Source organism: Manihot esculenta, chromosome 6 (assembly GCF_001659605.2).
Source record: "Manihot esculenta cultivar AM560-2 chromosome 6, M.esculenta_v8, whole genome shotgun sequence".
In the NCBI taxonomy this organism is placed as follows: Eukaryota; Viridiplantae; Streptophyta; class Magnoliopsida; order Malpighiales; family Euphorbiaceae; genus Manihot; species Manihot esculenta.
In genome coordinates, this window is record NC_035166.2 from 5,312,295 (window position 1) to 5,384,383 (window position 72,089).

Consider the following 72,089-nt stretch of genomic DNA (forward strand, 5'->3'; position numbering starts at 1 on the left):
TATAGTCCAATATTAAAAAGCATAAATACTAAAATATATAATAGATTCAAACTATGTTGAGAAATTCAAGTATTTAAGATGTATTAAAAAGTAAAACAATTAAACAAACTCATATCATGGAATATATCAAGTTATTTAGAAGACGGTCTTATCCTAATCAATATGTGAATCACTAGGGGACCTATAGCCTAGATGAACATTAGATGATGACGACATCGATGAGGAAGCCTGTTGTCCCATCTCCACTGCCTGTATTTCTTCACACATTTCAGCTAGCATGCAACTTTGGTCCTCTATGAGTTTCTGTAAACTATTATACTTCTCTTCAATTTTCTTCTTTCATTCTGTTGATTAAGATAATTGGATCAAAAGAGAAGGCGGAAGAGGCAAGACTGTCTACTCCATAAATTCAACTTCCTTGACTTTGCTAGATACTCTACATTTATACTAAAAATACATTACTTTGCTAGATACTCTACATTTATACTAAAAATATATAAAAGGAGAAATTAAAGAAATAGAATAATAAAACATTAATATATAATTTGCATTTTTTATCAAAACATCTATGTAGTAATTATTTTCTAAAAAAGGTACTCTTACTACTTATAAATCTGCCGAAAATTCATCAGAATCTCCTATAGATGTTTCCATTTTTAACAACTACTCTCAACTAATATTTGTTTCAACCTTAGGATTCTTGATCTCACTTACAATTTTACTATTTAATACTACTAAATTAACATCACTCGTGATTTTACCAAATGCTATCTCAAAGGGAAGGAGGACCCAAAACTTTATAAAGGGCATACTAGCCCTATCAAAAACCAATGATGTAATACCCGGCTAGACTCCGGTATCGGAATTTCTACCGTTCGGTGGAATCTCGGATGTCAAAAATCTCTAGAAGGGTAAAACCATGTTTTTATAAAATGTTTTCATGAATTTTATGGTTTTAAGTAAGAAAGAAATTGAGTTTTGAATGAAAAAGACCATAGAGGGAAATCCAGGTTCGGCCGCCGAACATGCATGAGTTTTGGAGTCACCTTCAGCTTCCGAAGGTGGTCTGGCCAGCCACCTATAAAAGGCCCCATGGCCGAAAATGGGCGAAAGCTCGCCCATTTTCGGCCAACGGTGAGTCCATGCCCTCTCATGGTTGGTTTTGATGATTTTCCTCAAATCTTTCAAGTTTTAATAAGTGTTAACTTGGTTTTGAAGATTTTTGAAGCTAAGATCAAGTTTTGGAGCTTGGAGACCCAAGGAGCTAGATTTCTCCCATCTCCAAGTTAGGATCGTCTCTCCTCTCGATCTTCAAGAGGTAAGCTTAGATCCTACCTTTCTTGTATGTTTTAAGCAAGTTTTGAGGGGTGATGGGGTAGAAATGCATGTTTAGGTTAATGTTGAGTTTATGGATAATGTGTGTTGTATGAGTTGCTATATGTATTTGTGTTGGGGTTTAGGTTAGTTTGAGATCCCTATATGCTTATTTGCTTGGGTTTGCATGTTGTAGAATAGCTAAATGCATGTTTGAATGGTTAGGGAGGCAAAGAGTGCATGAGGAGGCTGAGTTCTGCCCCTTTGGAAGAACTCAGGTTCGGCAGCCGAAGGACTTTCGGTCGCCGAACCTGCCTGTGGAGGCAAGCCTTTGGCTGCCGAACCCTGCCCCCGAAAGTTGGATTTTCGGCTCTGGAGGGGAGTTTCGGCCGCCGAACCTGCCGCCGAACATGCACGAGTTTTGGCTCTAGAACCACTTTCAGCCGCCGAAGGTGCCGCCGAAAGTGGCTGAGTTTCAGCTCTGGAGGGACTTTCGGCCGCCGAAAGTGCCCTGTTCAGCCTTCCTTTGCATCATTTCAGTGATTGTTTTAAGGTGTTTTAGGGGATTTTTGGGAAGTTGTTCAGAGTCATGTTCATGTATGTTTGGTCCCTCATTTGAGTCCACCTATGTAGGTTCGGACCCGAGGAACCGAGGACCCCAGCAGTGAGTTAGCTGCTTCAGTGTCTTTTCAGAGCTAGCCTGAGGTGAGTAGAATGACTCTTTATATTGCAAAGTAAATAAATGAATTTTGAGCATGTTCATGCATCACGAATGCCATGAGATATATTAGGTTGATTGCATTAGAATTTACGAATATGTTGCATTGCATAATGTGATGATGATGTGGGTGGATATTGAATGATCATTTAGTCCTCAATATGATGTGATACGATATGATATGGTATGGTATGGAAGTCCAGGTCGAGGCCCATTCTACGCCCCTGGCACTATGTTAAGAGAAAGACCAGGTCGAGGCCCATTCTACGCCCCTGGCATTATTGGAAAGTTATGTTATGTTATGTTATGTTAAGGGAAAGACCAGGTCGAGGCCCATTCTATGCCCCTAGCACTATTGGATTTGTAGAGGACTATTGGTGACAAGTCCATCCTTGATGTGATTTGTTTGTGATGTGATGCATTCCATGAAAGCATATGTTTTAAATTATTGTGTTTTATTCTGCTCACTGGGCTCTAGTAGCTCACCCCATTCCCTAAATCCCCAGGTTTGCAGGTACGGGATAGACCAGGAAGTCAGCAAGAGTAAAGAAGTCATGTTTTATGTAATAGTTAGATGTGGACATGTATTGTAAAATGATTTAATGTGATGAGATGTAAAGAATTGTATTAAGGATAGAATTGTGCTTGGCCCTAGTGTATGTTAATCCCTTTTTGATACATGGTATTGTTAATGAAAGGTTTTAATGGTGTTTATGTAAACCAAGCTTAATATATGATATGTTACCCCATTGGAGCATTTGATGAGGGCTCCAGTGTGGGGTGTGATATTTATGATTATGAGTTGTGCATACACAGGTTAAGCTTGGTGAATGAAAGGAAAAAGTTTAAATTTTTATGTATATGTTTGATCATGTATGGGATTTAACAGGTATACAGGATGTATGTTAGGCTTGCTACGGGTCCCGGCGACCTTATGTCGATCTGGATCCTAGCGCCGGTAGCGGTCCGATTTTCAGGTCGTTACAGATTGGTATCAGAGCCTTAGGTTCATATGGTCGGACCTATAGTGTGTCGGGCTCATAGAGGTTATAGAAGGGCAAGCACAATAGGAAAATCATGTCCACTAGGATAGGATGTAGAGTCCTGTCTTGAATAATAATGTGAAATGCCATGATTTTATGCATGTGCATTGATGATATGTTGTGTATGTGATGCGGGTTCATGTGTTTCCACATGAACCGTCTGATGCTAATGTTTTATGTGATGTATGCTGTTTTTCAGTAAGCAAGATGAGTGGAACTCGTCGATCTGCACGATTGACTGGAGTACCACCTCAGGATGAGGGCACGGATGCCCGTCCTCCTGCATTGCCTAGGGCAATGTCCTGCAGGTCTAGCAGGGAGAGAACGTCAAGGGACCCTAGAAGGTCTTTTGATGTGAGCAGAAGAGGAACAGTTCAAAGTGGAGTGTCAGAAGATGTGCGGGATGATATGGATGTGGATCAGAGGAGGGATGGCAGTCTTGGTGTTAGCATGTCTGAAGAGTGCATGAGGAGGCTGAGTTCTGCCCCTTTGGAAGAACTCAGGTTTGGCAGCTGAAGGACTTTCGGCCGCCGAACCTGCCTGTGGAGGCAAGCCTTTGGCTGCCGAACCCTGCCCCTGAAAGTTAGACTTTCGGCTCTGGAGGGGAGTTTCGGCCGCCGAAGGTGCCGCCGAAAGTGGCTGAGTTTCGACTCTGGAGGGACTTTCGGCCGCCGAACCTGCCACCGAAAGTGCCTTGTTCAACCTTCCTTTGCATGATTTCAGTGATTGTTTTAAGGTGTTTTAGGGGGTTTTTGGGGAGTTGTTCAGAGTCATGTTCATGTATGTTTGGTCCCTCATTTGAGTCCACCTGTGTAGGTTCGGACCCGAGGAACCGAGGACCCCAGCAGTGAGTTAGCTGTTTCAGTGTCTTTTTAGAGCTAGCCTGAGGTGAGTAGAATGACTCTTTATATTGCAAAGTAAATCAATGAATTTTGAGCATGTTCATGCATCACGAATGCCATGAGATATATTAGGTTGATTGCATTAGAATTCACGAATATGTTGTATTGCATAATGTGATGATGATGTGGGTGGATATTGAATGATCATTTAGTCCTCAATATGATGTGATATGATATGATATGGTATGGTATGGAAGTCCAGGTCGAGGCCCATTCTATGCCCCTGGCACTATGTTAAGAGAAAGACCAGGTCGAGGCCCATTCTACGCCCCTGGCATTATTGGAAAGTTATGTTATGTTATGTTATGTTATGTTAAGGGAAAGACCAGGTCGAGGTCCATTCTACGCCCCTGGCATTATTGGATTTGTAGAGGACTATTGGTGACAAGTCCATCCTTGATGTGATTTGTTTGTGATGTGATGCATTCCATGAAAGCATATGTTTTAAATTATTGTGTTTTATTCTGCTCACTGGGCTCTAGTAGCTCACCCCATTCCCTAAATCCCCAGGTTTGCAGGTACGAGATAGACCAGGAAGTCAGCAAGAGTAAAGAAGTCATGTTTTATGTAATAGTTAGATGTGGACATGTATTGTAAAATGATTTAATGTGATGAGATGTAAAGAATTGTATTAAGGATAGAATTGTGCTTGGCCCTAGTGTATGTTAATCCCTTTTTGATACATGGTATTGTTAATGAAAGGTTTTAATGGTGTTTATGTAAACCAAGCTTAATATATGATATGTTACCCCATTGGAGCATTTGATTAGGGCTCCAGTGTGGGGTTTGATATTTATGATTATGAGTTGTGCATACACAGGTTAAGCTTGGTGAATGAAAGGAAAAAGTTTAAATTTTTATGTATATGTTTGATCATGTATGGGATTTAACAGGTATACAGGATGTATGTTAGGCTTGCTACGGGTCCCGGCGACCTTATGTCGATCTGGATCCTAGCGCCGGTAGCGGTCCGGTTTCCGGGTCGTTACAAATGAAAGAATTTAATAGATGCACTACAAGATGCCCACAAACAAATAAATCTAAACTCCAAAATTCTTTTAGAGTTTTAAATTAATAATAACAATAATAATAAAAGGCCACTTCCATCATGAGAATCGTAATCTCTATCCAAGCAAAACTTCTGAGTCTGAAATTAACATCAAAGAAGAAACCCATAACTGAAAATAATGCAACGTTTGCAACAAACTAGAATTCACAAATAGGTGCCAAAAACATAACCATTATGTAAATTATGCATGCCAAAGTTGTAGTGGATGACTATTAGTTTCCATAACGGCTCTTGAGAGTTAAAACAGCATTAAGAAGAATACCTTCACTTCTAAAATCTTCTTTCCTAGCTTTTTTTTGAATTTGAATTCAATTTACACCTATCATTGAATTGCTTTCGAGCCAACCACCTAAGAATTACTGTAAGAGGATATAACTAAAATCTTACATGCATGCAAATCTTAAGAGTAAAAATTAGCTAACTGGAGAATTGTTTACCAGATTGTAAGTATATAATTGCCACTAGCTTATTATAAATATAAACTATGAGGGGCGCAATCAAGTTTTGGACAACTTCCACCCTAACAAAACATACATATAGGTCCTTAAAATTCGTAAGTATTCAAAACCTAGAGCAAACCTTATTATCTGCAAAATCATTTACAGAAAATGCTACATCATATTGAGATATCCACTTCATTAATATATAAGCTTTAGTATGGCAATAAACTACCATTTTACCCATTTGGCAAAAGGAGAGACAGAGAAGAATAAGAAGGAAATATGAACATCAAAACATTAGGCTTGGTTTCTGTAATTAATTAAAAAATATGAACATCACAATATCAGGCTCAGAATTAATTGCAAGTTGGGTTTCAGCAGGTTCAATTAATAAGACAGTCCAATTATCACATGCGTACCACAGTAGAGATCGAAAACGGCAGTGAACCACAGTAGAGATCGGCGACAACACGACTGGATGAGACGGCACGACGCGACAGAAACAACGTTCGCTACACGACTAAATGACTGGATGTGCACCACTGGAGAGACCGGCAATGGCAGTTAACCATAGAAAAGATTGGTGACAACATGACTAGATGAGAACCACACGATGCAATTCAAACAACCTTCACTAGACGATGCCATGACGCAACGACACAACTGGATGCAAACCACAGTAAAGATAGGCGATGGCAGTGAACCATAGCAAAGATCGACAACAACACGACTAGATGCGAATCACACTGTAATATCCGGCTAGACCCCGGCATCGAAATTTCTATTTTCCGGTGGAATCTCGGATGTCGGAAACCTCTAGAAGGGTAAAATCATGTTTTTATAAAATGTTTTTGCATGTTTTATGCTTTGAATGAAGAAAGAAATTGAGTTTTTGAAAGAAAAGCACCAAGGAAGGAAAGCCAGGTTCGGCCGCCGAACATGGTGCAGTTTAGGGAGCACCTTTGGCCCCTGAAGGTGGTCTGGCCAGCCACCTATAAAAGGCCCCATGTCCGAAAATGGGCGAGTTTTCTTCTCCATTTTTGGGCAAAGGTGAATCCATGCCCTTATATGGTTAGTTTTGATATTTTCCTTCAAATCGTTCATGTTTTTAATGAGTTTTAACTTGGTTTTGAAGATTTTTGAGCAAAGAACGAAGTTTGAAGCTTGGAGATCCCGGAGCTCGATTTCCCCCATCTCCGAGTTTGGATCACCTCTCCTCTCGAGTTTTCAAGAGGTAAGAGTAGATCCTACCCTTCTTTCATGTTTTTAGTAAGTTTTGAGGGGGTTTAAAGGGTGTTGGATGTGTGATTAGGTTAGTTGTAAAATGTTAGGATTTATGTGAGTTTAAGGATGAAATGTGTAATACCCGGCTAGAATCCGGCATCGGGATTCCTGCCTTCCGGCGGAATCTAGGGTGTTGGATCTCTCTAGAAGGGTAGAATGTGTTTTCTAAAATGTTTTCACATGATTTCATGGTTTTAAATGAAAATGAATTGAGTTTTGAAGAGAAGAAGGCCAAGGAGGAAGAACCCAGGTTCGGCCGCCGAAGGTGATGTTCGGCCGCCGAACATGAGATGGTTTCGGATGGACTTTTGGCTTCCGAAAGTTGAGTTGGGCAGAAACCAGGTTCGGCTGCCGAACCTCAAGTTCGGCCGCCGAACATGGGGGACTTTAGGGTGCTGGTTTGGCCGCCGAATGTGGCTCAGCCGGTCGCCTATAAAAGGCCTCAGACCGAAAATGGGCGAGTTTTCTCCCCATTCTCGTGCCCAGGTGAGTTCATGTCCTCCCTTGGTCGATTTCACGTTTTCCTTCATCTTCTATGGTTTTTATGAGTTTCATTCTTGGTTTTGAAGAGTTTTAAGCTTGGATCAAGGATTTGGAGCTTGGAGACCCGGAGCTAGTTTCCTCCACATCTCCAAGGTTCGGGTCACACCAACCCTCGATCTCCAAGAGGTTAGTGTAGATCCTTGCTTTTCCTTATGTTTAATGAAGTTTTAAGTATGTTTTATAGAGTTTGATGTTTGAGTTTGGGTAGAAATGCATGTTTAAGGTTTATGTGGGTTTTATACCCAATGTATGTTATGTGATGTTTGTGTTGGGGTTTTAAGTTAGTTTATGCCCTTTATGCATTTTTGGGAGAGAGTATGTAAGGATTTGGGGTGTTTTGAGTTTGGTTTTTGGCTTGGCAGAATCGGACCTGTCGTCCAGAGGGGACCAGGTTCGGCCGCCGAAAGGAGCTTCGGCCGCCGAACCTGCATGAGAGGCAGCCTTTCGGCTGCCGAACGTGCCCCCGAAGGAGGGACTTTCGTTTCTGTCCAGGGGTTTCGGCCGCCGAACCTGCCGCCGAACTTACCCGAGTTTCGTCTCTGGAAGGGACTTTCGACCGCCGAAGGTGCCGCCGAAAGTGCCCTGTCCAGCCGTTTCTTGGGTGTTTCCTATGCATGTTTTAGTGATGTTTAGAGGGGTTTTTGGGGGTATGTTTATGAGTTGTTTAGAGTATGTTTGGCACCTCATTCGAGTCCACCTGTGTAGGATCGGACCCGAGGGACCGAGGAGGCCAGTAGTGCTAGCAGTTGCAGAGTCTGTCAGCGTCTGCCAGGAGGTGAGTAGAACTAAACCTAATCTTTTATTTTAAGGAATTCAAATGCCTAAAGCATATGCATGCATCATGTTTATATGTAATAGGATGATTGCACTAGTTTCACGAATATGACGCATTGCATAAATTGCTGTGTATATGATGTGATGGGTGGACCAAGGCGACCCTCAATAGCCCACAAGTCTGTCAATGAGTCTTTGTCAGTCGGGCAAGTACATGTAGGAAAGCCCTATGAGAGCTCCTTCGGGGCCAAGTTTTGACAGAGGGAATGTTGGGGTCATGTCTAACCCTGAGGGGAAGGACGTTTCGAGAACCCTCTAAAATCACCCGCAAGAGGAAGAGATTGCTAGCGTGAACTCAAGCGGGGAAGAAATGTTTGATGTGTATTCGTTGTGATATGACGCATTTCATGAAAGCATGAAATAAAAGAAAAAATAAAATAAAATGAAATAAAATAAAATAAATAATGAATAATAAAATGAAATCATAATTAATGAACTGTTTTCTCTGTTTCTACTCACTGGGCTCTTGTAGCTCACCCCATTCCCTTAACCCCAGTTTTGCAGGGCCAGAGTAAGTAAGCCAGAGTAAGTCAGATAGAGCTATGGGAAAGAAGAGGTTCAAGCATGGGTTGCCATGTTTGGTTGTAATAGCTTAGCTATGTTTTGTTTATGTTTGAGTAAGGCTTGATGTGTATGTTTATGGTTATAGTGGATGTTATGTAAGGAAGTTGTTAAAGAGATGATATGTTATGTAATGCTATGTATGTTTTGTATGCTTGTTTAGCTTAGTAGTGGACATGATGATAATGATGATATATGGACATGATAGATGGACTTGATGTATGGTCCTTATGTATATAAAGAATATGATGAATGGAAAGAGTAATGAGTATGTTATAAGAGATAGAGCCAAGCTAAGAAAAGTATGTGAGATGTATAGTATAGAGTTGTGCTTTGCCTAGTGTTGGTAAATCCCTTGGTTTTGCAGGATCAATATGAAAGTTAAAGAAATGTTTTAAGAATGTTTTCAAGTTATATGAAATGTTTTAATGGTTTGAAGTATGTATGGCCGTGAGGGAAGAAAGGGTCTCAATCCCTTGACCCAAAGCGGATATGTTTTTACAGCTAGCTTGATGACTCATCTAGTATGAAGTTCTATGTTTCTATACATAGGTCAAGCTGAAATAAAGAAAAAGTTTAAAGGTTTTCTGAAAAAGCTTAAGTTTTTATGAAAATGCTGATCATGTATGGGATTATACCTAGAGTTCAGGATGTCTAGAGGCTTACTACGGGTCCCGGCGGCCTTAAGCCGATCTGGATCCTAGTGCCGAGCAGTTTGGGGCCGTTACAAGAGGTGTACCGGTTTTCGGGCTGTTACAGTTGGTATCAGAGCTTTGGGCCTCGAGAGTACGGTGTGTCGCACATCGGAAAGAGGTTGGCTTAGAGGTCATAGAAGGGCAAGCACAATAGGAGGAATCATGTCCACTAGGATAGGATGTTGAGTCCTGTCTTGTCTTGAATGATGATGTGATATGCCATGATGTTATGCTATGTATGTTATGTATGTGTTGCAGGTTCATGTGTTTTCATATGAACCGTATGATGCTAATGATTGTCTGATTGCTTGTGTGTTGTTCTTCAGAGGAGCCAGAATGCGAGGTGCTCGTCGATCTATGGAATCGACTGGAGTTCCATCTGAGAGGGAAGGTATGGACACCTTTCCCCCTGCTCTGCCAAGAGCGCAATCGTGGGGAGTTAGCAGATGGGGAACATCAAGGGACCCTGGAAGGTCTTTTGATGTAAGCAGAGAAGCAATGGCTCTAAGAAGGATGTCAGCTAGTATGAGGGAAGTAGAGATGGATGTTCAGAGAAGAGATGTTAGTTTGGGAATCAGGGTGTCAGAAGTAGGTATGGGAGTTTTTCAGGAGGATGCTCAGACTCGGGATTCCAGAATCTCAGGTTCAGGAGGGAGTGATCCCTCCACTTTGAGTACAGCCTCCACGAAAAGCAAGAAGTGGGGCAGAGGCCTCAGAAGGTCGAAGAAGAAGTTTTGGCAGAATTTGAAGGCTAATTTGGGTTTTGGTGGCTCAAGCTCTGGCTCAGGCAGTTCAAGGTGCTTGAGGTGCGGAAGGCCGCACAAAGGAGTCTGTCGGGTTGGAACGACAGCTTGTTTTAGGTGTGGACAGGAAGGACACATAGCACGTGAGTGTCCCACTGCACCCAGGTTGGCTCCGTCCCAGCAAGCAGCTTCTGGTAGAGCAGCTCAGCCAGTAGCTCCAGCCGTGTTTCAGGTTAGTGGTCGAGGCAGAGGAAGAGGGTCAGCCCCTCATTCCTCAGGTTTCCGTGGAGAAGATCCGTCAGCTCTGGCTCGGATCTTCACCCAAGCTCAGCAAGAGGCAGACACGTCGAACACAGTGGTGCCAAGTATGCTCACTTTGGAATGTTCTGATGTGTGTTTTTGTGAACTCTGGTGGTTCTCTTTCTTTAGTTGCTCTAGGAGCCGTCGAGAGGTTGAGTTGATAGCTTCTGGGCTAGAGTGTTCTCTTTGGGTCAGTAGACCCGAGTGTGGTCCATCGGTGGCAGAGTCGGTCTGCCGGTCCAGTTCTGTGTCAGTTGAGGGTAGATGCCTTCCACTCGATTTTGAGGTCCTAGACTTGACTGTCTGGACGTCAATCGAGGGATGGATGGGTTTCTGCTCGTGGTGCTATCTTGGTCTGTAGAGACAAGGTAGTCAAGTTCAGAGGACAGGATGGGTCAGAGGTAGTCCGTTGAGGGAACACAGTAGGGATGCCTAGAGGTTTGATGTCAGCCTATCAGGTATCGTAGGGTGCATAGGAGGGATTGTCAGAGGGTTCTAGCTCTTGTTTGAGAGTTTAGCAGTCAGGTCGGGGAACCAGCCTCAGTGCCAGTTGTTAGAGAGAGTTCGTAGATGTCTCCCCAGGCGAGTTGTCAGGTTCACCATCTGTTAGGGAAATGGAGTTGAGTATAGGAGTGGTGTCTGGACGCAGAATCATTTCTGTCCTTCCCTATAGGATGGCACCTGTAGTTGAGAGTTGTCAGAATAGAGGTGAGGCTTGGTAGATAAGGGTTTTATCCGACCTAGTACCTCACTCTGGAGTGTTCCAGTGTGGTTGTGGAAAAAAAAGGATGGATCCCTGAGACTTTGTAACGACTGTAAGCAGTTAAACAAGGTCACTACCAAAAGCAGGTACTCCCATGCAGGATGGATGATCTATTGGGACAGCTAGTAGGAGCTGTTTGTTTTCCAAGATAGATCTGAAATTCGGGTACTACCTGTGAGAGTTAGAGTTAGTTTGGGTTAGCAGTGAGAAGAAGCCAGTTAGTAAAGATGAGAAGAGAAGAGAAGAGTAAGGATCAGAGTAGCGCAGTGGAAGCGTTGAGTTTCAGAGGAAATTGGGTATTGCTAGAGGTGTCTCCTATTGGAAGAGTGTTCTTAGGAGAACCGGGAGTTTTGACTCTGGCAGTGCCGTGTCTCTCTTTTAGGAGAGAGGTTTTTAGGTTTTGCTTGCTTGATCGCTTGCTTGTTTATGTATGATTGATGCTATGTTTCAGATGCCTGTTTGTTTGTGGAACATTCGGGGACGAATGTTCTTGAAGGGGGGAAGAATGTAATACCCGGCTAGAATCCGGCATCGGGATTCCTGCCTTCCGGCGGAATCTAGGGTGTTGGATCTCTCTAGAAGGGTAGAATGTGTTTTCTAAAATGTTTTCACATGATTTCATGGTTTTAAATGAAAATGAATTGAGTTTTGAAGAGAAAAGGCCAAGGAGGAAGAACCCAGGTTCGGCCGCCGAAGGTGATGTTCGGCCGCCGAACATGAGATGGTTTCGGATGGACTTTTGGCTTCCGAAAGTTGAGTTGGGCAGAAACCAGGTTCGGCTGCCGAACCTCAAGTTCGGCCGCCGAACATGGGGGACTTTAGGGTGCTGGTTTGGCCGCCGAATGTGGCTCAGCCGGTCGCCTATAAAAGGCCTCAGACCGAAAATGGGCGAGTTTTCTCCCCATTCTCGTGCCCAGGTGAGTTCATGTCCTCCCTTGGTCGATTTCACGTTTTCCTTCATCTTCTATGGTTTTTATGAGTTTCATTCTTGGTTTTGAAGAGTTTTAAGCTTGGATCAAGGATTTGGAGCTTGGAGACCCCGGAGCTAGTTTCCTCCACATCTCCAAGGTTCGGGTCACACCAACCCTCGATCTCCAAGAGGTTAGTGTAGATCCTTGCTTTTCCTTATGTTTAATGAAGTTTTAAGTAAGTTTTATAGAGTTTGATGTTTGAGTTTGGGTAGAAATGCATGTTTAAGGTTTATGTGGGTTTTATACCCAATGTATGTTATGTGATGTTTGTGTTGAGGAGTTTATGTTAGTTTATGCTCCTTTATGCTTGTGGGAGTGAGTATGCATGATTGGGAGAGAGTATGTGAGGATTTGGGTATATTTGAGTTTGGTTTTTGGCTTGGCAGAATCGGACCTGTCGTCCAGAGGGGACCAGGTTCGGCCGCCGAAAGGAGTTTCGGCCGCCGAACCTGCATGGGAGGCAGTCTTTAGGCTGCCGAACGTGCCCCCGAAGGAGGGACTTTCGTTTCTGTCCAGGGGTTTCGGCCGCCGAACCTGCCGCCGAACTTACCCGAGTTTCGTCTCTGGAAGGGACTTTCGGCCGCCGAAGGTGCCGCCGAAAGTGCCCTGTCCAGCCGTTTCTTGGGTGTTTCCTATGCATGTTTTAGTGATGTTTAGAGGGGTTTTTGGGGGTATGTTTATGAGTTGTTTAGAGTATGTTTGGCACCTCATTCGAGTCCACCTGTGTAGGATCGGACCCGAGGGACCGAGGAGGCCAGTAGTGCTAGCAGTTGCAGAGTCTGTCAGCGTCTGCCAGGAGGTGAGTAGAACTAAACCTAATCTTTTATTTTAAGGAATTCAAATGCCTAAAGCATATGCATGCATCATGTTTATATGTAATAGGATGATTGCACTAGTTTCACGAATATGACGCATTGCATAAATTGCTGTGTATATGATGTGATGGGTGGACCAAGGCGACCCTCAATAGCCCACAAGTCTGTCAATGAGTCTTTGTCAGTCGGGCAAGTACATGTAGGAAAGCCCTATGAGAGCTCCTTCGGGGCCAAGTTTGACAGAGGGAATGTTGGGGTCATGTCTAACCCTGAGGGGAAGGACGTTTCGAGAACCCTCTAAAATCACCCGCAAGAGGAAGAGATTGCTAGCGTGAACTCAAGCGGGGAAGAAATGTTTGATGTGTATTCGTTGTGATATGACGCATTTCATGAAAGCATGAAATAAAAGAAAAAATAAAATAAAATGAAATAAAATAAAATAAATAATGAATAATAAAATGAAATCATAATTAATGAACTGTTTTCTCTGTTTCTACTCACTGGGCTCTTGTAGCTCACCCCATTCCCTTAACCCCAGTTTTGCAGGGCCAGAGTAAGTAAGCCAGAGTAAGTCAGATAGAGCTATGGGAAAGAAGAGGTTCAAGCATGGGTTGCCATGTTTGGTTGTAATAGCTTAGCTATGTTTTGTTTATGTTTGAGTAAGGCTTGATGTGTATGTTTATGGTTATAGTGGATGTTAGGTAAGGAAGTTAATAAAGAGATGATATGTTATGTAATGCTATGTATGTTTTGTATGCTTGTTTAGCTTAGTAGTGGACATGATGATAATGATGATATATGGACATGATAGATGGACTTGATGTATGGTCCTTATGTATATAAAGAATATGATGAATGGAAAGAGTAATGAGTATGTTATAAGAGATAGAGCCAAGCTAAGAAAAGTATGTGAGATGTATAGTATAGAGTTGTGCTTTGCCTAGTGTTGGTAAATCCCTTGGTTTTGCAGGATCAATATGAAAGTTAAAGAAATGTTTTAAGAATGTTTTCAAGTTATATGAAATGTTTTAATGGTTTGAAGTATGTATGGCCGTGAGGGAAGAAAGGGTCTCAATCCCTTGACCCAAAGCGGATATGTTTTTACAGCTAGCTTGATGACTCATCTAGTATGAAGTGCTATGTTTCTATACATAAGTCAAGCTGAAATAAAGAAAAAGTTTAAAGGTTTTCTGAAAAAGCTTAAGTTTTTATGAAAATGCTGATCATGTATGGGATTATACCTAGAGTTCAGGATGTCTAGAGGCTTACTACGGGTCCCGGCGGCCTTAAGCCGATCTGGATTCTAGTGCCGAGCAGTTTGGGGCCGTTACAAGAGGTGTACCGGTTTCCGGGCTGTTACAAAATGCATGTTAAATGTGTTGCTATGTTGATGTTGTTGGGGTATAGGCTAGTTTTATGCCCCTAAATGCTTAAGAATATGTTTATGCATGTTTTTACATGGTTTGGTTTGAGTTTGGAGGGTTTGGGAGGCAAAATGTGCATGAGAGGCTTGAGTTCTCCCATTCTGGAAGAACTCAGGTTCGACTGCCGAAGCCATGTTCGGCCGCCGAACCTGCCTGGGGAGGCAGTTCTGGCTGTCGAACCCTGCCCCCGAAAGTTTGGACTTTCGGCTCTGGAGGGGAGTTTCGGCCGCGAACCTGTCGCCAAAAGTGCATGAGTTTTGGATCTGGAAGGGACTTTCGGCCGCCGAAGGTGTATGGCTTTTGGATCTGGAGGGGGTTTCGGCCGCCGAAGGTGCCGCCGAAAGTCCCCTGTCCAAGCCTTCCTTTGCATGCCTTCTATGATTGTTTTATGATGTTTTAGGGGGTTTTTGGGGAGATGTTTAGAGTTATGTTAGTGTTTGTTTGGTCCTTCATTTGAGTCCACCTGTGTAGGTTCGGACCCGAGGAACCGAGGACCCCAGCAGTGAGATAGCTGCTTCAGAGTCTTTGCAGAGTCAGCCTGAGGTGAGTAGAATGGATCTTTATGTTTCAAAGCAAATAGATTTTGAACATGTTCATACATCACGAATGCCATGATATATACTAGGTTGTTTGCATTAGAAATCACGAATATGTTGCATTGCATTCTATGATGTTGATGTGGATGGATGTTGGATGACCCATTAGCCCTCGATATGATATGATGACGATGATACGATACGAAGTCCAGTGAGGCCCATTCTACGCCCCTGGCACTATGTAAGAGAAAGACCAGTGGGGCCCATTCTATGCCCCCTGGCATATTGGATGTGTTATGTTATGTTATGTTTAAGAGAAAGACCAGTGGGGCCCATTCTACGCCCCCTGGCACCATTGGAATGTGTAGAGGGCTATTGGTGACAAGTCCATCCTTGATGTGAATTATTGTGATGTGATGCATTTCATGAAAGCATAGATTTTAATATATTGCTTTACTATTCTGCTCACTAGGCTCTAGTAGCTCACCCCTTTCCCTTAACCCCCAGATTTGCAGGTTCGGGATAGACCAGGAAGTCAGCAAGAGTAAAAAGTCTTATGTATATAATAGTTAGTTGTGGACATGAAAGTCATTGTAATGTAAAGTATTATACAAAATGTAATGAGTATTAGTATTGTGCTTGACCCTAGTGTGTATGGTTAATCCCTTTTGTTCATGATCATTATGAAATGTTTTGTATGTTGTGATATGTAAACCAAGTTTGATTTATGTAATGTTGACCCAACTAGAGCATTTGATGAGGGCTCTAGTGTGGGGTTTTTATGTATTCAGTTTCAGTGCATGCACAGGTCGAGCTTGGTAGATAAAAAGTGTAACATTTTTATCTAAAATGTATGATCATGTATGAGATTTATCAGGTATGACAGGTTGTATGCTAGGCTTGCTACGGGTTCCGGCGACCTTAAGTCGATCTGGATTCTAGCGCCGGTAGCGGTCCGATTTCGGGTCGTTACACGATGCGACAGACATGTTGCAAACAACCTTCGCTAGACAACGACATGACGCCACGATGCAACGACACGACTAGATGCGAACCACAACGGAGATCACGACGGCAATGAACCACAACCGAAGAACTTTCTTCTTCCCAACAAAAAAATGGCAAGGAAGAACATAATGTGGACTTAGATTGGTTTTCGTTTTGCTCAAGTAAAACGACATCATTTTCCTCAAGAAAATTAAAAATTAATTATTTAAAATCAAATTAAAATTTAATTAAAATAAAAAATTTAAAATATTAAATTGTAATTTAGTGACCAATTATTTGGTCGCTATTTCATCTATCTAAACAAATGATGATGTTTAACTAATGTATATGAAGAAAAGAAAAATCTTTTAGCGACCATATATTATTTGATTGCTAAATTTGTCAATGTTGTTTCCCATCATAATTAGCGACCATCTAAAATTTAGTCACTAATTAGCGACCATCCCGTGATCAATATTTAGTTGCTATGTATTTTTTAAATACAAATCTTATTTTAACATGCATAGTAGCGGAATAGTCGTGAATTGGTCGCTATGTAGCGACCAAAAGAATTAATCGCTAAATTTAGTCACTATTTCTCTATTTTTTTGTAGTGACACTAAAAAAAATTATTACCAAAGAATGAGAGGGAAACAATCAATTAGGGCGACAATTAATTAAAAAAAAGATTCTTAGAGTGTAGAAAATATTTGGTAAGTTTGAATTTCAAAATTTGTACTATGATTATTATTAGTGTCACACCCATTTTCTAACCTGTAGAGACGAATATGACTCGAAAAACTGACAGAATTTTCCCTAAATATGCATGTAATGAATACGTATAATCTATTACAATTTTTAAATATGAAAACATGAAAGAGATGACTGGTGGCTGGTTTAGTTAATTCATAATATATTTACACCACTATTCCCTTTATGAGGATCAAATATATATATATATATACACCAAACAAAATACATCCAGTAGCCTGAACATACAATTTATATATCATCCTCCAAAATTACAAAAAGTTACAAAGGACTTAGGATTGGTCTGACCTCCACTAGACTCTGAAACTGATGAAGTGGAAGAAAGAACAAGACTAGAAGATGTAGACTGCTAGGAGTGGATCACTAAAAAGAATCTGTAATATTAAAAATATAAGGGGTGGGTTTTACTCAGTGAGCGGATAAATAAATAACAAAAGAGAAAAGATAAAGTTTTGATACTTAATAATACCAAATATTAAACTGAATAAAAATTGCTAAGATATCACTGCTGGAATAGTGAATCCAAAACTATAAATGTGATAAATTAAATTTGCATACACCCATAACATACTCTCTGTGGATAATGTTGGCATATCAGGTGTGATAAAATAAAATAATGACAGTCTGAGAGCAATGCTGGCATCTTAGACTCTATGATGACAATATTGGTCCAAGAGCTAATATTGGTCATACACATGTGCAGAACTACCCCCAAAAGGTGACCACCTAACATATACCCAAAAACTGTGTGTATATTAAGCGATGTCCCAAAAATAGTATAAATATATGCTAAGCTGTAAATAAATTACTTTTCATCAGAGTATTATCTGTTTGGTGCATATATAGAGTGTAATCGGCTATTTATTTAGTTATACTTTAAATTTCATTTTCATTAATTCAAGAAATACGAATTCATTTTATCCATTCCCATTTTAAATAAATAAAATAACATATATATAAATATATATTTAAGAAAAATATCAATGTTATACAATTATCCACTCACTCATACCGAGGACAAAATAAACTTAGATCACAGGAGTACCCCTATTATCTATATTGGAAGCTGGATCCTCTCCTAGAATTAAGAAGAAAAATAATGTATCAAGTGATAAATAAATATTCTAGGATGAAAATATAAAACGTAAAATACAAATTTAAAATATTAAGTATATATATATAAGAAAAATTCGGCAGTATTCCGACATAACTAAACCTCCCGAAATTACACAGGCTCAAAAACACTCAATAAACTATAAATATTATTTAGATCAATTTATGAAAATTATTAATCATAAAAATAGAATCCCATTAATTGATCTAACTAAAACTTATCTCCTTTTAATTCTCAAATCACAAAAATAACTATTTAATTGTAGAGAAAATAAATTAAATCGTAATAATCCAAATAAAAGGGATAAAACTCACCTATCCAAATATTGGAGCTTCTGGAAGAAATTATTAAATTTCTGATCATGATATTAGTTTAAATAAGGATCTAGTTGAGAATTTTGAAAATTTATGAATTGATTGGGTTGAGGAGGGGAAGATTTGGTATTAAAAAGGAATTTTTTTTTTAAGAGCAGAGTAAAGCTCTGTTTTGGGGAAGAGGAAAGGCTCTGAGTTCGGGACCCTTCCCGAAACCAGAGCTCTATGTATGTTTTCTTTTTGTTTCAATTTTTTTCATGGGATGCTTTTCTTTTTTTTTTTTTATGGGCTAGGTATGACAATTCTCTCCTCTTGAGAAATTCCGTCCTCGAAATTTTATATACCTGGTGGAGAAAACAAACGTGGGAACTAAATTCACATATCTTCTTCTTTCTCCCAAGTAACTTCTTTATTAGAGTGGTTATTCTATCGAACTTTAACAAGGGGTATTATCTTGTTCCTTAAATCCTTCTCTTCTTTGGCAATAATCTCTACTTATTCTTCTTCTTCATATGTTAAATCTTCTCTCAACTTGATAGGTTATTTCTAGAGGACGTGGGAAGGATCACTTCTGTATCTTCTTAATATAAATTCATGAAAGACATCATGAATCTGTGATAACTCTGGAGGTAGTGCTAAACAATAAGCAACTGGTCCAATTCTCTTTAAAATCTCATATGGTCCTACGCATTGTGGACTCAATTTTTCATGTTTACTAAAATGTATAACCCTTTTCCAAGGAGAGATCTTTAGAAATACCTTGTCACCAACATTATATTGAATATCCCTTCTCTTTATATTTGCATAACTCTTCTGTCTGTCTTGTGCTACTTTTAATCTACTTCTAATCATCTGACTTTTATCTGTATTATGTTGTAATAATTCTGGACCTTCTAATTGTCTTTTTCCTACCTCATTCCAACACAATGATGTTCTGCATCTCCTCCCATATAAAGCTTCATAAGGAGCCATATCGATACTAGCATGATATTCTATCTATCTTGTGCTGCTTTTAATCTACTTCTAATCATCTGACTTTCATCTGTATTGTGTTGTACTAATTCTGGACCTTCTGATTGTCTTTTCCCTACCTCATTCCAACATAATGGTGTTCTATATCTCCTCCCATATAAAGCTTCATAAGGAGCCATATCGATACTAGCATGATAACTATTATTATAAGAAAACTCCATTAAATGCACATACCTATTCCAACTTCCTCTAAACTCCATAACACATGCCTTCAGCATATCCTCCAAAGTCAGAATGGTTCTTTTTTTATTGACCATCTATTTGAGGGTGAAAGGAAGTGCTAAACTTCAACTTGGTGCCTAAAGCATTTTGCAAGCTAGCCAAAATCGAGAAAGTGAATCTTGGATCTCTGTCCGAAACAATGGAAACTAGAGCACCATGGAGTCTTACAATCTCATTGACATAGATCTCAACTAATTTATCCAAAGAATAATCCATCCTGACAGGCAAAAAATACGATGACTTGGTTAATCTATAAACTATGACCCATACTACATTATGTTCATGCGAAGTATGAGGCAATCCAGAAATAAAATCCATAGTAATGTGTTTCCACTTTCATTCCGGAATAGAGAGCGGTTGCAGTTTTCCTGTTGGATGTTGATGTTTTGCTTTAATCTGTTGGCATATTAAGCATGTTGACACAAAGTCAGCTATTTCTTTCTTCATGCTTGGCCACCAATAATTTTATTTAAGATCTCTATACATTTTTGTGCTACCCGGATGCATAGAGTAAGCAGAACAATGAGCTTCCTCCATAATCTCTCTTTTCAACCTTTCCATTTTAGGTACACATAATCTATCACCAAACATTAAAGTTCCATCCTCCCTTAGAGAAAAGTCGATATGGGTGCCATCTCTTACTTCATTATTAATCTTGCTCAACTGCTCATCTTGATTTTGGTCTTTTTTGACTTTTTCTATCAAAACTGGCCAAACTTTGAGAGTTACTAATAATGCTCCTGTATCATCCACTGCTAGTTTTACCCTTAAGGATCTCATCTCTAGTACAAAGGGAAGCCAAACTGTTTTGAGATAAGTTAAATTACTAAAGGACTTGCGACTAAGGGAATCAGCTGCCACACTAATTTTGCCTGGATGATATTCAATGGTGCACTCGTAGTCCTTAAGTAACTCAATCCACCGTCTCTGCTTTAGATTCAACTCCTTCTGTGTGAGAAGATACTTCAAACTCTTGTGATCTATAAAAATCTGGCAAGTCCTGCCATAAAGATAATGCCTCCATGTCTTTAAAGCAAATACAACTGTAGCCAACTCTAGGTCATAGGTAGGATAATTTAATTCATATGGTCTAAACTATCTAGAAGCATAAACTATCACCTTCCCATGTGCATGAGTACACAGTCTAAACACTTGCGAGAAGCATCACTGTACACCACAAATCCACTTGTACCTGAGGGTAAGGTAAAGACTAGAGTTGATGTAAGACATGTCTTAAGCTTCTTGAAGCTCTCTTAACATTCATCTGTCCATTCAAATTTTGCATTCTTCCTAAGGAGTTTAGTCAACGGTGCTATAATGATGGAGAAATGCTGAACAAAGCGACGATAATATCCTGCTAAGCCCAAAAAAACTCCTAACCTCTATAATATTAGTTGGAGGGTCCTAATTGACTATTGCTTCAATCTTCTTAGGATCAACTAAAACTCCATCTGTTGAGATAACATGTCCTAAGAAGACCACCAAATCAAGCCAGAACTCACATTTACTCAATTTAGCATACAATTGCTTATTCCTCAAAATTTGCAATACTATCCATAAATGCATCTCATGCTCTTCCTTGCTACGGAAATACACTAAGATATCATCAATAAATACAATAACAAAGATATCCAAGTAGGGCTTGAACACCCTATTCATGAGATCCATAAAAGCAGCTGGTGCATTAGTTAACCTAAAAGGCATAACGAGAAACTCATAATGCCCATAACAAGTTCTAAAAGTTGTCTTAGGTATTTCGAACTCCTTGATTTTCAATTGATGATACCTAAACCGTAAATCAATCTTAGAGAACACCTTAGCACCTTGGAGCTAATCAAAGAGATCGTCCATGCGGGGTAAAGGATACTTATTTCGCATTGTAACTCGATTTAATTGTCTGTAGTCAATACATAGCCTCAAGAAACCATCCTTCTTATTCACAAACAACATAGGGGCTCCCCAAAGTGAAACACTGGGTCTTATGAAACATTTATCAAGCAACTTTTGCAATTATACTTTTAACTCTTTCAATTCTGCTGGAGCTATTCTATATGGTGCCATAGAAATAGGAGCTGTACCTAGATTTAAATCAATAAGGAATTCAATTTCTCTATTTGGAGGCAACTCGAGAAGCTTTTCAGGGAATACATCAAGAAACTTGCTTATTACTAGTAGATCTTCCAATTTATGTTTTTCTAGGCTACTGTCAATCACATAGGCTAGGTACGCTTGACAATCCTTTCGAAGCATCTGCCTAGTGGTCATGGCATAAATCACATAAGAAGGGAGTAAATGCCTTTCTCTATAAAAGGTGAACTTGGGTCTTTCTGAATTATTAAACACCACCGGTTTCTCAAAGTAATCTATTGTGGCATGATGACGGGATAACCAATCCATACCTAGGATAACATCAAGATCTCATAGATACAAAGGAATCAAATCCACTAACAACTCATGATCGCCCAACTTAACAACACAATCCCTATACACATGTTCACATACAACAAAATCCCCAATTGGAGTACCCACAGCTAATCCACAATCTAAGGGTTTCAATTCTCTATCAGCATGCACAGAGAATGATTGAGATATGAAGGAGTGAGTAGAACCAGGATCTATAAGAATGTGTGCATCTTTATCAAAAATAGTTAACGTACCAGTCACTACTTCTGGAGATGCTCGTGCCTCCTGCTATGCCATAGCAAAAAATCTAGCCTGAGTGCGAGCTCTACCAATTTGTGTCATTGGTCGAGACTGAGAAGTTGAAGTAGCTCCACTGGCTTTGCTAGCACTAGGCCTAACTTGTGTTGTAGGTCCACCCTGTGATGGTGTTGTACCATACTTTAGATTCTAAGGCGCCACTGATCCTTGCTGTGAACCATTGTCTTTAGAAATCAGTAACGTACAATCTTTCTTAAAATGTCCTGAAGAACCACATTCAAAACAACATTTGTCGAATTTTCTACACTCCCCAACATGATATCTACTACAAGTGGCACATTGAGGAAAATGTCTCTTCTTTTGTTCGAACTCAAAATTATATCCTTGCCCTTGCCCCTGTCTTTATGCCCCAAAGGAACTACCCACTGGTTGTGCTACTGAACTCTGACTAAACTGTGGTCGGGTAACTTGCTGCTCTGTATTGACAAAACAACCTCTACCACTACCACTGTATTCAATTTTGGGCTGAAATGAACTACCCTTTATCTGAACCCTTGTGAGGAACCCTACATATGCTTTCTACTCATCTTCTGTTCATACTCTTTCTCTTCTTGCTTAACTTTTTCAACGTTCAAGGTTTATTCCACTAACTCTCTAAAATTATTACCTCTAGACCAGGTCATAGATGATCTGATATTGACATGTAGACCCTGTCTGAATCTATCACATTTAGCTTCCTCATAAAGCAGCATGTCTGAAACAAAGCAATAGACGTCCTCAAACTTGTCAATATACTCTCTTAATGAAAGACTTCCTTGAAACAACCTGAAAAATGCATCATATTTTCCCTTCCTGAAACTTTCTGACAAATACTCCTGACGAAATTCATATACAAATTGATCCCAAGTCAATATGACTCCATGTCTGCGACGTATGCCATCAAACCAGCCATCAGCGTTACCCTGAAGCAATCCATGTACATTATCTACCTTATCTGTATTAATCAACTTCATTAATTCAAACACTTTTATCACTTTCTTTAACCATTTATTTGCAATATCAGCATTAGAAGAACCTTTAAAATCATAAGCCCCCAAACGCTTAGCATAATCCACTATCTCCCACGGATCTCTAGGTTTAGCTGTAACAACTGCTGTAACTACTTGTGCCACAAAAGCACCCAAATTTGTATTTATCTTAAAAGGAATGGCTAGTGCTACAGGTGGAACAAGAGGTGGAGATGCAGGTACAATAGGAGGTGCAATTGCGGGTGCTGGGGGAGGTGGTGGTGTAGCCAGATATACCTCTGATTCAACACCATGAGAAGTAGAATCTCTATGCCCATCTCCACTTTCAGGTAAAACATGATCTAGTAACCCTTCTAGAGGTGGAGGTGTAATTGTAGGATCCCTATGAGGTTGGTCAATATCAGCTAATCTAACTGTATGAACACCACGGACTCGACTTCTATTACCTACTCTAGGCGGCATTGTCCTAGAAATAAAAATAAAAAAGCGTTATCAGAATATAATTAAGAACACTAACTCAATAGAAGTCTACAGAATCTATAAATCTAAGTTATGATACCAAAAATTGTCACACTCACTCTCTAACCTGTAGAGACAAATATGACTTGAAAAACTGATAGAATTTTCCCTAAATATACATGTAATGAATACATATAACCTGCTACAATTTTTAAATATAAAAACATGAAAGAGAGGATTAGTAACTGGTCTAGTTAATTCATAATATATTTACACCACTATTCCCTCTATGAGGATAAAAAAAAATTATATATATATACACCAAACAAAATACATCCAACAGTCTGAGCATACAATTTATATATTATTCTCCAAAATTACAAAAAGTTACAAAGGACTTAGGATTGACCCAACCTCCACTAGACTCTAAAATTGATGAAGTGAAAAAAAGGACAATACTAGAAGATGTAGACTGTTAGGAGTGAATCACAAAAAAAAACTGTAATATTAGGGTAAGTATAATTTACTCAATGACCGGATAAATAAATAACAAAGGGGAAGAGATAAAGTTTTGATACTTAATAGTATCAAATATTAAGCTAAAATAGGTCAGCTGAATAAATATAATTTAATTCAATTAATATAAATTAAACTGAATAAAAATTGTTAATATATCACTGCTGGAATAATGAATTCAAAATTATAACCCATAACATGCTCCCTGTGGATAATGCTGGCATCTCAGGTGTGATGATGAGTTGCAAAACTCACCACTTTTTTCTTATTAAATTCCATAATTTTGCTATAATTTGATATAAATAATTAATTTTTGCTTGAAATTTGATTTTGAACAGATTTTTGAGCGGAAGTTAAGAAAAGGAATGAAAAGAGGCTGAATTGGAAGATTTTCGGACTGAGAGGTTACAGCCTTGACAAGCCTATAGCTCATGGCAATGGACAGCTCTAGAATTCAAAAATTGCCACATCAGCTCGATTTTGCCACCTGAAGGATAAGATCAGTTTTAAGTTGGATCAAATACAATCATATTAGGATAGGGATAAGATAAGAGTAGTAGAATTTATTTTAAATTATTAAATTTTATCTTTTTTTTTTCTATATAAAAGCTCCTAGAATTAAACCTAGACATCATATTTTCTTCTCTCCCCTTCCTCCTCTCTTGGTGTCATCGCCTCCCTCTTTCTTCTTCTCCATCTCTTCTTTTCTTTTCTTCTTCTTTTATCCTTCTTTTCTTTAGTTTTGCAATTTTTCATCTTTTTTTTCTTCTTCTTTTCTCCTTCTTTTCTTTAGTTTTGCAATTTTATTGTGGCCCTAGGCTAAACAATTATTTTCAGTTGAAAGTTAATTTAAATTGAGGTTTTATTCAAGTTGTGAGGTTATGTTCTTCAATTCTTTTCATCTTATTTCTATTTTCTGTTAATTTCTGAATTTGAAAAACACCACCTCCATTGTTATTTTCTTGAGAATTCAAGGGGTCCATAAAATCTCTTGGAAAGACAACATATTGCTAATTAATCCAATTAAATCCGTAATTATTTAATTGGGCAAATAACAAATAGCAATTAACATATTAGTTTATGTTAAGGAATTAGTAGATTTGATTTAAATAAAATGCGTATTTTTATTGATAAAGTTTAAGTTTTTCTCTCTTAATGCAGTTGACTAATTAAATTTACACATGTGGGTTATTAGTTAACTAGAAATTAATTTAAGCGCAAAGCGGATTAATTTAATCATAAGGAAGAATTGTTGGGATTCGCGTGTCTGGCCACTACAACTAAACAATAGATAATAAAATGAATTAATTTTCTAATAGATGATCAACTGTAAAATACCTCAATTTGATTATCTTCAGCTGAATTTTTAATCAATTATTTGTTTCTCAAATTTAATTGCATTATTTTTTTAAAAGTATTTTTGGCTTGCCTAAGGCAGAAAAATCAATTTCATCAAAAACTCTCTTCTTCTCGCTTTTTGTATTAAACTACTCTTTTATTTCAACTAGTCATCTAAATTAAACAGAGTTAAGATCTCTGTGGGATCGATACTCACTTACCCTATCTACAAATTCTTATTAATCAGGAAAGTAAAAATTAAATTTACAGATTTGACATCCATCATGTGATAAAATAAAATAATGACAGGCTGAGAGCAATGCTGACATCTTAGACTATATGATGACAATATTGGCCTATGAGCTAATAAAATACTGGTCATACACATATGCAGAGCTATCCCAAAGGGTGACCACCTGACATAAGCTCCAAAGACTGTGTGTATATCAAGCGTTATCCTAAAAACAGTATAAATATATGCTAGGCTATAAATAAATCACCTGTCATCAGGGTACTATCTGTTTGGTGCATATACATAGTGTAATCGGCTATTTATTCAGTTGTACTTTAAATTCTATTTTTATTAATTCAAGAAATACGAATTCATTTTATCTATTCTCATTTTAAATAAATAAAATAACATATATATAATATATATTTAAGAAAAATATCAATGTTAGACATTTATCCACTCATCTATACTGAGGACAAAATAAGTTTAGATCGCAGGAACACCCCTATTATCTATATTGGAAGCTGGATAATCTTCTAGAATTAAGAAGAAAAATAATGTATCAAGTGATAAACAAATATTCTAGGATGAAAATATAAAATGTGAAATGTGAATTTTAAATATTAAATATATATATATATATTTTAAGAAAAATTCGACAATATTCTAGCATAACTAAACCTCCCAAAATTACACAAGTTCAAAAACACTCAATAAACTATGAATATTATTTAAATCAACTTATAAAAATTATTAATCCTAAAAATAGAATCTCATTAATTGATCTAATTAAAACTTATCTCATTTTAGTTCTAAAATTAAAAAATCACTATTTAATGGTAGAGAAAATAAATTAAATCGTAATAATCCAAATAAAAGGGATAAAACTCACTTATTCAAATATTGGAGTTTCTGGAAGAAATTATCAAATTTTTTATCAGATATTAGTTTAAATAAGAATCTGGCTGAGAATTTTGAAAGGTTATAGATTGATTGGGTTGAGGAGGAGAAGATTTGAGATTAAATATTTTTTTATATAAAGCAGAGCAAAGCTCAGTTTCGGGGAAGAGGAAGGGCTCTGGGTTCAGAACCCTTCCCAAAACTAGAGCTCTATTTATGTTTTTTTTTATTTCAATTTTTTTTCATGGGCTGCTCTTCTTTTTTTTTTTATGGGTCGAGTATGACAATTAGGTTATTGATTGTTGATGGTGAATTTAGTAGGAGTGAGCATTCGGTCGATTCAGTTCAAAATTAAATCGAAGAAACCTAAAATTGAATTGAAGGTATTTACAAAAACTAAATGGAACCAAACAAGGGTAAAATCAAATCAAATCGCATCGGTCTAATTCAGTTCGATTTGCTTAGTTTGAGCTTTTTTTAAATGGGCTTTTTTAATTGGCTATTCTTTTATATATTAATTTTAGTATTTTAAAATTTAATTGAAACATTTTAATCTTGATTTTTTTGCCTCCAAATAACCATTAAACAGTATAAAAAAAATAATATAAAAACTAAAGTCTACTATAAATCAACCACAATTCTCAAACAAATAACTCAAAATAAATGTTCAAAGTAAACAAATAACAATAAATGAAATCTCATGCTGAGTAAATCACTCTTATTGTATCTCATGCTCAATAGCTCACTCCCTGCAAACAAATCAAATTAATGTGATTGGTTGGTGAAAATAGAGTTGTAGACTTGAAGTCATCATATGATTAACCTAGTTATGCTAAATGAGTGTAAGATGATACTGTAAATAAGTGTAATTATGATAAATTGATGAATTCTCAATTTATAATAATTCTTGAGCATGTCCTATTACAAACTTTTTTATTTGTATTGCTGGTGAATGTCGCTTCCATTTACAATGTCTAATCTAATGCCATTCACCAATGTAATATATCCTAGAAATCTGCAAATTTGAGCTATTAATCACCTACCCATACAAAAATATATAGTTTCAGTGAGTGTGCATGGTGGCAGATCATTACCTTCATGTGCGACAATGGCAGCCCAACTGATCCAGTTACAGCACGTATTGATAAAGCTTTAGTTTGGGTTCATCTTTCTAGCCTCCCTATTAAGTATTATGCTCACAGTTTTCTTCTCCATTTGGCTGCGAAAATTGGTTCTCTAATAAAATTGTGTGAGTCTACTCTATAAACTATTAAGGGTAAATATGTAAGGATATATATGGAGATGGACTTATCTTAACCATTGTTGTCGAAGTATGTCTGCATCGTTAGATAAGATGAATTGAATACAAAAGGATTCATCAGGTTTATTTCTCTTGTGGTTGTTATGGTCATAGGGTTGACAACTACTCTTCTAAGGGAAATGTCACTGCTGCTCCTATGGGAGGTGTGCACCCTACAGAGAAGGATACTCAAATTGTGATTTTGGAAAGGCAACAGTTGAATGGCAATGCTCGACTTGCTTCTTTGTTGGAAACTGTGGCAGCTGAGGTAGCTGAAAAGTATGACCCTTAGATGTTGGCGAAAAATCTGCAAAGGAAAACTGGACAATGGGTAGATAGCTAATAGTTCGATTTAAATGTGGATAAATGTACCCCCTATTGATAAGTTTAACGCCTATACTTCTAGCTCTCGATTTTTGGTTCTGCTTAAGGCAGAAGGAAAAGGTTGGCCTATAACTTCTAATGCTCTGGTGTTGGGTTAGGATGTGGTTTCCTCTCTAGCTCATGCTTCCTTAACTGTAACCGTTGTTGGTCACGATGGGTCTTCTAATTTGGAGCCTCCTACTCATAATGATGTTCTTCAACTGAATCCACAGACCGTTGAATTGACTTTGGCATCTATGCCTATTTTGGCATCGAAGATATTATCTGTAAAGGCTCGTCGATCTGCTGTTTTGAGTTTAATTATGGTGCATCAACAACCTAAAAGAAAGAGTATTGTTGCTGCAGCAGTGGGACAACATACAGTGATTACAGGTCGAGCAGGGCTTGGCACAATTAACAGGCCTATGGTTGATGATGATATTGTATCCTAGAAAGTGCACCCCATTCAGCCGTGAAGGTCTTGCATCATCCTCTGCCTTCTGATCCAGGTAGAGTTTTACCTGTCTTCTTACTTTCTGCAGGTGCTGGCTCTTCTTCTGGTTATGACTCAAATAAGGAAAATTTGGATCCAGAGGATCCTAGGTTCTAACTAGTTGTTTATTGACGTCTGCATGGTTTGCATGAGACCTTTTTTCTTTTTGCTGGGTTGTTTAGCTATCTCTGCTCTCTTCTTGTTTATGTCTCTGCTGATTTGGAATATTCAAGGCGCTACGGCTAAGCTTAGCTTGCTTGTCTTTAAGAATTACTATCATCAATACAAACCTTTAATTCTAGTATTGTTGGAACCAAAGGTGTTGGGTCCTCAGTCCGATAGTATTTTCCTTGGCCTGGGGTTTGATGAGTGGGTCTGGGTCAAAGCTATAGGCCTCAGTGGTGGTATTTGGGTTTTTTGGCAATTGGAATTAGGTACACTTATAGTTACTCATACAAATACACAGTTTGTTCATTGTGTTGTCACTAGAATTTCTTTGCCGGTATGGGAGTTCACAGTAGTTTATGTAATACCTGGCTAGACTCTGACGTTAGAATTTCAATCTTCCGACGGAATCTCCGTTGGAATCCGGAATCTCGAAGCTGGAATCTCCTCAGGAAGGGTAAAATAAGGTTTTTATAAAATGAATTTGAAAATTTTAAGGTTTTGAGTTAAAAAGAAAGAAAGAAAATGTTTTGAAGGAAAACCCCAGGTTCGGCCGCCAAACCTTCAAGTTCAGCCGCCGAAGGTGGTGCCGCCGTTGGACCTCCCCTTTCGGCCCCCGAAGGTGGTTTTTCCAGCCACCTATAAGAGGCCTTCAGCCCAAAAATATGAGGGTTTTCTCTCCATTTTCAATCAAAGGTGAGTCCTTGCCCTCCCTTTGTTGTTCTTATTGTTTTTCCTTCAAATCTCTTAGAAAGTTCATGAGTTTTCTCTTGTTTTTGAAGATTTGAGCTTGAATCCAAGTTTTTAAACCTTGAAGACCTTCGCAGGCCGTTTTACCTCATCTTCACGTTGGGGTTGCTGTCACCTTTAGATCTCCAAGAGGTAAGCCTAGATCCTTGCTTTTCTTATATTTTAATCAAGTTTTAAGGAGTAAAGGGTTAAAAATGCATGAAAAGGTTAGATCAAAAGTTTTAGGGTTTGACTTGGGTTATTAATGAATGTTTGCTCTTATGTGTTTTTGTTGTTGCTTGTTGGGGATTAGGCTAGTTTTTATGCCCCTTATGCATGATGAGTGAGTATGTATGTTTTTTAGTTGTTGGGTGTGAGGATTGGAGAGTTGGGTGGCTGTGTCCATAGGGTAGAATCGGGTTCTGCCTGCCCCCGAAAGCATGACTTTCGGATCTGTGATAGGGTTTCGACCGTCGAACCCGCCCCTGAAAGTCCCTAACTTTCGGATCTGTGTGGAGTTTAAACCGCCGAACCTGCCCCCGAAAGTCCCTGAATTTCGAATCTGTGAGGGACCTTCGACCGCCGAACCTGTTGCCGAAAGTCCCTTGTCCAGCCTTCCTTTGCTTATTTTATGTGTATGTTTTATTATGTTTTAGGGGGGGTTTTTGGGAAGTGGTTTAGAGTAATGTAATAGTTATGTTTAGTCCCTCATTTGAGTCCATCTGTGTAGGATCGGACCTGGGAGACCGTAGAGGCCTACAGTAAGATCGTTGCATCAGTATTAAGCGAGCATCAGCCAGAGGTGAGTAGAACTAAACTAATCTATTGTTTTAAAGTAATCAAACTTTTTAAGCATATTCACGCATCACGAATGCCATATTATAATATTAGGATGCTTGCATTAGAATTCATGAATATGATGCATTGCATAATTTACTGTTGATGTGGATGGATATTGGATGACCCACTAGCTCTCGAGATGATATGATATGATATGATATGATACGAAAAGACCAGGGCTGCCCATTCTACGCCCCTGGCACTATGTAAGGGAAAGACCAGGCTGCCATTCTACGCCTCTGGCATTATGGATATGTTATGCTATGTTTAAGAGAAAGTTCTGAGGAGCTCCGTCGAGGGCCGGGCACATTGGAATATGTAGAGGGTTACTGGTGACAAGTCCATCTTGATGTGTATTGTTTGTGTTGTGACGCATTTCATATGAGCATATGTTTATTAAACTATTTTTATGTTCTGCTCATTAGGCTCTTGTAGCTTATCCCTCTCCCCTAACCCCAGGTTTGCAGGATCAAGGATAGCTCGGGGAAGCCGGCATAGTAGCTGGTATAGTCTGATGTAATAGAATAGTTGTGGACATGTATTGTTTAATAGAGTAGAATTTTGCTTTGCCCCAGTTCTCATTTTGTAATCCCTGTTACCATGATCCTTATGTAAAATTTTTAATTAGGAGTTATGTTTGAACCAAGCTTGAGGCATGCAATGTTTACCATACTAGAGCATTTGATGAGGGCTCTAGTATGGGTTTTATGTTTACAGTTTTGATACATGTACAGGTTGAGTTTGGTTTCATGGAATGTTTAAGTTTTTGTTATGATGTATGATCATGTATGGGATTTTTATCAGGTACTCAGGATGTATAGTAGGCTTGCTACGGGTTCCGGCGACCTTAAGTCGATCTGAATTCTAGCGCCGGTAGCGGTCCGATTTCCGGGTCGTTACAGTTTATGCCAATCCTTGTGAATAATATCAAAACCTTTTTTTTTCTCCAGGTTGCTTTTACTAAGAAAATGGGTGGTTCATCTGTGGTTGTTGGCGGGTGATTTTAACACATTTGTGGTAGAGGATGAGACTACAAGTCTTGGAAGTTATGTGTCTCAACGATGTCAACAATTTAAGGACTGGATAAATGCACTTTCTCTTCTTGATTTGGGGTTCTCTAGGTCTAAATTCACTTGGTGGTGGGGTTTTTCTTGTGGTTTTGGGTGCGCTATGCAGCTAGACTGGGCTCTTTATTCAGTTGAGTGGCATTTGGCTTTTCCTTCTGCTGATGTACTACATTTAACACAAGTAGCAATGTATCACTATCCACTTCTGATTCGATTGAATGGTGAAATAGCTAGTGTCATGAGCCATGGGTTTAAATTTCAAGCAACTTAGCTTAAATATCTGAAGTTTATTCCTTTTGTGCGAGAAAATTGGAAGCCAGGGGCATTTGTTGCTTCATTAGCTGATTTAAGCAAATCTCTTGTTGACTGAATAGAGATGTGTTTCTTAATATTTATAAGTAAAAAAGGCAACTAATGGGACAACTTTAGGGTATTCAGACGCGATGGGGGTTTCATAGACATTCTGGGTTAGTTCGGTTGGAGTAGAACTCCAATGTGAGCTGGATTGTGTACTTGCATAGGAGGAGCTATTATGGTTTTAAAAATCTAGAGAATAGTGGATTCTAGATAGTGAATGTAATACTACTATCATACTCATGTTATTATTATAGGGGGAAAGGGGTACATTAGAGGCTTATGACTGAAAAATGGAGATTGGTGTTTTGATCAGGAAATCTTATTGAATATGGTTCTGTCCTTTTACAATCCGTTGTACTCAGATGAGGGCGGTGCTAGTTTGCCTCTTTCTGTGCCGAATCTGTTCACGCCTTTATTGGAGGAGGAATTTTGCTTCTTAGATTCACCTTTCTCTTCGGATGAAGTTCGTACTGCCCTATTTCTCATGGTACCGTATAAACCACCAAGGCCGGATGGTTTCCAGGCTGTATTTTATCAGAAAGTATGGGACATAGTTGGGCCTCAAGTCTCTACTTCTCTTCTTGTCTTCCTTAATAGGGGTGTTCTTATTGAGGGTATATGTGACATTTTGATAACCTTGCTGCCCAAGATTGTTGTTCCTGAGCAGATTTCTCAATTTTCCCTATTAGTCTATGCAATGTGTCTTTTAAGATCATCACAAAAGTCCTAGTGAATAGAATGAAAATGGTTCTGCCAAAATTAGTCTTGCCTATGCAAAGTAGTTTTATTCCTGAAAGGTAGCTTAATGATAATGTTGTAGTTCTACTTGAGATTATTCATTCAATACGACATCATTTAGGATGGGACGGATGGATGGTACTTAAAATTGACTTTGAAAAGGCGTATGATCGTTTGCGATGGAGCCACATTCTAGATTCACTTCGTTGCACTGGCTTTCCGCCGAGGTGGAGTTCAATTGTTTCATAGTGCCTGTTAGCATGTAATATGCGAACCTTATGGAATAAAAAAAGCTTCTTCAAGTTTTAAACCGTCTCGTGGGGTACGACAGAGTGATCCGATTTCCTCGTATTTGTTTGTGCTAGCTATGGAGAGATTGAATCATATTATCCAGCAATCGGAGTCTGCGAATGTTTGGTGTCCTATTTCTTTATCCTGTTGGTGCCCATAGCTATCGCTTATGTTTTTTGTTGATGACCAGTTACTATTTGCGAAGGTGTCCATTGAATAAATCACTGAAATTATGCCATGCTTGCAGAGATTTGGGGTGTATTCAGTTTAAAAAATAAATGCTACTAAATCTAAAATTCTTTTCTCTCCCAATTTAGACCTGGCCATGCGCTCTGCTATCTGTGATGTAGCTGGGATGCAAATGCTGGATGATTTGGGCTCTTACTTGGGTGTTCCAATGGTGCATGGTCGTTTGAATAAGCTATTGTTTGAGCCGTTACTATCGCACATGTCAATTGTAATACCCGGCTAGACCCCGGCATCGGAATTCCCACCTTCCGACGGAATCTCCGTTGGAATCCAGAATTTCTCGAACGTCGGAGCCTTCTAGAAGGGTAAAATAAGGTTTTCATAAAATGTTTTTAATGCTTTTATGGTTTTAATGAAGTAAGAAAATTGAGTTTTGAAAAGAAAAGAGCTTGAGGGAACCAGGTTCGGCCGCCGAAACCATGTTCGGCCGCCGAACCTGCATGGGAGGCAGCCTTTTGGCTGCCTAACATGCCCCCGAAGGCTGGGCTTTGGGATCTGTGAAGGGGTTTCGGCCACCGAACCTGCCCCCGAGAGTGCCTGACTTTCGGATCTAGGGAGAACCTTCGGCCGCCGAACCTGCTTCCGAAAGTGCATGACTTTCGGATCTGGAAGGGACCTTCGGCCACCGAACCTACCACCGAAAGTCTCCTGTCCAGCCCTTCCTTGGGTGTTTTATATGCTTGTTTTATGATATTTTAGGGGGTTTTTGGGGAGTTGTTTAGAGTCATGTTAGAGTATGTTTGGTCCCTCATTTGAGTCCACCTGTGTAGGATCGGACCTGAGGAATCGAGGTGATCAGTAGTGAGATAGCTGCTACAGAGTTAGTTCAGAGTCAGCCAGAGGTGAGTAGAACTAAACTAATATTTTATTTCAAGAAATTAAATGTTTTAAGCATGCTCATGCATCATGTATATGAAATAGGTTGGATGAATTAGATTTCACGAATATGCCGCATTGCATAAATGGTTGTTGATGTGGATGGACAACAAGACGACCCATTAGCCCTCTAGATATTATGTTATGTAATAGAAGTCTTAAGGAGCCCCACCGAGGGCCGGGCACAAAGTACAAGAAAGACCAGGTGTGGTCTGTACTACGCCCCTGGCGCAGAGCTTATGTATGTAATAGAAGTCCTGAGGAGTTCCACCGAGGGCCGGGCACAGAGTAGAGGGATTTTGGGTCAGTCCATCCGTGATGTGAATTGTTTGTGTTGTGATGCATTCCATGAAAGCATATGTTTATAAATTTATTTTTACTGTTCTGCTCACTGGGCTTTTGTAGCTCACCCCTTTCCCCTAACCCCCAGGTTTGCAGGTTCAGGATAGACCGGGAAGTCGTCAAGGTTGAAGGTTGTGTTAAGTGTAATAGATTAGTAGTGGACATGTAATGCAAAATGGTATAATGTAATGTAATGTAGAGATATGTTTCATGGTTTAGTATTGTGCTTGGCCCTAATGTATGGTTAGTCCCTTTTGGTACATGATCTTAATGAAATATTTTAATGATTTCATGTGTTGAACCAGGCTTGACATATGAAATATTGACCCAACTGGAGCATTTGATGAGGGCTCCAATAAGGGGTTTTATGTATACGGTTTTAGTGCATGCACAGGTCAAGCTTGGTATATGAAAAGTTTAAAGTTTTTATGAAAATGTATGATCATGTATGGGATTTTATCAGGTATACAGTATGTATAGTAGGCTTGTTACGGGCCCCGGCGACCTTAAGTCGATCTGGATCCTAGCGCTGGTAGCGGTCCGGTTTCCAGATCGTTACATCAATGCTATCCTTTGCTATTGCATTACTATAGCAAAATTTGTCTTTATGGCACTTCCCAATCATGTCATGCAAACTATGTATCTTTCCAGATCCGTTTACGATGAATATGATAAAAAGATTAGGAATTTTCTCTAGGGTGATCAAAGAGGGAATAAGAAGGTTCATTTGGTGAATTAGGAGTGGTAACACTCCCTGTTATCCGAGGAAGGCTGGGGGCTTCGCACTTGCGAGGAATGAATAATGCCTTCCTTATGAAACTGAGCTAGAGGTTTTCAACATAAGAGAATGCCTTATGGGTGAAGATCTTGAAAGCTAAATATTGTCATGGGCAGTGATGCAGAACCTAGGACCAACATTTAATCAAAAATCCCGTCACACAATGACAAAGAAAAAGACAAAGATATCTTCCAGAAGGTTGCTCTATTACACCTTTAACCAACGGATGTGATTAGAAACATAGATAATAGAGTGAAGGTTGCTCTACCACACTCCTAAGCAACCAATGTGATTAGAAACATAGAGAATGGAGCGAAGGTTGCTCTACTACACCCCTAACCAACTAATGTGATTAAAAACATAGATAATCAAACGATTCCAGCTTCGAGAACGTCACAAAAAATTCTTGATAAGTTAACTAAGCATGAAGGAGATCCGTATTAGAACACCACAAGGTTAAACCTTAATGAGTTGTTAAATAATGGAGAAGAATCAAATATTATTCATAACATGATCTTTATTCATTGGCCAATTGTGGCTGTCACCTTAAGGACGTTTTTATAATCTTCAAAACCCTAAATCTATTGTAGGAAGGTGTAATTACAATATAGGAAGGGTATCTAGTCAAATAGTCAAATCTGGATTACATTAAAAATCATTTTCCTAAATTATCTTGGAGAAATCTACTTCCTAAATGGGCTGCACGAATTTGGCTTCTAATATAGGCCAAATTAATTTAAAACAAATCCCACAAAATACTAAAATACCAAAATAATAAAATTTGCCTAAATGCAATTTGGCCATACATGTATTACATGATCTGAAATTGTGTTGTGCGTCCACTTGTGTTGAAGAGAGTGTGACTTGTTTCCTTATTCTCCCATGCTTCTAAATATAGTTCTCATCTCGTAAGCCTTAAATTAAGCGATGGTAACTTGATTTGTCATGATTTGGAGTTTCCCATTGAAGCATCGTATTATTTCCTTGCTCGTATCATTCTCTCTTTCTTCGAAAAGATTCGTCCTCGAATCTTCAACCATAATGACAAGAAAAGAATTGACAAACTTGGAATCCTCTTTGAATTCAGTATGATATTTTGCGAATAAAACACTAAACTTTGACATCTCTCCTCTTTTTTTCTTTTTTTTTTTTTAAATCAAATAACTGAAACGATTTTTTTACTCTTTTTTTTATCTCACTTTTTTTTAAAAAAAAAACTCGCACTACTAAAACAAAAAAAAAATTTCTTCTTTTTTTTATATAAAAATAACTGAAAATTTTTTCTTTAGTTTTTTTCTTATTTTTTTAGAGAAATTATAAGATAAACTAAAATAAAAAAATAAGATAGAGTAAAAAAATAAAAAAAACTTACGAAATAAATAAATATAGATAAATAGGAATTTATCTATCGTTGTGCTTTGATACCAGCTGATGCGGAATTCAGGATTAACATGTGATCAAAAACCCTGTCACACAATGACAAAGAACAAAACAAAGAATAGATAATGGAGCGAAGATTGCTCTACCACACCCCTAACCAACCAATGTGATTAGAAACATAGATAATGGACCGAAGGTTGCTCTACTACACTCCTAACCAAGTAATGTGATTAGAAACATAGATAATCAAGCGATTCCAGCTTCAAGAACGCCACAAGAAATTCTTGATAAGTTAACTAAGCATGGAGGAGATCCATATTAGAATGCCATAAGGTTAAACCTTGATGAGTTGCTAAATAATGGAGAAGAACCAAATATTGTTCATATTCATTGGCCAATTATGGCTGTCATCTTAAAAGTGTTTTTATAACCTTCAAAACCCTAATTCTATTATAGGAAGATGTAATTGCAATATAGGAAGGGTATCTAGTCAAATAGTTAAACTTGGATTACATTAAAGATCATTTTTCTAAATTATCTTGGAGAAATCTACTTCCTAAATGGGCTGCACGAATTTGGCTTCTAATATAGGCCAAATTAATTTAAAACAAATCCCACAAAATACTAAAATACCAAAATAATAAAACTGGCTAAATGCAATTTGGCCATACATGCATTACACGATCTGAAATTGTGTTGTGCATCCACATGTGTTGAAGAGAGTGTGACTTGTTTCCTTATTCTCCCATGCTTTCAAATATAGTTCTCATCTCGTAAGTCTTGAATTAAGTGATGCTTTCAAAACCCTAATTCTATTATAGGAAGATGTAATTACAATATAGGAAGGATATCTAGTCAAATAGTCAAACCTGGATTACATTAAAGATCATTTTTCTAAATTATCTTGGAGAAATCTACTTCCTAAATGGGCTGCACGAATTTGGCTTCTAATATAGGCCAAATTAATTTAAAAAAAATCCCACAAAAAACTAAAATACCAAAATAATAAAACTGGCTAAATGCAATTTGGCCATACATGCATTACACGATCTAAAATTGTGTTGTGCATCCATATGTGTTAAAGAGTGTGACTTGTTTCCTTATTCTCCCATGCTTCCAAATATAGTTCTCATCTCGTAAGTCTTGAATTAAGCGATGGTAACTTGATTTGTCATGATTTGGAGTTTTCCACTTTAAATATTTGAAGCATCGTATTATTTCCTTGCTCGTATCAGGCGGGCTCACCTCAATTACCTAGGGATGCACTTCGGTTCCTCTTTAATCTAGTGAGGTATTGTTCATACTCTACCATTTCTCCAAAAGAGGCTCTATACGGCTGTATACAATGGTCATCTTTGTAATACCCGGCTAGACTCCGGTATCGGAATTCCTACCGTCCGGTGGAATCTCGGGTGTCGGAGACCTCTAGAAGGGTAAAACCATGTTTTCATAAAATGTTTTAATGAGTTTTATGTTTTAATCAAGAAAGAAAATGAGTTTTTGCATGAAAATAACCTTGGAGGAAAACTCAGTTTCGGCCGCCGAACATGCAGGCGTTTCGGGTGTGCCTTAGGCCCCCGAAGGCATAAGTGAGGGAAACCAGGTTCGGCCGCCGAACCTTATGTTCGGCCGCTGAATATGGCATGCATGCGGGGGCACGTTCGGCTCCCGAATGTGGCCTGGCCAGCCACCTATAAAGGGCTCCCTTAGCCGAAAACGGGCGAGCTTTTCTCCCCATTTTCGGCCAAGGTGAGCTCTCCGCCATCCCTCACCGATCTTGAGTTTCTTCCTTCAAATCTTTCACGATTTTCACAAGTTTTCACTTTGTTTTGAAGAGTTTCGAGTATAAAGCAAGTTTTGGAGCTTTGAAGTTCAAGAAACTCAATCTCTCCCATCTCCGAGCTAGGGTCGTTTTTCTCTCGATCTTCAAGAGGTAAGGGCCGATCTTGAGCTCACTATATGTTTTAAACAAGTTTTAAGTTGTTTCATGGGGTAGAAATGTATGGTTATGTTAGTTGAGCATTGTTAGGTTTCATGTGTTTTATGGACAATGTATGTTGGTTTTGCATGTTTGATGTGTTGTAGATGGGGTTTAGGATAGTTTGAAGCCCCTAGGAGCTGATGTATGTATCTATGCATGTTTTGGATGAGTTGTATGCTTGATTGAAGGTTTTGGGAGGCAAATGTGCATGAGGAGCCGAGTTTCTGCCCTTTTGGCAGAAACCAGGTTCGGCAGCCGAAGGACTTTCGGCCGCCGAACCTACTAGGGAGGCCAGCCTTTCGGCTTCCGAAGCCTGTCCCCGAAAGAGGACTTTCGTCTCTGGAGGGCAGTTTCGGCCGCCGAAAGTGCCGCCGAACATGCATGAGTTTCGTCTCTGTCTGGGAGTTTCGGCCGCCGAAGGTGCCACCGAACCTGCCTGACTTTCGGCCCTGGAGGGACTTTCGGCCGCCGAACCTGCCGCCGAAAGTGCCCTGTTCAGCCTTCCTTTGCATGTTTTGCATGATTGTTTTGAGGTGTTTTAGGGGGGCTTTTGGGGGATGTTTTAGAGTCATGGTTCTAGTATGTTTGGTCCCTCATTTGAGTCCACCTGTGTAGGTTCGGACCCGAGGAACCGAGGACCCCAGCAGTGAGTCAGCTGCTTCAGTCATTGTCAGAGCTAGCTGAGGTGAGTAGAATAAACCTTTATGTTTTAAAGCAAATAAATTATAAAGTTTTGAGCATGTTCATGCATCATGAATGCCATGTGATGATTTAGGTTGTTTGCATTAGAATTCACGAATATGTTGCATTGCATTTTATGATGTTGATGCGGATTGGTTATTGAATGATCCTTTAGTCCTCATATGATATGATATGATGATGATACGGCATGATATGGTATGGAAGTCCGGTTGACCCATTCTACGTCCCGGCACTATGTAAGAGAAAGACCGGTTGACCCATTCTACGTCCCGGCATCTTGGAATGTTATGTTATGATATGTTTAAGAGAAAGACCGGTTGACCCATTCTACGTCCCGGCACTTTGGAATGTAGAGGACTATTGGTGACAATACCATCCTTGATGTGACTAGTTGTAATGTGTTGCATTACATGAGAGCATGAGATTTTAAATGTTTTACTATTCTGCTCACTGGGCTCTAGTAGCTCACCCCTCTCCCTAATCCCCCAGGTTTGCAGGTACGGGCTAGGCAGAGAAGTCAAGATGAGTGAAGTCATGTGTATGTAATAGTTAGAATGTGGACATGATAAATTGTAAAATGATGTAAAAGCTATATGTAGTTATGTCATGTAAATGTTGATTTTGAGATTGAGGTTTAGAAATTGTGCTTGACCGAGTTGTATAGTAATCCCTTTTGTATACATGATCTATGTTTTATGATGTTTATGTTCCACCAAGCTTGTGTATGATGAGAAACCCTATTGGAGTATTTGGTTAGAGCTCCAGTGTGAGGTTTATGTATATGTTTATGTATATGCTTATGTGCATGCACAGGTTGAGCTTGGTAAAAGAAAAGAAAAGTTCAAATTTTTATGTATGCTGTGGATCATGTATGGGATTAAACAGGTTTACAGGATGTATGTCAGGCTTGCTACGGATCCCGGCGGCCTTATGCCGATCTGGATCCTAGCGCCGGTAGCGGTCCGATTTTCGGGTCGTTACAATCTTACAAGTTTTTGGCACGATGTTTGGCTTTGTGATAGACCATTAAGTGAATCAGTTATTAGGCCATCCTTGATGCTATGCAATAGCTATTTGTGGCACACTTTTGGAATGGTCAAGGATGGAAATGGGAGCTATTGCATGACTTGTTACCTAATATTGTGTTACTACGTCTAGAAGCCATTCTCTTATCCTCTGATTATACGGCTGTGAATAGATTCACATGGAAATACACGCCCTGTGGGGGATTTTCAGTAAAATCTACTTATCAGCTTAATCTTTGAGGGCATGGGTGCTCAACCAAATGCTTTATGGCGTATTTTATGGAGGTAATAGGTACCTCAGTGTGTTTGGGTATTCACTTGGTTAGTAATTAATGGGCGGCTTATGACTAATCAGGAGTGACTCAAGCAGAAGTTCACGTCTGACATTTCTTGTCTGCGGTGTGGTCACTCTTGTGAATTAGTTCTGCATGTGCTATAGAACTGTCACTTTGCAAGACGTGTTTGGACTGCTTTATGGAGCTAAGGCTCTACCCTCAAGTTTTTTCACATGTCCTGCTTTGATTGGGTTGTTCATGGTGACACACTTAGGTCGCAATTATCCTTGGATGGACCTTTTTCCACCATTCTCTGGTTTAAGACCTAGTGGCTATGGAAGTGGCGTAATGATTGGATTTTCAGAGGGATATCTTACAATGATAACTCTTCTATAACTAGTATTAAACATCAAGTATACACTAACTTTCATGCTTGGAAGAACTGGATGGACCCTAGTTCGCTATGCAAGCATAATGTTGTTGTTGTCTCATGGTAGCCGCCTCATTCTGGATGTGAAAGCTTAATACTGATGGAGTGTGTAAGGGAAACTCGGGCCGTGGGGGAGGTGGTAGAGTCCTTCTAGATGATCATGACAGGTGGTTATAGGGTTTCTTTGTACGTTTGAAAATTTGCACTTCCATGGAAGCTGAGCTTTGTGCCTTATTATATGGTTTATATATCGCTTTGGGATAGTGGTTGTTGAAAATTAGTAGTTGAGTTGGATTCTCTCACAGTTCTTCATCTTCTCTCCTCAGATGTGAAAATTCATTTGAAGCTAAGTTCATTGCTGTTGCAGTGCAAGCAATTCCTTAGTTGTGATTGGCAAGTCTCTCTTCAACATTGTTTTCAGGAAGCTAACCAGGTAACAGATTGGCTGGCAAATAAGGCTGTAGGTGTTGAATGGGGACTCTACCCTCTCTCACATCCTCCTAGTGAGGTCATGCCTTTCCTTTTGTGGGATTGTCAGGGTCTGTCTACCCCTAGAGTTGTCTAGTAGTTGGCTTGGTTTTCTTTTAGGTATACCCTTATTTTGCATAAAAAAAAGATACTTATTTGATACTCCAAATTCAACACACCCCTGTACACCTAACTACAATTCGTGATTTGATGCTCAAAATTTAAGACACCACTTCATTATCTCAAATAGTCTATTTATCTCAAACAATCTAATACATTTTTCAGATTTTCTTATCTCAAATAGCATATAAGCTTCCATTCATTTTATAATAATCATAATTAACAAAAAATATTTCAATAACTCATTTCAATATTCATTAGCAATTTTTTTAAAAGAAATAAACTCTCTTATATTACAACAGTTGCCCTCTATTTTACAGCAGAGATGAGGCAAACAAATGATGACTGGTTTGCGGTAGAGATGAGTAGACAACAACAACAATGTTACAATAAGCAGAAACGACCAGAGCTGTGTGAAACGACAATGGCAACTGGTAGAGAGGAGTGACAAGTTTATTCTTTAAGATTTCAATGATGATATTAAACCCAAGGAGCAAATAAAGTAAGATGCCAAGATCTTCTCTTGGACGATGACAATGGTGACGTTGAACTAGCAAGATCTTCTCCGATCTGAGGTGAGATTGGAGGAAAGAAGAGGAGAGAGGAGGGATTGGGGAAGGTCTTTGCCAAAGATGTGAGGTGCGTGAGTTGTGGTTAGTGTCGGTATTTTGAGGTGCTGAGGAATTAGATTAGGTCTTTACCAAAACGATGTAATATTGAGTAGTATTCGTTTTAGTTTGATACAATCGAAAATTTTTTAACCAAAATCAAACTGAATAAAAATCACTAACTTTCTTAAAAATCAAAATTGAATCAAACCGAATAAAAAATAAAATCGAACTGAACTTTTAAATTTATTTAATTTAGTAAGCTATTTCGATTTAAAATGAATATTATTTACTCTAGAAATTAAATAAAAATTAGAGTTTGATGAATATATATTAGCAAATTTTTAATCTATGCTATTTTGTATTAAGATTGCAATATTATATTATTACAATTTTAAATCGTGCAGATGTATTATATAATATTTTTAAAGTTTAAAATGACATAATACCTTTTTAATATAATTGAAAGATATATATATATTTCATTTTATTTTTAAATATAAATTAAATATAAAACTCAATTAGATAATAATATGTTGGAATGGAGTGAACGGAAGTTTTAAAGTAAGGTAAAATAAGGTAAGGTTTTAAAACCCAACAATTTAGTGCATTTAAAAAAAGAGAATTTTGAAGATTTGCCATACCTTTTTTCTGTGATTAATCTTTCTCCTAAACAAAGGAATTATGTTAAAAATCATACCTTACTTCCAAATCTTGTGTGAAATTAAATCCTTGTAAAAAAACAATTGACATCCGTCATATGCAACTTGGACCAAACACCACGCCAGGGAGAGAGAGCATATACTTGGTAGAGAGAGATATTGAATAGAAGATGCCGAAGGTGTGGAGAAGGACAGAAAGCAGGTAGTGCCACGTGTTACACTACCTGGCGAACACACATCGCATCTTCGGCTTCCGTTCCATCATCTCCCTCCCTCTTCCTCCCCTCACAGGTTTTTATCCTTGCACCCTCCAAAGCTTTTGCCTGTGGCGGTCTTCGTCTCTTCTTCACCTTATTTTTTTTCTTGCTTTTCCCTTTTTAAACCTTTTTGTTCTCGTCGCCCTAAGAACTGTTTCATTTTCCAGAGAGAGAGAGAACCCAGAGTTCTGAAATTTTGGTTTTCTATGATCAGGTATTTTTTCTTTTAATTATTCTTCTTGTTGGGATCAGAAAATATTTATCTCGTTTTCTGAATTTAGGTCTATTTTAGCTGTTGCATCGAGCCTGGATTCTGCAATTAGAGGAGGAGGTGTTCGTAATTGGAATTTTTATTGATTGAGCTTCGTTTTCTATTTTTATATTAGATTTAGGGTTCTTCTTCTTATTCTTCTTTTTTTTTTTGGGTGGTGGTGCTGGAATTGGCAGCCATGATTGGTATTGGAAGATTTGATTGTTTTAGGTTCTGATGTTGAGCTGCCAAATGAAAATTTTATTTATTTGTTGTTTTGGAATAAGTGAGCAGCCTGGTTATGCAATTTGAGTTCGAAAATATTATTAGCTCTATGTTATGAGAGTGATACCTCCATGTGTAATAAAAACATTGAGTGCTTGAACAAGACTCATAGCCCTGTTGATAGCCAGCAAAACCCTCACCACTTGATGGATATCCCAACATCTGCCGCTTCCACTGGCTCCAACGTGAGTTCATATGATGAAACCCCCCGTGTTAAGTTCTTGTGTAGCTTCCTAGGTAGCATTATGCCTCGACCTCAGGATGGCAAGTTGCGTTATGTGGGTGGAGAGACGAGAATTGTGAGTTTGCCAAGGGATATTTGTTATGAAGAATTGATGAGTAAAATGAGGGAGCTGTATGAAGGGGCAGCGATTTTGAAATATCAACAGCCTGACGAGGATCTTGATGCCTTGGTGTCGGTTGTGAATGATGATGATGTGACTAACATGATGGAGGAGTATGAAAAGTTGGGTTCTGGGGATGGATTCACTAGGCTTAGGATATTTCTATTTTCACATCAGGAACAAGATGCTTCTTCACATTATGTTGATGGAGATGAGAGGGAGTCTGAGAGAAGGTATGTGGATGCACTGAATAATTTGAATGATGGAGCTGATTTTAGACGGCAGCAATCTGAGTCTCCTTCGATTGGTCCAGTTGAAGATATCCATCTACAGGAACAGTTATTTAATCCAATGAATCTTGACAGTGGCCTTCACAGCCAGAGGAATAGTGAGATGTCAATGCTACAGTACAACTTGCATCACATTGCAGTTCCTCAGCGGTTTAGTGAAATGGAAGGTTCATGGAGTCCTGCAATTTATTCTCCTGGGCATCATGGGCAACCTGATCCAAGACCAATAACAGAGTTTCCAAGTTCCCCCCCTTCTCGGTATCGTATGCAGTTTGGGGAATTGCCCGATAGAGGCATGGATAGAATATCTGAAGAATATGCTCGGTCTCAACTAAGTCATCATCCTGCTTTTGACCACCAGCTGCCATATTCCGAGAATGTAATATGGATGCCTTCTGGAGCTATCTCCAGTGACAAGGCTGGTTTTCCTAACAACTTGCTGCATGGTCCCAGTGTTATTGATGGGAACAATGCTTGTGAGCATTGTCGGGTGGCTTTCCAAAGAAATCAACATCATTTGGAGCAACCCAACATAGGAAATGCAGTTCACCAGGTTGCTAATCCTTGTGCTGAGTGCCATCCTAATAGGGATCATTTCATGTTAAATGCGGATGCAAAGGTTCACCACTCATTGTATCCCAAAGATCAGAATGATCCTCGATCCATCTACGGTGAAGCCCATGGCCATGAAAGAGGATGGAATCTGCAACATCAGTCAAGTCCTTGTGCTGATGAAGCAAGAGTACATATCTCTGGAGCTGGAAGATTAAACGAGCACTACATTCTAGATGGTCCTGGCATGAATTATCCTATTGGGCATGCCAATTTGGTGGATGGCCATCATATGTCGTCTAATTATATCCATCATCAAACTGGATATGAATTGGGTAATGAAGTGTTTCATGATCAACCAGTGGCTGCTTCACACCATCTACATGTTCCACTTCCTGATGAACGTGCAGTCCGGTATGGGAATTTTCCTTATGCTTATGGAGCAGATAGTCTTTATCCAATGTCTCATGGACATTCACATCCTCAGAATTTATGGCGAAATGTTCAGAACCCTGTCCATAGTACTCCTTATGAAACATCTGGCACAACCCCACAGGTGAATGGTACTGTTAATCCAGCACTTCTCAGGGGCACAATGGAGGGTGGTCAAAGGGTTGTTACTAGCATGGATAATCAGCACTCTAGGATAGAGTCCTCACCAAAAATTTTAGGTTTTGATGGGACAACTACACCAGACTACTCTTATGGTCATCCTTTGAAATTGGCTCCAAATCATTGTAGTCCAGAGAATAAGCAGTTGCTTGCTCATGAAACCACCCGACCACCCCTTCCACGTGAAATGCATAACTCATCTCCAATTTTGGGTACTTCTGGTTACAATCCAGATTTAAATAGCCGAACAATTGCTGAGGCAGTAAAAATGGATGAAAAAACTGCCCTTAGCATGGACAAAGAAACAAATCATGTAGAAAAGGTTGAAAAATTAGATGTGCCAAACATACCCTGTCCAGATCAAAAAATGATTCCCCATACAAATAGTGATGCTGCATTAGCGGAGTCTGCCCATTCTAATGTTTTGAGGAATACTGAAGGAAGTGGTGACATTGTGAAAGTGGGTGAAAAAGACCCTTCTGCTGTTATGGAAGAAACAAAGCTATCAATTGACCAATTAAGTTTTTTACCTGAGCTTATTGCTACTATGAAAAAAGTAGCACTGGAAGAGGCTGAGGAGGTGAAAGCTATAGTCAAAGAAAATCCTGACTCTGTAGTGCTTAGTTCAATAGGAAAAGAAGCAACTCTTACTGAATCTGAAGTAGTGGTGAGAATGAAGTGGATTTTCTATTTGCTGAAAGAGTATGGTACTGTGCTTTTGCTTGTTATTTTCTAATGCCTTGCGTGTCCTGTAGAATGCTCAAGAAGAAACAGAGTTGGATTCAGACAATGATAATATAAACTCTAACAAAATTGAGCCAACCAAGGCTGAGGCAGAAGCCCTTGAAAGGGGATTACAGGTCCAAATCTGCTGTCTCATTCACATGATCAATATTTTTGTTTTGCTGGTTATGGATGTTCATCTATTAATTCTTGTGTATTATATCATGTCTGTCAACTTGCACTCTGGTTTTAACCACATGCTTGTTTTGTATTCAGACAATAAAAAATGATGATCTGGAGGAGATCCGTGAATTAGGTTCTGGAACATATGGAGCTGTTTATCATGGAAAATGGAAGGGTTCTGATGTTGCTATAAAGAGAATAAAAGCGAGCTGCTTTGCTGGGAAGCCTTCTGAAAGAGAGCGTTTGGTAGTTATCTATATAACCTTCTGATAATTCTTCCTTTTTGGCAACTTGAATTCCCTTAACCTTGTTATGGAGGAGTAACTTAGTATTTCAGAAAAATTTGATGCTTGATCTAATAGTACTCGTAAAGCAGCATCAAAGGAGGTTTGTGATATTCTTGATTCTTCACATCCCATTTGCTGAAGCAGAAAACTATAAGTAGTGGCCTTCAAGATGCTAGCGAGGAAAATCTTGGGTGATAATTAGGTGCATTTAATAGAAGTAAAAAAAATTTGAACCAGAACCTTTTTGGTGGATGAAATGTAACCTTGCTTCTTATATTCCTTTTATGGTTTTTGCCGCCATTGTGTGAAAATTGAGGAATTGAATATATGGTGTGTGATAGGAGTACGTATTCCTCAACATGTTTCTATAGTAACTCAGGTACAAATTGAGGGATATATAATACTAGTTGGTAGCTTCTACATGTTTGACTCATCGGTTACAACTGTACCCAATTCTTCGAACATATTCTTTTTTTTGCTTTTTCTTGTACATTTTTCTTACACCAATCACTTTTGGTATATCCTGGGAGCTCAATAAGTCAGCAATTGTTCAGGGATGATATTCATTCAACTAGCATCATTCAAATGACCGTACATAAATCTGTGATTGCTCATAGCACTGATGTTAGCTCTTACCATATTAGTTTAAATCTACAGGCTAAATCTTAAATGTACTTGAATCTTACAACTCTTGCTTTGAATTTCATGATTCTCGATTCGATTCCACATTCTAGCGATTCAAATCTATAGGGTGAATCGCAAATGTACCTTGAATTCGACTAAGTCTAGAGAATCAATGGTGAATCAGGTGAATTAATACGGATCCACCGATTCTTTACTTGATTCAAGAGATTAATTTTAAAGGCTTGTTAGTTTAAGATTTCATTCTCTTTTGCCATGAGAAGTGCACATAAAACTTCACTTAGCTATTTTTTATCCGCAGCTCATTCTTTTCCATCTCCCTCTTCTTTTTCTTTTTTCTTTTTTTGTTCATTTATTTCTCTAGTTATAATTATCAGGTTATGACATTTTATATTAATATCTTTTAATCATTTGACGTGATGTGTCATCATTTTTTATTATTTAATTATTTGATACAAATTTAAATAAGAGTTTCAGCTCATATGTAATTCATTGTGTACAATTCAAGAGTTTCTAATTTATAATATAAAACTATATAACGTAATAAGAATATGTTATTCTATTATAAAACAATTTTTAATTGCATAAATTATAGTTCTATATTTTTAATATATTTTATTATGATATTTTTATACTTATTTTTTAGAAGATATATTATTTTTAATTAAATTTTAAAAATCTTTAATTGTATAAATTATAATTCTATATTTTTAATATATTTTATTATGATATTTTTATACTTATTTTTTAGAAGATATATTATTTTTAATTAATTTTAAAAATATTTTATTGAACCTTACGATGTAATTTGATTCTCGATTCCTAATGCACAAAATGAATATTTTTTCCTGGTATGAATATAGATTTGACAACTGTGGCTGATAGATGTCTATTAGTTACACTGGTGGAGTTATTTGGTTGTTTGATATATTATGAGCCACCTGGTTGATTATGGACTTGATTATGTAATAATTATTTTTGTATTTATTTTGTAGATTGCAGATTTTTGGAAGGAGGCTTTAATGTTGAGTTCATTACACCATCCAAATGTTGTTTCTTTCTATGGCATAGTTCGTGATGGCCCAGATGGATCTTTAGCAACTGTGACCGAGTTTATGGTTAATGGATCTCTGAAACAGTTTTTGCAGAAGAAAGACAGGTAACCTAGTTGATGATAATGATAATGTGGATTACTGGGTTTGCATTTTCTGAATTTTGTATCATTTGTCGCTAGTTGTTTTGCTTTTAAATTATAAAAGAGTGTTTATGGAAGGCAAAACTTATTGACAAAGAGGGAAAAAAAATAGAGCAAACAATGCAATTTTGGAATGAAGATCTGTAACACTTCAATGTCATTGGACAGAACCATAGATCGTCGTAAGAGACTCATTATAGCTATGGATGCTGCATTTGGGATGGAGTATTTGCATGGGAAGAACATTGTCCATTTTGATTTGAAATGTGAGAACTTGTTAGTAAATATGAGAGATCCACAGCGGCCTGTTTGCAAGGTATGAAGTTGATATAAAAATGCGAGATTCCCAGCTAAACTTGGGTTCAGCTCTTCTTTTGTTAGGTTAATTTAAATTTTACTGAATATTTTGGTAGTTAAAGAAACAAATTAGTGCTGAAGGGAATTGGTTGGCAACTTACATAGTATACATGGTCTCATAGATTGGTGACTTGGGCTTATCAAAGGTGAAACAGCACACCTTGGTGTCAGGTGGTGTACGTGGAACTTTACCCTGGATGGCACCTGAGCTTTTGAGTGGAAAAAGCCACATGGTGTCGGAGAAGGTAAAAAGGTTCATTTCTCCACAGATATTAAATTGGTATAAATATGCTATTTTATATCATGCTATTTTTTGTGCTGTAGATTGATGTATACTCATTTGGGATTGTTATGTGGGAATTACTCACGGGGGAAGAACCTTATGCTGGCATGCATTGCGCCTCCATTATTGGTAAGCACTCTTACATCAGTACACTGCATTGATATATCATTGGAATAACATATTTTCCTCCTCACTGACAAATACTGTATAAACTGATGTGGATCAAGATAAAAATCGGTAAAAAGTAGGGAACATAAGAATCTATCCAGAACAAATTGGAAGGGAAATGGTAATTCTCGAGTATAGTAAATAATACAAATTTGTTCTGGGAAGTGGTAATTATCAAGAATGGTAAATAATACAAAGAAATTTTTCTCAATTACAATCTCTCAAGTTCAAGGGATTCTTAGCACTTTTCCCAGGAAAAAGAAAACAATGAGTCCTGCCCTCTTGCCCAAAGTAATACTGCCACAAATAATTATAGAATTTTGCAATCCTTCTCCTTTCTCCTTTCTCACTGACTCTATTTATAGATTCTTCAACTTTTCAATCTGTTAGAAGAATCTCCAGGATGCATAGTTAGAGATCAAGTTTCTTTAATTTTTGGGATATTGGTATTCTTAGAAATGTTTGTATAAGTGTTAGGTTGTATTAACAGTCTCTATGCGCACTGTGTATATTCTGTTTCTTCTGTACTATGAGCATATACAAAATAGTTTTACAACAATCTAGTGTTAGAGTTTTGAACCTTAATAGAATTAGAAAATTGGGAAAGGAAAGATTCAGAACACTGTTGGAATCATACTATTTTGATTCGATTCAATTCCCCATCTTAGCATTTAAATTTATCGTTTGAATCACAAATGTTCCTGAATTGTGATGGAATAAAAAAAAATTGATAGTGAATTGGATGAATCAATATGAATTTACCATTCGGTTGACTCTTTTTTCTAGAGGATTAGACTCTATAGCTTCGAAATACAGATGTCACTCCATTTAAGTGTAGACTGTAGAATAGATCAAACCTTCCCTGAGGTATTTTTCTTCCATCAGCCATTCTTTTCACACACTTTTTTTTTTTTCTTATTTTTATTTTTATTTTTATTTTTATTTTGTGTTGATTTGCTTATCTAATTATAATTGTCAAATTATAAAATTTTATATTCATATATTCTGACCTTTTAATTTAATCTACCATCATGGTTTTAAATAACGGCTGTTAGGTAACGTAACGACTGTTATTTACAGGTTTTAGAGAAGGCCATGGCCGTTAAAGCCGTTATTTAACGGTAATAAAATTTTGTTAGAGTAACGGCCGTTACATAATGGTCACGGCTTTTACAGGCTGCAACTTAACAGCCATAATGACTGGTACTTTCTTTTCTCTGCTGAAATTTGCAGAGAGTGTTGTCTTCTTGTTGGGACAGCCTTCTTGATGTGATGTTTGAATAATTGAAGGCTTGAAAACTCTCTTTTGAGCCTTATCACTTATCTTTTCCAAGCCAAATTGCCAAAAACTATAAAAAAGAAAAAAATACATGAGATTTCCCTCAATTCTCAAGCTCTCTTTTCAACTTTCTCTTAAATTTCTCTTCAATAATCAAGAACTCTATATTTAGAGTGGTTTCAAAATCTATTGTGCAAAAAAGTTAGTTTAGAATGTCTAAATAAAAATGGTTAGAAGTTAAAATATTTGATAACTTTTATTAAAAGATCAAAGTGGATCTACTCAAGAACCTACTAAATACTCGTTCTGATGGTAATTGAGGTTAATTATCAAGCATGATGTTTAAAAATTGTAAATTTTATGTATTATTAAGTTGTATAACTTAGTTTTAATTGCACCTTTAAATATAGAGTTCCAACACATGCCCTATGATAATCATTGTCGACAATTCAAGAGTCCATATTTATATCATAAAACTATGTATCATAATGAGATTATATTGTTCAATTATAAAGTACACTTCTAATTAGCTAAATGAAAATTCATCATTTGTCAAAATATGTAATTGTGATATGTAACTGATAGAGCAAGAGTGAAACTCCAAGAGAAAACAAGAATGGCAGATAAGTGCTCTTTTCATTTCATTCTTTGACCCCGCCAAAGGCCATAACAACTTTCATAGAATATCTAATATCCTGACATTTTTATAACTAACTATTTATAAATCCTCATTTTGTCATTATTCCCTATTCTCCTAGCAAGGACACTATCCCAAAATCTCTTAATTTGTTCTTAAAAAATTTTGGGAGAAATTTTTTATTCTATTTCAATGGAATTAATCTTTATAAGGTTTGAGTATTTATACACAAAGAATAATCTAAATTAGAAATATTTATAATAAGAATAAAATCTCTTAAATCAAGCCTAATTAGGACCCCAAAGATTTGAATCCTCCTAATTAAGAACCTTCTATGTTGGTCAATACTCCTCCTTGGTGCATAAATATCACACATGCTCAACTTGCAAACCAAGGTATGATAGGTCTTGTTGCTGATTCTTTTGATAAACACATTAGCTAGGTGTTCATTGGAAGTCACATGATCTAACCTCAAAATACAATTTATTAATTTCTCTATGTGCTTCGTTCGGTTATATTGAACTGGATTGTGAGCTATACTAATGGCAGCATTGTTGTCACAGTATGAGAGGAGTTTGTCTCTCTCCAATAGTTTCTATTTCCGTCCTTGCTCATATATCACTTTTGTGCTTCGTTGCTCGTTTATCCCTAGCACATATCGCAGCTCCCTCTACTGTTTCTGCTTACTATTTTCAGTCCTTTGGTATGCGACATCTACTGCTCTGGACTGATGCTATCAAGTCTGAGACCTGCAATGTTTTTTGAGATCTGCTTAAAATTCATTTCTGACGTTTCTTCCATTTCCTTCTTTAAAATGTTATTATTTATTCCCGCTAATGGATCAGCATGGAATCCTAATTTTATTCTTTTTCAAAAGATACTATTTCAGTACCAAAACCTGCCATTGCAAACAGCAGGAAAAATTGTCTGATCTTGTGATATTGATCCCAATTCATACTGAATTCTGAAGTCTGAACCCATTACCTATTTTTCTTGACCCCTTTTATCATCAATATTACATCATCTTTTGTCACTGTTAGAAGAATGTATTTCCCCACTCATACACGTTTATCCAATCTCTGCAAGCCATCCTACAATATAGTACGTAAAATGGTGAAAGCCAAGGTGTTCTGATTATGGTAAATTATGCCAGTTATTTGTTTTATTGTTTCTTTGGCATGCCTTTATGTGTTCTCTCCACTCATTTGCAGGAGGGATTGTGAACAACTCTCTACGTCCACAAATCCCAACATGGTGCGATCCAGAATGGAAGTCATTAATGGAAAGTTGTTGGGCCCCTGATCCGGCAGAGAGGCCATCATTTTCAGAAGTTTCTAAGAAACTGAGAAACATGGCTGCTGCAGTTAATGTAAAATAATTCTGTTCCTGGATCAGTTGATTTCAATTACCTTGCTGGCTGAAAAGGTTCAAAAAATAAATAAATAAATAAATAAAAAATTTAAAAAAATAAAAAAAGGAGAAAAACCACCAAGATTTCTCTTTTTAATGACGTCTACCAGTTTGGAAGCATATTCTGGCTAAAAGGTATTGTTATGGGTTTGATTCATCTTATGTGAAGCTTTTGCCTATATGGGATTTGAGGAGGGGTGGGGAGTGTTTCTTAAGAGTCAACCCATGCATTCTAGGCCGAATTAACCTTGAAGCTACAGGATACATGAAGAGCTGTGGATGTACAATTAAAATGTGAGTTATTTATTTTTTATTTTTTAAAATTATAATTTGTTATTTGGTTATCTATTTTGTTTCTGTGAATCCATGCACAGCCAGTTATGAATTATTTTGGACTCTTCATTTATATTTACTTGGTTTCTTGGTAAAAGTGATTTTTTACTCTACTGGGCAGGTCTTTCGTTATTTTGAGCATGATCAAAATAGCAGTACTAAGAGTGATTTCTACTATCATTTGATATGGGTCCGAGTTCTTTCAAGATGTGTGTTATAACAGATGATATCAGTCGCGATGGTATTTAGGATTTTCTAAGCTTCACATTGGAAGGATGATGAGGAGGAGGAGGATAATCCTTAATACATAAGGATTTCTTATGAAACTTCAGAACTGATCTTGAAATTTTCCCCCTTGTTAAAACCCTTGATTCCTTTCTTTTGATTCTACGTCCGCAGACTTCATGTTTATATATATATATATATATGTGTGTGTGTATGTCTCTGTGCATGTGTGTGTTACATGCACGGGGATGTAAAATGTATATGATTATCATATGAGGAAGTGTGGTAGTACAGTTCAGGCACTCGCTAAGCTACATCAAGATTCTTATGCTCGCAGGCTTTAATGTTTGCTATTTTGTTATTTGAGTTTAATTACTTTCTGAAATATCAACATTAGATTTTGTACAGAAGTGCAAGGAATTGGGTTTACATCGTCGACTTGCTATTAGTTATTTTTTTTTTCAAACAATCAGCGTCGATTATTAATATAAAAAGTATCAATATTCTCATTAAGTAGGCATTTAATATAAGCTAATATTTGTATTGAGAATTACGTGGAATAAGATTAAACTGTGTAATAAGGGTAAAATTAAGAAGAAATAATTGTAAAAGTCGTTGACTCCGTAAGAATTGGGGACTAATAAAAGACCAGTATTATCACATAAAGAAATGTTCGTGTGTTTAAGTGATCACTCACTTATATGGGAACTGACTTTTATGTTTTGATTTATGTAAGAATTTTATGTTTTTATTGAGATATGATTTTTCATTCTAGGTTTCACTTATTTTCTATCATAAAATCAAATTAGCAAATTATATAAGATAGAATAAAATTAGCAAATTAGATTTAGAATTTCATTCCAGAGAACTAAAATTAATATGATTTAATATGGTAAAAGTGAATTAAAACTAATATGATTTAATATAGCAAATAAATTAATAAGTAAATCGGAACATTAATAATAAAAAAAATATTTATTATATTGAAAAATTATGAGGTAAATCAAACTATGGTTGATATTTTAAATATTTGATATTTGAGTAATTTTAATATGTTGCTAAATAATATTATTAATTTTTAAATTAATTAATGAATTAATTATATTTATTGTCAATAAAACTATTACAAACATAAAAAAATATTATGAAAAAATAAAAAATATCATGAAAAAATAAAATGAGAAGTTAAATCAAATAAAATTTATGATATTAAGATAAAATTATAATTTAAAAAGATTATAATTTTGATAATTTAAGTAGAAATTTAATTAAATTTTTTTAAAATAGAGTTTTAGCTATAATTATAATTTATTTATTTAATTAATAAAATAAATAAATAAATATTATTATATCAAAATTTTAGAATTTTAGTAAAAAAAAATCTACAAAAGGCAATTTTGTTTGAGCCACCGGAATTCGCAGAAATTGTTAAGAGCTAACATTTAAAATCTTTTCAATTTTTTAATTCTTAGAATTGATTTAAGGATTGGTCTAAGATTTTTGATTGGTATTCTACGTGGATATCATTAGAGACGGTAAATTTGAACATTTTATATTTTGCAATAACCCAATCGAAACGAATAATCTCACGTCTTACTACAAAGAAAATAAGAGATATTTATTTTCTCTACTTTTATTACTTTATTCATTTAAACTTAATCTATATTGGTGAGAAATATTTTATTTTTCTTATTATTTCTGCTGTTTAATCCGATTAAAATCCAACTTGTAATAGGATTGCTGATATTTTGTATGACGATATTTTTGAAATGGATATTTGACACAATATCACTATGTAATGTGGATCAATTTTTAATTTACACATCATTATTAGTGTTATATATTGTGTAATCCTTTACATAAATTCGAGATGCAAGTTCTTTCATTTTTGTAATTTTCTAAACTTTTCATGCTAATACCATGCCACTATACATTAATGATTTGTAATTGCCTATTATGCTGGCCAACGGAGATGCAATTATCACCGGTGATAATGTTTAAATTAATAATGTTGATCTCTCGTATTGTCCAATATAAATTTCATCTGTATTGAAACTATGCTTTGACGCTTTCATTGAAAACTGCAGGAAGATAAGATTTTTATTCCGGAAATATTTTACTTGTTATCTATGGTAATTGATTTTTCTGCAATTATTTGTTTGTCTTGGAACTTTCAGATATCTATCGCTGCTGTGATTTACATGTGATTTTTTCAGATATCTCATGCCATTTTTAGTACAATCGTGTCCGTTTATTTCCGTTTATTTCACCGAAAACATTTTATGTGAAAATATGTTTTACATTTTTTGATATTTAAAATATCTAAAAAAATTAATAAAAAATATTTTTCATAATTAAAAAAAATTAAGCCATGTTCTATATTTTAAGATTTTTATTAAGGTCTTTATATATAAATTTATTAATATATTTTATATTTTAAATTAAAATTAAACAATAAAAAATAATTTTTTTTTTGAAAAAATTTTTCTATGAAATTAATCATCAACAAAATATTTGGCTTTTGTTATTAATTTATTGCAGTGTTCACTAGCTTTTACTAGTGCCACCAATATTCTTTAGACTTAAAAATGGATAGCACCTTGCAAGGACCTTTCAACTCCATCACACTAATGAGTGCTTCACTTTTGGTGTCACTACTTTGCCGAAATTTGTTGCTACACGTTTGTTTTTAGGCGCTCAATAAAGTCTAAAAATGAAAACGAAGGTAATAAATTTGACAACAATAATTTGAGAAATACCATTGCGATTTTGAGAATCAAATTTACTTTCGTACCTTATTGATATCCGACTTTGCCTTCGCACCATATTTTGTCGCATCAAAAACATTGGACTAAGTTTCACTAGTAAAAGTAAAGAGTAATAGCAAATATATTGTGTAAACATGCACATTAGAATCCATATCTTTTCTTTTTTAAAGGCCCTTCCTGTCTTTCGCTATCTCTTGCCTATATCATTTTAGAAACGTGAGTGCATTTCTCCTATTTTGGAAAGTTTTTTATATGTCAAGCGGCTCATTTAATTGACTCAAAGTTTATTACAGGCTGTAGTGTTAATAATCAAACAATCACACAATTCAAAAATAAGTACGAAAAGAAATCAACACACATATTTAATGTAGTTAATTTTGCTATGTTTACGGCGGCTAGAGTTTTCTTATTTCTCTGTGAGTTTTCAAACAAAATATACTAGGAGAATATTACATATTTATATGTCTAGATAAAATACAAAAAGATAAAATAACCTTTAAAAAAATTTGCGGCTGTAGAGTAAGGTGTATAGTCCATAATATATTATTAGGCTTCATATCTTAACAATTCTCCCACTTGGAGACTAATCTACTCACCCTAACCATTTTCATTCTTCATGCCAATGTATCTAATAAAAATACTTAGCCGCAAACATCTTCCATACTACTGTAGAAGACTAACTGAGGCCTTGCACAACTCTACCTTCCCAGCATCAACACCTTTAGTCAACATGTCTGCTAGATTTTTAGTACCTTAAATTTTCTTCAAACACATTTCACCTTCTTCCATCAAACTGCGAGTGAAATGGTACCTACGTTGGATGTGTTTTGCTTTGAAGTGATACACTGGGTTCTTCACCAACTGTATGACACTCTGACTATCAGTGAAAAAAACATTGTCAAGCTGCTTCTTGCCCACCTCTTCCAAGTAATCAGTCAACCATATAATCTCCTTACCAGCTTCAGCAATTGCAACATATTCAGCCTCTGTAGATAATATAGAGACACACTTCTGAAGTTTAGATATCCAGCTCACTACTGTCCCATCTATAGTGTAGACATACCCAGATGTGTTTTGGCTTGTATCCACATCTCCACTAAGATCAGCATCAACAAAACCTTCTAATACTACCTTGCCATTCCCATAACAAAGTGATGTACTAGTTGTTCCTTTCAAGTATCTCAGAAGCCACTTCATAGCTTACCAATGCTATTTTCCTGTATTTGACATATATCTACTCAAGCTTCTATTGCATGTGCTATACCAGGTCTACTGCAGACCATAGTATACATCAAACTCTCAATTGCAGAAGCATAAGGTACTTTTGCTATGTGATCACGCTCCATAGCTATCTTGGGTGATTGCTCATTTGACAATATGAGATGGTTAGCCAAAGGCATGCTCTTGGGCTTAGCATCATCAACTCTGAACCTGGACAACACCTTCTCAATGTATTGCTCCTAGGACTTATCCCAAAAAATCCTCATTCCTAGAATCTGCTTTGCTGCACCCAAATCCTTCATCTCAAACTCTAATGACAGTCTCCCCTTAAGATTATTGATCTCCTCCATACTTGACCCTGTAATTAACATAGCATCCACATACAAGAGTAAAATAACAAAGAAGTCAATAGACTTCTTAATATAACAACACTGATCCTTTTCGCTCATGTGAAAACCGTTTTTGCACATGAAAGAGTCAAACTTCTTATACCACTGTCTTGGAGCCTGCTTCAACCCATACAAACTCCTCTTAAGCTTGCACATCATGTGTTCCTTACCAGGAACCTCATATCCCTGTGGTTGCTGCATGTAGATCCCTTCCTCCAGATCCTCATGTAAAAACGCTATTTTTACATCCATCTGCTCAAAGTGCAAATTCTCTGCTGCAATAATATTTAGTAAAATTCTGATTGTGGTTGGCTTTACAACAGGAGAGAATACTTTAGTGTAATCAATACCTTTTCTTTGTGAATACCCCTTAACCACCAATTAAGCCTTGAACCCAATTTTACTATCAGTTTCATTATTGATCTTGTAAACCCAGTTGTTCAACAAAGCTTTCTTCCCTCCAGACAACTCAGTTAATTCTCAAGTGTTATTCTTCTCAAGTGACCATATCTCATCATCCATAGCTTGCTCCCACTTAATTGAATCATTCACCTGCAAAGCCTCATCAAAGGATTCTAGTTCCCCTACATCAATCAACAACAAATAATACAGGAAAGGTGAATACCTTTCTGGTGACTTCGTAGCCTTGGTAGATCTCCTCAACACTGGTGCAGGTGTGACTGGTTGCTATTCTGGTTCTACAACAGTGTTTTCTAGATTCTCTTGTGGTCTTACTGCAACATCACTAGGTGAAATTTTCTGAAACTCAATTTCAGCTCTCACTTCTTCTGCATCTTCAGATCGCATCCCAGACTTGTCTTTATACAAGATATTCTCATCAAATGTCACATTACAGTGTCTCAAAATCTTTATGTTCTTGTCATTTCAAAATCTATACGCAAACTGATCCGAACTATACCTAATGAAATAACACTTCAAAGCCTTTGCATTAAGTTTGTCTCTCTTTTCTGAATCAATCTGAACATAGGCAGCGCACCTAAAAGTCCGCGGGTGAGTAAACTTGATCTCCTTACCCGACCAAACTTCTTCTAGAATTATGAAACCTAAAGGAACTGAAGGCCTTCTATGTATCAAATATGCTGTTGTGCTCACTACATCTGTCCAAAACAGTTTTTGCAGCCCATCATGTAGCCTTATGCTTCTTGCTCACTCATTCAACATTCTGTTCATTCTTTCAGCAATCTCATTATGTCTTGCCTTGTCAGGACATGTCCTGGTGCACCTAATTCCCTCATTAGCACATAATTTCTTAAATTTTGTAGAATCATACTCTCCTCCATTATCAGACATTAGACATTTGATCTTTAACCCAGTCTGATTTTCAACTTCAGCCTTCCATCTCCTAAAAGTGGCAAACACATCTAATTTGTGTTTTAGAAAGTAAACTCATACCCTCCTACTGAAGTCATCAATGAAGATAACATAGTATCTCGAACCACTAAGAGAGAAAATTGGGGATGGCCCCCATACATCTGTATGTACTACTTCTAACCATTCTGCATTTGGTTCTCTGATAGCCTTTGTGAATGGAGGCTCAATGAAACTTTTTAAAGACCCTTTGTAAAGGATGGACCTGAGGCCTTATGATAAATTAAAAATTAATTTATTTCAATTTTTTTAATTATTCGTAAGTTGTTTTAAATTATAATTTTTTTCCTCCTTTCTTTTTATGGTATTTAGATTAATTTTTAATCTCTACATTATCCTCTCCTTTCTTGCTTTCCTTACTTTAAATATGCATGTAATTGAATTTACTAAATTAAATAATTTATTTGATATTTTTAAAATTAATTATGCATGTTAGAAATATAATTTTATATGCATTGGAATTATTTTCGCTTTGACATGAAAATAATTAATTAATAAATATCTTTTATGGTAAGTTAACTGCAAAGTGGGTTTAAGTTACTTGTTTAGAAACTCAGTGGACCTATTTTTACTATATAGCCTATATATAACATAAACACCATATATGTGTTAATCGAACGATAGCATAGAATGGAGTTATGAAATCTATGTCTTTTCAAAAAACCGTTAGACTATTTTAATCACTCTGTATCTTTAAAACATTAATATTTAAAACATTAATATTTGAAATGATTAAAATGCCCCTTATCTCCAATTATTTCAATGCATAATTTAATAAACATGATTTTGAAATCACAATTATTTAATCCCATAATTTTAAAATTATAACCATTTGAACTCCTACAATTTCAATTAACAACCATTTAGTTTCTAATTATTCGTTAGAAGGACTAATTATGATTTGAAAAGTTGCGACTAACTAATATATTTTTGGGTTAATGATCCTGTTAGAGTATCAACATAATCTATACATAATTAAAAAAGATTATATAATTGTAGACTAAATGATGCTAATTAATTAATAGATGATTATTAAGTGTTGCCTTAACAATATCTTATAATTTGTATATAAATACATTTACTTTAATAGAGAATACACACAAAACTTTCCAATTATTTTTTGTCTTATTAGATGGCTCAGAGCTTTTGAGTTTTGGGTTTTGGGTTCTTGAGGAATCTATTTGCTTTGGATAACCTAATTCCAGTGATCTGGTTGTGCATTGTCGCCCTAGAAAGATGGACAATCGAGTTTCTGACTATTCCACGAAGATCAGTGATTGGCCGACTCGAGAGTGAAGCTCACGCGTCGTCTTTTCATTTATGCGTTAGATTCACATGCCGGTAAGTGTGAGCACATGGGACGTCCAGCGATCCTCCGATTCCTCCTCTGAAAGTCGCCTCGTCATTTTTTATCATTTTTCGGTGCTTCCCTTCTTAGTTGACGCTGTTGGAGTGGGTATCTAGGTTTTGACTCAATTTGGGTACCACTACAGGTGCTGCTCCTGTTTGCCTCTTGCCCTTTGCTGGTTCAATTTTTTTTTTTTTTTGTCTGCATTTGGTTCTTGGTTTCATCATGTGGTAGAGATATCTGCTAGTGGACTTTTGTAGTATGGGCACAAATACTAAGTCCTATGTTATTGGTAATAATCTTATTTGCCATTGTAACCAACTATCACAATCTCACAGATACTCAAATATCTATATGATAAGTCCCTTTTTAAAAAGAAAAATGAAAAAATCCTTTATCTGTAATAGTTACAGATAGACTGCAAATCTTTTAAATATTATTATCTTATAATAATAAATAATTAATTTTAATAATAATAACATCTTTATTATTATTATACTAATGGGCTTTTAGCCCATTAATATGACATACCACATCAACGACAGTTCTTTTGTGTGTTACCCAATAGGCTCACATTAATTGGCAATAGGCCCAATCCCACAAGGCCCATAAATCATAAGCGGCCTCTAGCAAGACATTATGCCTATCCAATTAATATGAGGATCGATAGTTCGATAAACCCTAATAAACAGAACATGTATTAATCCCTTTGTCACACAATATCTAGTTTGAATATAAGTCATTATCAATGTCAAACTTATAACGGTCAAACTTATAACGTTCAAACTTATTATTTAAGTAGACTGATAAAACCAAATGATATTGATCATACTATCAATTCATTTGAGCACGACCATGCATTTCTCAGTCTCACTTATCGAGGGGCCTAGAAGATATCTCTCACAGAGAGGAACAAATTCTATCTTAATTGTTCAATATCCTCTACAAAATTTTTATTATGCTCAATCATAACCTTTATGATTATCCGATTAAAGACAATATTTGGTTATGTCAAAACATAACAGTCTTTAAGTTGGAAACTATGACAATCTCAAGTCAAAGGATTAAAACATAACTATCTTGAGATTCACTTATGACAATAACCTATGTAGTGATCTCAATATGGGTCCATCCAATACTTTGTTCTCTAACAAGTATCCATGATTATTGAATCATATCAACATACACATAATCATCTCATAGTTATCAATCAATAATCATACTAGTAATATTTCATTATTATCCATAATAATAAGTAACCAGGGATGTTAATCATTATTATGTAACACGCAAATAAATAATAATGATAATAAAACCTCTTTTATTAATAAATAAAATGACATATAAAAAGGTTCAAGATAATGGCCTAGGGCAAAAACACTAACAGAGTTAATCTAGATGGTTCCATAGCAAGGCTTAAGGCCCATCTTGTCACTAAAGGCTATACACAAACCTATGGCGTTGACTATTCTAACACTTTTTCTCTTGTACCAAAATGACCTTGGTTCGCTTATTCATCTCTCTAGCTGCTTCTCAGCTTTGGCCTTTACACCAATTAGATGTCAAGAATACATTTTTATATGGTGACCTCCAAGAGGTGTATATGGAGCAACCACCTGAGTTTGTTGCTTAGGGGGAGTATGGAAAAGTCTGTTGTTTGAAGAAATTTTTGTATGGTTTGAAGCAGAGTCCTTATGTATGGTTTGGCAAGTTCACTGCAGTTGTTCAAGAATTTGAGTTGAAAAAAAAAAGTGTGACCACTTAGTCTTCTACAGAAATTCAGATACTAGTATTATTCTCTTTGTTGTGCATGTTGATGATACTATCATTATAGGGAATGATAGTGTAGAGATCTCTTCTCTCAAATCCTTCTTGCATGCGAGTTTTTATATTAAAAACTTGGGTCAGCTTAAATATTTCTTGGGAGTCGAAGTCTTAAGGAGTAAAAGGGAAATTTTTCCATCTCAAAGAAAGTAATCCTTGACATACTTGCAGAAACTAAGAAGTCGAGAGGTAAACCTTATAGCACATCAATGATTCCTAATATATGTCTAAGAAAGAATGGCGGAAACCCTTATGATGATCCAAAGAGATACGGGAGGTTGGTTGGAAAGTTGAACTATCTTATGGTGATGACTCGACTAAGCTTTTGGAATAAGCGTTGTAAGTCAATTCATGTCTCCTCCTACGGTGAAATATTAGGCTGCTCTAGAACAAATTCTGTGTTATCTAAAAGGGATCCCTAAACTCGGTATACTCTACAGTGATCATAGGTATACTGTAATTGAGTGTTTTTCAGATGTTGATTTGGCAGAACCTAAAAGTGATAGAAGTCGACTACAACCTACTATATATTTGTTGGAGGAAACCTAGTGAATTGGAAAAGTAAGAAGCAAAATATGATATCCAAATCTAGTGCCGAGTCAAAATATATGGTCATAACTCAATCCACTTGTGAAATTCTGTAGATAAGTCATTTGCTGAAAGAAGTTGGTTTAGATGTTACGTCACCTGCAAAACTTTGGTGTGATAATCAGCCTACTTCTCACATTACTTTCAACCCAGTATACCACAAACAGACTAAGCATATTGAAGTTGATTGTCATTTCATCCATGAGAAGGTTTAAAAAAATTTAATGGTTTAAGAAAATTTAATTTTCATCAATTATGTGAAGATAGAAGAGCAAATAGGTGATCTACTCACCAAAACTTTAAATAAGTCTCGAATAGAATATCTTTCTAACAAATTTGACATGATAAATATCTATACTTTAACTTGAAGATAGTGTTATTGTATAAATATAATCTATATATAATTAAAAAATATTACATAATTATAAGCTAATTAATGGAGAATTTTTTGGAATTATCTTTAACAACACTTTATAATCCATGTATAAACACAGGAAAATACATATAAAACTTTCAATTGTTGCTTGTCTTATTGCATATCTATTGAGTTTCAATATGATTTTTTTTATTTGATAAAAAAAAAGGAATTCTGTTTGACTGTTGCATTTTTATTTTTATTACTTATTGAAAAATATTTTTAAAATTAGAAAAACCAAAAATTATAAATATTAATTTTCTTATTATATATTCTACTAAATTATTATTTTTCTTTATTATTTTTATTAAATTATCATTAATAATTTTAAAATTTATTTTTATTAATCAAATATGTTTTTAAATATATATATTCATTCAATAATTTATAAAATATATTTTTATTAAATTATTATAAAAAAATTATTATTTAGTTCTTTGGAGAATTTCATTAATTGATTTTTCCATTTTAAAAATTACATTAAAAAATTCTTTAAATTTTTTAAAAACATACTAATTAGCCCTTATATTAAATTTAATTATTAAATATTTTACTATTTAATTATTTTAATATGAAAAAACTCATTAATGAAACCCTTAATTTTGTAAAAATATCTATTAAGTACTCCCTTTATTTAAGAACATTTTAAACTTTTCACAAGAAAAAATTTACCATTTAATATATTTGATATGAAAAAATCTTATTAATTGATCCTCAATTTTAAAAAAATAAAATAAAACATTTCAAAAATATTAAAAAATATATTAATTAATTTAATTTTAAAATATTTTACTATTTAGTCCATATAATATAAAAATTCATTAATTAATCTATTAATTTTGTAAGATTAGTCTTTTTCAATTAAGGATATTTTAATTTTTTTTACAACACTTAATAATTAAAATTAATATGCGGATTAGTTAATATATTTTAAAATATAAAAAGCATTTTAATATATTTTTAAAAGTTAATAACTTTTTTCTATATTGAAAAAATTAAACAATAAGTTTTTCAAAATTTAACAAAGACTAAATAGTTAATTTTTTAAAACTTTAAAAACATTTCAATACATTTTTTAAAATTAAAATATTAATTAAAATATCACAAAAATCAAATAATAATTTTTTATATACTAATTTATTTTTATTTTTATATGCAATCATTCATAAAATTATTTATATTTTATTTTATTATTAAATATATATTTTATTACTTATTTTCATATAAACGTTTATAAACTTTTTAGAAAACAATTTCTGAGAAATAAATGACAAAAAAAATGTTTTTAATTTGAAAAAATAAAAAACAGGAATCCAAATTCAAATAAAAAATAGAAATCCAAAACAACCCTAAACAGTTTTAGCGAGTAATTTTTCGTTCAAAAAACATATGAAAGACAGCTTTATATTTTTCTGAATACACTAAAATAATTTGTATAATTATTATTTAAATTTTAAAATCCTAAAAAGCATAATCCAAATACGCATGAAATAAACTTCAGACGACTTCCCATGGTATCTTCCAAGAAATGGTCGAGTACATGCCGTCCTGCTTGTGCACCTCAAACAATCTAAAATGGCATGGTCAGTTTTCAATCTTCCCATTAAAAAAATTAAAAATTTATCATTTAATCCTTACACATTATCATTATTTATAAATCAATCCTTTAATTTTTAAAAATTAATTAAAATATTCTTATTTTTCACTTTCATCTGCGTAATGGTTATTTTTTCATACTATTTCTAATATTAAAAATATCTTAAAAAACTAAATTATCCATATTATTTAATTAATTATCCGTATTATTTCTAATATTAAAAATATCTTAAAAAACTAAATTATCTGTATTATCTAAAAATATCTTAGTAAATCTCCGTAAAAAATTTCTCGACTGAATAATAATAATAATAGTATAATAACAATGCCACAATTGCTCCTACACCTAACCTGCTAAATAGACAGGATATGAAGCAGAACATCAATGGAAGGTTGATGAAATTTCTCAAATAAAATTAGGTTTAAAAATAAATTAAGTTGAATAGAGACCCTTGTGTTGCGTCCTCCAAAAGCATTACTCCAATCCATCAAACAAAAACCTTATTCTACACTCTCCAAGTGAAAATCAAACCATATATCTCATGTTCTGCCATTCCACAGGATAGACTGAACTAACATCATTTACATAGTAGGCTTAGATTGCCACCAAGGGGGCAATTGGGTCAGACCAGGCTAAACTAGAATTTTTGGATTTTCATATAACTAGTATTTTGGATCACAGCAGAAATTCCAAAAACAAAGCCTGAAAAGCAACTTTAATGGTAAAGACAATCAAAGGTTCATCAGTCCATACATCAGATAACAAATAATGGGTAATTCCAAAGTTTACAATTATATCAAAGGCAGAATCAAATAATTAATGATGCACTATTGCAGGGGAAGAATTATAATAGAGAAGTAAATTAACCAAAAAAGGAGAGAGGGAAAGAATGGCAAGTGAGAAAAGGCTAAAAGAAAGTTTTATATGCCTTTCACAATAAAAATGAAAGTTCTGCAATCCCATATGATAGACTGAACAGACATCATTACATAGCAGGCACAGATTGCCACTAAGGTGGCAATGGGATCAGATCATGTGAGTCAAAGTAAATTAACTATAGGATAAAATCAAATGATTACTAATAAGATGACAGGGTTTGGCATAGAACATTGATTTTTTATGCTAGTATTTGGACCCTATGGAAATTCCAAAACGGAGACTCAAAAGCAACTTCAGTGGTACAGACAGAGAGGATTCTCATAATAATAATTAAATTCTACCAAATTTCTAGTTTCTAAATGGAGGGAATCTAATTGTGTGAGCATTCAACTTTTATTATGTAAAATTTATTCCAAATGAATCTTTGAAAAGCCTACAAGAGACATCATACAACAAAATATCCACCAACTTTGCAGGTGAAGCAACCTCTAACAATATGGACATTAAACAGATATCAGCCTGCTAAGTACTAGTAAATCTTTTATTAGCCTTAAAATCAACCACCTCAGAACCATTGCAACACTAGGGATAATTATAAGCTTGCTTCCTTCACTCGGTTGATTTAATCAAACTAATATCTATGTCATGTTCAAAAATTTTGAAGAACCAGAGCTTTGGAAATCAAATTCCACTGAGCAAACAAAATCTACCATTTCATCCTCCTTTTCATTTAAATTAAGACCTTTCTGTTTCTACCAATAGAATTTCAAGGTCCGGTCATCAAAATCATTAACCATAAACATTGCAATCAAAGGGAAAAAGGAGAATGACAAGTAATTGAGCCTGGAATTTATTACTTTCCAAATTATTAAAATCAGAAAAGAAAAACTAAATCCTTTCCCTCAGAGGTCAGTCTTATTTTGGCATCTACCTGTCATGAATCTAACAATCAGAATTGTGATTTCATGTTCTCTCCAGAAAAAACCGACGAACAAGAATTATAAACCAAAACCAGAAACGTTGCAAATTCAAAATTCTAAATCAGATATGGTACCAAAACAAAGAGTTTAAATTTGGATCAAGAACTTACAATATCTACCATACTCTAGATTCACTAGTCCAACCAAATCCCCACAGCGGCCTATCCGCCGGAAGAGTCCCCGAATCCAACCAAACCCGTGTCCTACAAACGGGGCAAGCAGAGACCTTAATCAGCCACGCATCTATACACTTCCTATGGAATACATGACCACAAGCGATAAGTTTCCTGCACCATTGGCCTTGCCTTATCCCTTCCAAACAAACCACACAATCGGCTTCGTCCTCAGGTTTCGTTCTTCGAGAAAATTTGAATTGTGGCAGCTTCTTTAGGCCTTTGGGAGACAACCCATCTGCAGAATCAGAAGGCCCAGAGTGACGATGGAAGGCAGCGGTGGCGAGAAGGAGAAGGATGGCAGCGACTCCTAGGAATAAAAAGAAAAGGGTGGTTATGGCAGTCATTATTATGGCTTTGAGAATCATGGAAAGGACTTTTGGGTTTGATTTTGGCGCTAGGGATTGCGGCGAAGCACCACCGTGTGGGCGGTGTTGGTGGTAGTCGTGGAGGTCATGGGGAGGCATATTGGTTGGAATTCAGGAGAGATGGCGGTGGAGGAGGAATTTAGACGAGGTTTGGTAAAACTACTAAAGAGAGATTTTTTCCTTGGCAAAATGGGAAAATAAAGGTGTTGAAGGAACAATGGCTGTGGAATGTGGGCCGTTAATTTCTTGTCAGTGTTGAATTACAATTTTATCCTCGAGCGATGAAGGATAAATGCGAGATGAGGTTTTCTCTCAACGTCTTTTGACTAGAATTAAATAAATTTACGAGATAATTATAAAATATTACTTTATAATTTATATTTTTTTAAAGTAAAATTAGGTCTGTAAATGAGCCAAGCTATTCGTGAACTACTCGAGACTCGACTCGATAAAAACTCGATCGAATTCGGCTCGTTTTTTAAACGAGCCAAGCTCGAACTCAATTTTGAGACTCGTCACTTAAACGAGCTAAGTTTGAGCTCCATAGTATTCGGCTCGTTAAGACTCGCGAGTTGGCTCGTTTTTAGGCTCGCGAGCAGGCTTGTTGAGAAGTCTCGCGAGCAGGTTCGTTGAGAAGCCTCACGAGCAGACTCGTTAAATAGGCTCGTGAGTAATATTGTTTAAATAAATTGATAAATCAATTCGTTAAATAAATTTATGAACAAGTTCATATATTATTAAAAAAATAAAAATAACTATAAAGTTATAAAATTTAAACTATTATAAATACTTAAAAATTATAGTATTGAAAATTATAAATAATTAAGATTAATTATTATAATTAATATTCTTTAAAATTAAATTATAAAAATCTTTTGTATATAATTATTATAATAAGATTTTATAAAATTAATGTATAATCACAAATAATTAATATTAATTATTATAATAAGTATTCTTTAAAATTATAGTATTAAATGATAAATTAAGTTGTAAAAATTATATACATTTTAAAATTAAAATATAATTATAAAATTTTTTTTGTATATAATTACGCATACAATATAAAAGATGATAATAATTATCAAAGTATATTAATAATAATTAATTAAGGTTATATGGATGTTGAAGTTGAAATTCAAGTTAACTAATTGAACAAGCATGAAGATGATTATGAAGATAATTAAATTATATTAGCTTGTTTCAACTGTTGGAAGTTGGAATCAACTTTATTCGTTTGATATTAAACTTTGTGTGTAATCTAATTTTATTATGTTGTTGAATTTATATTTATTTGTGTTATTTTAGTTATAAATTGTGTTACGTAATTTTTTTTATGTACACTCTTTTTTTTTATATTATTTAAATTAATGATGATTAAAAACTGATTAAAGTGTAATTATTAATTCGAGCTCGAGCCTGAACTTGAACTCAAACCAAACTTTTTAATTTTGAGCTCGGTCTCGAGCTTTTTTAACGACTTTCTTAATCGAGTTTTCCGAGTTCGAACTCGAGTTTTATTAACGAGTTTCTTAATAGAGCTTTTCGAGTTCGAGCTCGAATTAGGTTCGTTATTAAATCGAACGAGTCTTTCACGAATCGAACTCGAATCGAGCTCGATTATAATATTTAATTCTCGAGCCGAGCTCGAATTAAATATTAGAGCTCGAGCTTCCAAACTTTTTTAATAAACGAACTTGAACTTTACAAAACTCGGCTCGGCTCGGCTCGATTACACCCCTAAGTAAAATTCTGTAATTTACGAAGAACATTTATAATATAAAAATTTAGGAAGGGAGAGGAGAGAAAGCAAGTGGGGATCGATCGTAAGAGTTTCCGGTCTGTCTTTGTTTCATACGCATGTATAGTCTTGCCTTCAGCGGATAGATAATCGTTTTGGTAGTAAAGTGTGATTTTGCTGTTCCGCCAACGATGATACGCTCCTCTCGTTTGGATGAGATTTTTTTTTTTTTTCTTTTAGCTCTCGAAAATGTATTAAAACATATGTTAGTTTTTTTTTTTTATTTATCCATGATATTTCAAAATCAATAGATAATTTTTAATGGTTGTGGCTTTTCTTTTAATTTATTATTTAGCCATTGATAGAAAAAAATTTATTACTTAATTTTTAGTTTTAAAAAATATATTTAAGATTTTAAAAATTTTAGGCTAAAATATAATTTAAACCCTGATTTTTATATAAAATTGAATTGAGACCTTAATAAATTTTATAAATTATAATTATTTAACTCTTAAATTTTATAAAATATCAATATTTAATTTTTAAATTTTGAAGAGCTTACACCCGTGGAGTTAAATAATTATTTTTTTTATAAAGTTTACATATTAAAAATTAATAATGAAAATATTAGAATCTCAATTGATTTTTTAAATAAAAGTTAGAGACTAAATTATATATTTAATAAAAAATTTATTAATTAATTATTAATTTTAATTGTTAAGTGTATTATTATTGATTTTTTATAATATAAAAAAACTCATTAATTGATTATTCAGTTTTATAAAAGTATTTACTGTTAATTTTTTTATATCGAAGATATTTTTAATTTTTTTATAATATTTAACCGTTAAAATTAATATAAAAATAATTAATAAATTTTTTATAATTTTATAAATATTTTAATATATTTTTTAAATAAAAAACTAATTAATAAATTTTTTATATCTCATAACTTAAATAGTATTTTTTTTCTTTTATTTTTGTTGCACCTAAGTGCATAAACTCTAAGTTGTTGGAGTTAAAAAATACTAATTCTTTTTATAATTTCAATTTATAATAAATTTATTATCGATTAAATCTTGAATTTTTATATCTTTTCTCATATATACTTCATTGCTATCCTCGATGATATATTCTACTCCTGAAATTTTATTTTTAAATGGAAGTGATACAATATAATAATCGCTCAAAATAAGATATGAACTGTCACTATAATATATGGTTACGTGGCAAGGATCTGATATATTGATACGCGATTCCACTCATAGAAAGGAATATTTGAACATTATAGTACTCGGTTCTTCACTAAAACTCATCCTTTCTTGAGCAGGACGAGACTTCACAGAAAGTTACTGCCAACATATATAATCCAGCAGATCCTCATTACACCTATAATCATTGGATCCCTTATCCACTAACCGGTGCCAATCAGATTTTCAGGAGATTTAATAACCAACTCCACTTTCTTATAATATAAAAACCAATATATACAGAGATCAAGGTACGCATTCTTATACACTCATTCTGAGTCCTAAGAAATTTATTACATTCGTCCATCCTATCAGTTTATTGACTTGAACATTGGAGTGGCTGCCCATAGGTACGAACCACCTCACATCTTCTCTTTTGTAGATCAGAGGATGAAGGTTGGAAAATCCTTAAAGATATATCCATGAGGGAGATTGCGAAAGTCATGAAGGTGCTTGATCGATTACCTGAAAAGTGTTCAGGCAAGGATATCACTGGCCAACGATAATGCAAAATGCAAAAGATCTCGTCTGGAAGTGTCATCAATGTCAACTGTATGCGAGCATTCCAAGGACCCATAGAGAGATGCAAGCAGCAATTGGAAGCCCCTGGCCTTTCTTTCAGTGGGAGCTATAAATTCTTAGTTATTTCCCAAAAGTAACTAGGTTAAGGAAGTTTGTGATAATGGCAGTAGATCATTTCAGCAAATGGGCTGAGGCTGAGACAGTTCAGTCCATTACCATCCAACAGGCGATCTCTTTCGTCAGCAAGAACATCTTCACCTAGTTTGAAATTTCAAAGGTAGTAATCACTGAAAATGAAACTCAGTTCACGAGTTCTAAGTTTAAAGAGTTCTATAGGAAATGGGAGATTGACTTAAAATTCAGCTCGACATACCATCCTCAAATCAATGAAATAACTAAGGTGATAAACATGATGGTCCTACAAGGATTAAAGAAAAGACTTGATAAAGCCAAGGGCAACTGGCCCAAGGAATTGCCCCACATACTCTAGACATATAGAACAACCCCGAGAACAGCCATAGGGAAAACCCCATTCTCCGTTATGTATGGGGTCGAGGCAGTAATCCCTGTGGAAATTCTAGTAAGCAGTTTTAGGACATAGCACCCTGAGATTTCAAGAGATCTCGAAGAAATACAATTCAACCTATTTCAAGCTGAATTATTGAGTGAATAAGTTGTAATCAGAATGGCAATCTACAGGAACAAGATATTTAGGATATTCAAAAGTAGAGTGACTGTGCGGTTGTCGAAACTGATAAAAAATAACCTTTTCAATTATCAACAATCTTACAACTGCAGATAGTGGTGAAAGGATCGAATCCATAAGGAATTGATACTTACCTATCTTTCTTATCAAGACCAAGAAAAACAAACTGAAAGTAAAATAAAAGTAAACTGCAAGTAAAGTAAAAAAGGGGGGTTTGAGATTGATTCAATTAAACTAATGATGAAAGCAATAAAGTAAACGAATAATAAAAGTAAAGAGATTCAATAATGAGAAAAGTTCTAGTTGAAGAATTAGATCCACTTCAGTTGTTGGGATTGATCATTGATACTTAGGTTCCTTTGTTTGATTCAATAAATTAGTTATGGAGATGGAAGACGCTTCTCACCACCATATCTCTCCTTAAGCATAAATTAATTAAGGAACGTCCTCTAACCAATCGCTAATCAACAAATTGCCAAGGAACGTCCTTGGGCTTTAGGCATCTAACAACTGTCAATTGCATTAAGAAATAGAGAGACCTAATTCTAGCTACCCAAACGCATGGTGATATCGCTAGATCATGCAATTTCCTTAGTTTTTACACCAAGAGTTACTTGTGTTTGAACAATCCAAGCAATTATGGACTTAAAACTATCCAAACTAACAATTTATTACCTTGTTCAGTTGTTGGAATTGATCATTGATACTTAGGTTCCTTTGTTTGATTCAATAAATTAGTTATGGAGATGGAAGACGCTACTCACCACCATATCTCTCCTTAAGCATAAATTAATTAAGGAACGTCCTCTAACCAATCGCTAATCAACAAGTTGCCAAGGAACGTCCTTGGG

At 35.9% G+C, this 72,089-nt stretch overlaps 2 protein-coding genes across 3 annotated transcripts; one reads left to right on the top strand and one right to left on the bottom strand.

Annotated features, from left to right (window-relative positions):
• Positions 1-42,889: 42,889 nt before the first annotated feature.
• On the top strand, positions 42,890-53,509 carry LOC110618049. 2 transcript variants are annotated; one of them, XM_021761066.2, is made up of 10 exons: positions 42,890-43,239; positions 43,307-46,025; positions 46,114-46,218; positions 46,358-46,510; positions 48,189-48,352; positions 48,557-48,704; positions 48,868-48,990; positions 49,070-49,157; positions 52,324-52,816; positions 52,977-53,509. In XM_021761066.2, exons 2-9 carry the CDS (start codon positions 43,632-43,634, stop codon positions 52,488-52,490), a joined length of 3,342 nt encoding a protein of 1,113 aa, XP_021616758.1. In that variant the 5' UTR covers positions 42,890-43,239; positions 43,307-43,631; the 3' UTR covers positions 52,491-52,816; positions 52,977-53,509. The 2 variants fall into 2 exon arrangements, with proteins under 2 accessions (XP_021616758.1, XP_021616759.1); XM_021761067.2 differs by having other exon boundaries at positions 43,318-46,025.
• A 13,009-nt stretch (positions 53,510-66,518) lies between these two features.
• Positions 66,519-67,202, bottom strand: LOC110616776 (RING-H2 finger protein ATL56). Its single transcript, XM_021759261.2, has one exon. The coding sequence runs from the start codon at positions 67,116-67,118 to the stop codon at positions 66,594-66,596; it is 525 nt and encodes a 174-aa protein (XP_021614953.1). The 5' UTR covers positions 67,119-67,202; the 3' UTR covers positions 66,519-66,593.
• Positions 67,203-72,089: the final 4,887 nt, after the last annotated feature.

Bases quoted from the DNA above. Each gene is read 5' to 3' on its own strand.
- LOC110618049 (XM_021761066.2), top strand. From the start codon at position 43,632: ATGTGTAATAAAAACATTGAGTGCTTGAACAAGACTCATAGCCCTGTT. The intron at 46,219-46,357 runs GTCCAAATCTGC...TTTTGTATTCAG, and splicing joins CCCTTGAAAGGGGATTACAG to ACAATAAAAAATGATGATCT. The intron at 48,991-49,069 runs GTAAAAAGGTTC...TTTGTGCTGTAG, and splicing joins GCCACATGGTGTCGGAGAAG to ATTGATGTATACTCATTTGG.
- LOC110616776 (XM_021759261.2), bottom strand. From the start codon at position 67,118: ATGCCTCCCCATGACCTCCACGACTACCACCAACACCGCCCACACGGT.